This window comes from Argopecten irradians, chromosome 9 (assembly GCF_041381155.1).
Source record: "Argopecten irradians isolate NY chromosome 9, Ai_NY, whole genome shotgun sequence".
Lineage (NCBI taxonomy): Eukaryota > Metazoa > Mollusca > Bivalvia > Pectinida > Pectinidae > Argopecten > Argopecten irradians.
The window spans coordinates 41,958,266-42,030,354 of record NC_091142.1 but is presented as its reverse complement, the minus strand read 5'-3'; the positions used below and the strand labels follow the sequence as shown (position 1 = coordinate 42,030,354).

General features: G+C 35.8%; 3 protein-coding genes and 1 long non-coding RNA gene across 4 annotated transcripts; all 4 read right to left on the bottom strand.

Annotated features, from left to right (window-relative positions):
• Window positions 1–2,581: 2,581 nt before the first annotated feature.
• Window positions 2,582–20,115, bottom strand: LOC138330780 (uncharacterized). Its single transcript, XM_069278300.1, has 5 exons — window positions 19,982–20,115; window positions 15,244–15,371; window positions 7,438–7,565; window positions 5,382–5,553; window positions 2,582–3,970 (listed from the first exon to the last, which is right to left on the bottom strand). The coding sequence occupies exons 1-5, from the start codon at window positions 20,071–20,073 to the stop codon at window positions 3,747–3,749; spliced, it is 744 nt and encodes a 247-aa protein (XP_069134401.1). The 5' UTR covers window positions 20,074–20,115; the 3' UTR covers window positions 2,582–3,746.
• Window positions 20,116–36,357: 16,242 nt separating this feature from the next.
• LOC138330779 (uncharacterized) lies at window positions 36,358–37,101 on the bottom strand. The gene is made up of 3 exons (XM_069278299.1): window positions 36,972–37,101; window positions 36,592–36,766; window positions 36,358–36,488 (listed from the first exon to the last, which is right to left on the bottom strand). The coding sequence occupies exons 1-3, from the start codon at window positions 37,059–37,061 to the stop codon at window positions 36,358–36,360; spliced, it is 396 nt and encodes a 131-aa protein (XP_069134400.1). The 5' UTR covers window positions 37,062–37,101.
• Window positions 37,102–47,162: 10,061 nt separating this feature from the next.
• On the bottom strand, window positions 47,163–49,081 carry LOC138330992 (uncharacterized). Its single transcript, XR_011209640.1, has 4 exons — window positions 48,965–49,081; window positions 48,602–48,677; window positions 48,031–48,099; window positions 47,163–47,186 (listed from the first exon to the last, which is right to left on the bottom strand). It is a non-coding gene; the product is annotated as an uncharacterized lncRNA (long non-coding RNA).
• Window positions 49,082–58,459: 9,378 nt separating this feature from the next.
• Window positions 58,460–58,777, bottom strand: LOC138330777 (uncharacterized). The gene has a single exon (XM_069278298.1). The coding sequence runs from the start codon at window positions 58,775–58,777 to the stop codon at window positions 58,460–58,462; it is 318 nt and encodes a 105-aa protein (XP_069134399.1).
• Window positions 58,778–72,089: the final 13,312 nt, after the last annotated feature.

Genomic DNA, 72,089 nt, shown 5'->3' with positions numbered 1-72,089 from the left:
AAGACACAATTTCAAAATGGCCGTCAAACGGGCCATTTCTTCAAATACCTGTATAAAAACATACTCAAAATAGAAATGTAACTTTTTAACAAAATTTGTAACTGGTTACTTGCGACGGATATTGATAGATTTTATTTGAAAATCACATAACTTCTTTGATCTATGTCGAAACGAGACTCAACGGGACTAAAGAACATTTTACAAAACAATTCAAAAAAGTTTTACAATTTGGTTAGCGTCATCTTTAAGTTCACTTTTTTCAGCAGATTTAGGACTTATTTTTTTTAATGCTGATATTGCTGTATTTATTGCAATTTACAGATTTTTAGGACACAAAGTAAAGTAGTAATAGTAAAGTTACTGTGAGACTGTGTTGAGAAAGGAATAGACATTCATATTTGTATTTATGTGTATTGTAAAATGTTCTAATCATAATTAAATTTTTTACTTTATTTTACTCTTGGTTGTAATTGAGAATCTGAAAACATCATACCAACATATAAACGAAGTTTGTTATACATACACATCGTACCTAATGGTCTAAGGGCAGACACCTCCATGAATTAATTATTGGAGCTATATTTTATACACTCAAATGATTCCAGAGTTTTTTATTGATGCTGCAGCTGCTGTGACGACGACGTTCCATCTGGTAGAAGATACCATTCACGAGACCTTTATGACATATGTAAGATTTTACTGAAATATTTCTTTATCAAACGCAGCGTCCTGTATCGACATAATATCAATCAGATTGATACCCAATTTGTGTAATGGTCAGACACGCTACCGGGGTTATTGGTTTTAGTCAGACCGCTTGGCCGTTACAATAAAGTTTGTTGGAATCATGCTCTCTGATTTTATTTAAAAACACAAATTATGTGTTATTTATGTCTATAACCCTAAATTTTGAATTTGCAAGAACGCATGATTTGAGGTATTTACTAAATTCGTTACTGTAAAAGATCCCCCCTAGCTATGGTCATGTACAAATGTCACCATTTAACTAGTTATTGTTGAACACAGAATAAAGGTAGCAACAACTGAAAGAAATTATACCAATTGAATTCAAACGGAAGCATTAATTATCAAACATTGAGCCATTTTGGGAAGCGTGCCAAATTGGGTAACATGACGTTGCCAAAGTGAAGTTATACAGTTTAACATAACCGAGACCTTACAATAAAAATTAGATGATAAGATAATGGATAAAGTGGATTGAAGAAAACGTCCAATGTTATTTTCCGCCTATTTTCCATTCTTGTTAAGTACATTTTTGTTGTAGTTTTTTTTTGATATTACTCCGTTTCCAGGACGGTCATTGGGAAGAAGAGTATGAAATGTCCGTCTAAAAGGACGCTTTAAGTACTTAGAATATCCGGAAACATCTCTAGCCAGACATTAAACCTTTAGTCCATGTCAAGAGAAAAGCTAGTTATAAAGGATGAATACCACTTAGAACACATGATCCACGTAAGGAGACAATTTATCCGTCAGTCAAACACCAAGATGGAATATTGTGTAATGATAAAAGCAATGAAGAAAGCAACACAAGAGAACTGAAGCATCAACAGCAAAGAAGAATAAAAAATCTAAAAACAAGGTTATGTCGAAAAGCCAGAAACTTGAACAAGCTTAAGTCAAAATTGATATGTTTGAAGTTGAAAATGCAACCATCCTCAATGTGGCTCATGTTAACTTTTCTTTAAGGGTTAAATTAACGTACACTGTATGCAAGGCTATGAAAATGTAACCCAGGTAAGCAGTTCATCTCCAGAAAGTAGATTTAAAGAATTGTGATGTGGTGAAGAATTTGAGGGACAAAATTCATCATGTCATTAAAAAGTTGGGCTGACACCTCGCGCCCATTCTTAGATTTTCTGAACAAATCGCAAAATTAGCGAAATATGACTTTCTCTCGATTTTCAATATACGTATTGACAAAAAAATATTTTTGTCCTGGTTGTTATATATCGCTGTACAGAGCAGATCAATACCTTTCTCATAGTAAATATATCAAATTCCTCAAATATCAAAAATATTTTTATAAAGCGTCAAACTCAGGACATGTTTGTAGGGACACCCTATATAAACGACTTCAACGAATAATAATTACATTTAAGGTGGTAGTCTCACTTTCCACAAAATTTTCCCGTCGTTCAATATTTTTTAAATTTGTTTTATGAAGAAAATATGTTGTTATGCATCTTCTGTCAGAGTATCGAAGTAATTAAACCATCTCTTTTTTTCAAAATCAATATTCAAATTTGTCATTTGTAAGTAGTTTCTACGCATGAAAAAACAACACTAGTCACTAAATCCGCTCCGTAAATAAAATTCTTTAACAAACTATTCTATGATATATGTATTGTTTAATTGATGTGGTATATATCAATGCTTTTTCAAGAAAAAATGCTTTACTTCTTGTCATAATTAATTTTTAGAGATAAATTTTGGTGAAAATTAGGTAAAAAATGCATGCAAATTACCTAAAACATTATCACAAAAATGAAAATAGATCAAAATTGTGAGTTTAAATTTTATAGAAAAATAATGAACTAAAAAGTTACTTAGTTGCCTTTTATATGTCAATTTTCAAGATAGAGCATTATAGCACAAACAAAACCTTCAGTTTTTCATTGAAATAGAGATATCTATTGTATATACTTTTTTATACATTCATTGTAGGATCAATACTTTTAGCTTTAAAACAAATAACAATGTTAATTCAATATATATTTACCATCAAATAGCAATATAAGATTGATGGGCTAATTAGTGTTGTTATTTCTAAAACCAATAACATAATTTATTCATAAGTTCAAACTTCAGAAATGGGGATATTTATCAAATCTCGGTCATTCAAATGCTTGAAGAGCGTGTGGCAGTGTCATAATTCAACCGTCTGCATGAGAAAATCATAATCTGTCTCCCTTACCATGAGACTACATTCTTAATTCTTCCATATACCCATTGTTACACATCACAAGTACTGCAATTTAGAAAAACAATGAAATTCCTTTGAAATGTTTCATTTTTAGAAAATGTATACAAATACTACGTAAGAAAGAAACGGCAAAAAACTAAACCTTAGTATAATAGAATAGTTTAAATTTACCTCCCTTTTATATAGTATAATGTCAACATTTACATGACGTCATCATGTGTAACATTTTTTGCTGTTATTGTTTAGTATTAATCTACGTTCAGTTTTCCGCTTAATCTATGTTATATCATATGAGAAATATCAGGCTATGAACTCCTACCTTCCGGATGGGCTTCATACCAATTTTATGTCCAATCTGGTAACCGTTTATTACTTAAATTTACTATGCAGCATCCATTGGGCATTTGAAGATTAAATGAATGAGCTAATGATTTATAAAAATTGGTTGTTTATGTTATTTTCAAAATATATAAATTACTCGGGGAAATGTTCAAATTATATTACTCCACTTATATATGGTATGAATTTTCATCATTCTTCCACACAAGTGTGTGTATATATATTTATTTTAGAGGATACAATACGGCTCACACAGATAGCTAACAGCATCACCACCCCAAGAGTCGGGGTGGCCATTTCACGACCGCGAAAATACAATTATCATTAATCTGGTTGCTATATATCTCTTCGACTAAAGTGTCAGCTATGTATACAAATTTAATTTTTACACTCCCATATATATAGGAGTCAGTGTTAGTAAATTTCTCACATCAGTACCAACTTGTCAGAGTTGCTTTGCCTATTTTTTGTTTCTTTTGATCACAACCTCTGTAAAGAAAATGTACGGTATGAAGTCAGAATGATTGTAGGCGTACGTTTGTAATCTGTCAAAGTATTGGGTGATGATTTCTTCTTTTTCCTCCTCGGACCTTGAATTTGACAATCCTCCGCACAAAACATGATGCAGCCATGGAAACACCATAGCAACTATCATCTTGGAATAGTTCAGCTTGTCTGTAGTATCTGCCAAATGATAAGAGAGTATTATTAAAAATAGTGAACATTTGTCTGCATTGATTGTATAGTACAATTCTAGATTTTTCAAATGCAAATTCACCCTAATATGATTTGCCTATTTCTACAAATACAGTGTGAGGTTTTTAATGGTTAACTGAATTTGTTGTGTCTCCACCAAAGATTAATAAAAACTGTTACCTGTAAGTGATCGACATCGAGTTTTCTCATTCGAGGGCTAAGATTTTGTAACATAATCCTAACGGAGGCGTTAGCCGAGGATGGGATGTTACAAAATTTTAGCCCAAGACTGAGATACCCGATCTCGATCAATTGTCCAGAAAATTCCTATCAATTCATGTATTATCTATATATTGGTTATGGCGTTAGCTAGAATTCGGTCAAGCAAATTGTACACATCCGACGTTATTAAGAAAAAACAATCATCTACAGTACACATCCGACGTTATTAGAAAGAACAATCATCTACAAACAGTTTAATTGGCGTTCGAACAAGCTTAATTAATCAATATACGGAAGAGATTTTTTATATTGATATGCCATGCAAAAATACATGTAAATTGCAATGTCGTATTTTCGGTAAATATTCATATTGCCGATATCAATTGATACTATTTTTATCACTCAAAATTTTTCGTGACATCTAAAGGGAAGCTGGAAAAGAGAACAATCCTGTGTATGAATCGATATCTCAAATGGTGCAGTGTATCGGGTTTTAAAGAAATCTTTTATATGAAATATAATTCATGTTCCAACGGAAAAAATCAATCACTTTTATACAATATACCCTCGACTACAGTACCTGAACCATAGACCGTATTATTTATATCATGGTTACCTTATAACTGTGTAGAGTTTATCCTAGTCACCACATTTCTGTTGTCCTAATCATACGCAGTTTTACATTCAGCCCTCTGTGGATGTCTATGTAGATTACATACGCTTCAGATGTTACAATTATTGTTATAAGTCATGGTTATTACAGAAATATACCCGTCTATTCTGTGAACAGACAGTTCCTTGTATTTTTGCATCGTCGCCATTATAGATCTGCAGTCACTTTAATCTTGTTCCCCCTGTGGAAACCTGCCAGCTATTTTAATTTCAATGTATAATTTATTCAGAGAGGGCACTATATTTGGATTTACCTAGAACCTAAACTTGTTAAAGTGAAAGTAGTAATTATCTCTGTCCTCCTCGTTATTGGTGTCCACTACGTACTTACGATTGTTGTAACACATCCGGGCATCAAATAAACGTAGAATATTTCAATGATATTAACAATGATGTTTCATATGAAAAAATGCTGCTCTTCCTTGAACCTGAAATGGTAGTAGAATATTTAATATAAATTTATCAACCACTTGACCAGAGCTGTCTCATTGTCAAACAAAAATACCTTTGTCAATAATGTCGAATATACGATGATGGAAATGCCATCTGCTTAATTTAGTTGTCACCAGTTCTAGTCCGAGTTCCTCTATTCTTGTTAGTCCACTTGTAAATGGCTCCCTCAGATCATCCTCGTTTCTACCATAAAGGGCTTGGAGGTTCATTGCTCGATACTCCTCCTATATGAATATAAGAATGAACAAAACAACTCATACTGCTTTATTAAACATTGACAGTTCATAATGCTTTATCAAACATTGACAACTCTTACTGCTTTATTAAACATTGACAGTTCATAATGCTTTATCAAACAATGACAACTCATACTGCTTTATCAAACATTGACAACTCATACAATAACTGCTTTATCATACATTGACAACTCATACTGCTTTATCAAATATTGACAACCCATACTGCTTTATCAAACATTGACAACCCATACTGCTTTATCATACATAGACAACTCACACTGCTTTATCAAACATTGACAACTCATACTGCTTTATCAAACATTGACAACTCATACTGCTTTATCAAACATTTAAGGATTGACTGTCAATTCTGTTGCTTGCATTGAATGATAACGAAAGTTGATCACGTGCAAATGAAGTGAACTGAGAAGCAGTTAAAGTTACATTTGCACGAGATCAATTTTCTTCATCAGCCAATGCAAGCAACAACATTGATAATCATTCTTTATATTTACGTTAACCAATTAAAAACTCCCGCCGTTGAAAATACTGTCGGATTATATGTATTCGATATAACATTATCACACAAATTTGCAATATTGTACTAATTATCGTACATGTATGTACAGCTGCGGAACAGACGCCAGCCAGTTCTTCTCGTCACCATGGCAACACAAAATATAGTTCCGAAAATATTTCCATTCTTTGTGCGTTATTACGATTAAAAGCAGCGATTTTGAAATATTGTTTTATGTGCAAGAATTAAAACATTCTTATGTCGCTTCAAATACAAAAATTGCTGCATTGTACTTGCAGTGTAGTCAATGTGTGATCCGGTTTCGAAGAAAATGACGATTGTGGTGAAATAATGAATAGTTGGTTTCTACACATAATCAAACCTTTTAAAAATAAATTGAATTTAATGTGGAATGTAACTAAATGTTGTATTTTCGCCTGGTAATTATTTGTAGCTTACATTTAAATATGTATTAACTAAACCTGTTGTCAAATCCAACCCCTGTCTCTATGGTATGCGATACAGTCCAATAACCATGCTTCTGGGGCTCAATAAAACGTCTTAAAATGTTGGATTTAGTCGCAGATCATTGGAAGACTTCTGTGTTAATCTTGAAATGTGATGACTTCGTTGTCAACAGGAGTTTTGAGATTAAAACCTGTATAATGTAAGTAGGGAAACATCGATTTCCAACGACCCCCCAATACCGCTGGTTTTGACACTCACGGAATCGTTTCGCTGGTAATGGACATTATCGATTTCCGTTCGATTATGCCTACTAGCGATGAGTGGTGAACCTCACTGCGTTCGGTATGTTTTATATTAAATTACTGACCGATTCAAATATCAATTTATCAAGCATTTCTGTCTGTGATTCTAAATGTTCAATGATAGGCCAAACCACAGAGAGCTCATTCAAAACTGAAGTGGTGTAAAACTAGGTCACAATGTAAACAATATATAAATGTATTCTCACGCCGGCGAAATGAAGTGGTCGGAGATTACTAGTTTCATTGAGACGGAGTGAAGTAAAAATGTAAATTTTATACCATGAAAACAGATACATTAAATTTGCATTTGTATATTTTCACGAAGATGCATTCACAAGACATATAAACGAAGTCAAATCTAAATCATCACAAAATATGCAAATGTAGGCTTATTCCGGATCATCACATTCACAACACATGCAAGTCCGAATAAAGTTTCTGCGTAAAATATTTGGATGGCGACAACAAATATAAAATGTATGAGCCACATTTAAAACATATTGAACAAGTCTGGAGTTATCTGCAACATGGTTAACATTACAGATATTACTCTCATATTGAACAATTTATGAATTTACATACCTGTGTGAGGATTCCTTCTGTGGTCATTTCAGACGCGATCCGCCCCAAAACAGCATGTCCGGCATCAAAATACGATGGTAGTTGTCCATGTTCATTTGACGAAACGGACAAAACGACGAGAGCTCCGCCTACAACATAAATTCATCAATAGGTCTAGGATCATAATACTCAATCAATTCTTGCATAGGATATGAAGGTTTTATTTAACAAACGAAAACTGGTAATAGTTTATAAACAGACGACTTGAAGGGAACTTATATAAACCTGTACGTTTGAATATAACAATATGTACATTGATTCATACATGTATACCTAATTACGGCGGCGTTTTAGGGACAGTATATACTATCATAATCTTGTACATTTGTTACATGCAAGTTAGTATATTGTACTTACAAGTATGTATATTGTCCGTACATGTTAGTATATTGTACGTACATGTTAGTATACTGTCCGTACAAGTCAGTATCTTGTACGTACATGCTAGTACATTGTACGTACATCTTAATAAACTGTGGCATCTAATCTTATTGGTATGTGACATTTATATAGGGCGGGGCCGATGACCGAGCATTGAGGGACCCCAGATAATACATTCACATAAACTGACTTCTCTCCTTCCACGAGAACAGCCTGTGTTCTTTCTGATGAGAAGTCTTCAATCCAGGACGTGACAGAGTCATTTATACCATATCCCATAGTGCCTCAACTTGTGAATAATAAGGGGATGACTAACTTTATCAAATGCATTGGAGAAGTCCATAATGAAAATGTTTGTCTGATTGCTCTCATCTATTTTGTTCGAGATTCCATCTATGAACTCAATCAGCTGGCTTTCGCATGATCTTATTTTGCGGAAGCCATGCTGGAGAGAATACAAGATGTCTTTTGTATCTGGATGTGTCATGATCTGACAATGATTAGCTCCGTGATCTTGCTGCATATACATGTTAATGAAATAGGACGATGATTTTTAGGTGCATACTTGGGTCCTTTATTATATAGGGGTGTGACATAAGTTGTTTTCCAGTCGGATGGTACTTTGCCAAGGACAAGAGGCTGCTGGTAGATAATGGTTAGGATAGGTGCTATATCTTCTGTCAATTCTTTAAGGATTTTAGGTTTAAGGTTGTCCGGACCAGCTGTTTTAGTAGGGTTGAGATTTTTGAGGAGTTTGAGCATGCCTTCTTCCGTTACAGTGAAATCAGGCATAACAGAATACTGAACGTATATTGTACGTACAACTTAGTATCTTTTACATAGAGGTCAGTAACTTGTACGTACAACCTAGTATCTTGTACATATAAGCCAGTATCTTTTACGTACATGTATAAGCTGGTATCGTATACATATAAGTTAGTATTTTATACGTACAAATTGGTATCTTGTACGTACAAGGTGGTATCGTATTTATATAAGCCAGTATCTTGTATGTACAAGGTGGTATCGTATACATATAAGTCAGTATTTTATACGTACAACCTAGTATCTTGTACATATAAACCAGTATCTTGTACGTACAAGGTGGTATCGTAAACATATAAGCCAATATCATGTAGTACAAATTAGTATCTCGTAAGAACAAGCTGATGTCTTGTACGTACATGTTAGTATATTGTACGTACAAGTTAATATTTTGTACGTACATGTTAGTATCTTTGTAACCCTTCCTTCATCAGAACACTATATTCACAAGATACTGCCGTCCATAATAGTATCCATAAATTAGTTCAGTTGAAATGCGATCACTGTGCCCTAAGCAGGAGCAGAAACTACAGTACTTAATGCGTTTAACATTCACTCGAAACGAGCACGAAACGCAAAACGCAAACGAAATGTTAAACGAAAACGAACGAAAACGCAAACGAAAAACGAAACACTTTTATAGACTTTGGCGTGTCTCGACCAGGGGATAGAACCAAGAGCCTTCCTCACGTTGGATATGACCACTCACAAGAGTATGCATGGTGCTTTTAACCTCTAACGAGAGATTATACATGGTGCGTATTACCTTAAAAGAGAGTATACATGGTGCGTATTACCTATAACGAGAGAGTATACATGGTGCGTATTACCTATAACGAGAGAGTATACATGGTGCGTATTATCTATAACGAGAGAGTAATACATGGTGCGTATTACCTATAACGAGAGAGTATACATGGTGCGTATTACCTATAACGAGAGAGTATACATGGTGCGTATTACCTATAACGAGAGATTATACATGGTGCGTATTACCTATAACGGAGAGTAATACATGGTGCTTATTACCTATAACGAGAGACTATACATGGTGCGTATTATCTATAACGGGAGAGAATACATGGTGCGTATTATCTATAACGAGAGAGTATACATGGTGCGTATTACCTAAAACGAGAGAGTAATACATGGTGCGTATTACCTATAACGGAGAGTAATACATGGTGCGTATTACCTATAACGGAGAGTAATACATGGTGCGTATTACCTATAACGAGAGAGTATACATGGTGCGTATTACCTATAACGGGAGAGTATACATGGTGCGTATTACCTATAACGGGAGAGTAATACATGGTGCTTATTACCTATAACGAGAGAGTATACATGGTGCGTATTACCTATAACGAGAGAGTATACATGGTGCGTATTACCTATAATGAGAGAGTATACATGGTGCGTATTACCTATAACGAGAGAGTAATACATGGTGCGTATTACCTATAACGAGAGAGTAATACATGGTGCGTATTACCTATAACGAGAGAGTATACATGGTGCGTATTACCTATAACGAGAGAGTATACATGGTGCGTATTACCTATAACGAGAGAGTAATACATGGTGCGTATTACCTATAACGAGAGAGTATACATGGTGCGTATTACCTATAACGAGAGAGTAATACATGGTGCGTATTACCTATAACGAGAGAGTATACATGGTGCGTATTACCTATAACGAGAGAGTATACATGGTGCGTATACCTATAACGAGAAGTATACATGGTGCGTATTACCTATAACGAGAGAGTATACATGGTGCGTATTACCTATAACGAGAGAGTATACATGGTGCGTATTACCTATAACGAGAGAGTATACATGGTGCGTATTACCTATAACGAGAGAGTATACATGGTGCGTATTACCTATAACGAGAGAGTAATACATGGTGCGTATTACCTATAACGAGAGAGTATACATGGTGCGTATTACCTATAACGAGAGAGTCAGGGAAGAGAGAGTATACATGGTGCGTATTACCTATAACGAGAGAGTATACATGGTGCGTATTACCTATAAGGAGAGAGTAATACATGGTGCGTATTACCTATAACGAGAGAGTAATACATGGTGCGTATTACCTATAACGAGAGAGTATACATGGTGCGTATTACCTATAACGAGAGAGTATACATGGTGCGTATTACCTATAACGAGAGAGTAATACATGGTGCGTATTACCTATAACGAGAGAGTATACATGGTGCGTATTACCTATAACGAGAGAGTAATACATGGTGCGTATTACCTATAACGAGAGAGTAATACATGGTGCGTATGACCTATATAATAGAGAGTAATACATGGTGCGTATTACCTATAACGAGAGAGTAACACATGGTGCGTATTACCTATAACGAGAGAGTAATACATGGTGCGTTATTACCTATAAATAGAGAGTAATACATGGTGCGTATTACCTATAACGAGAGAGTAATACATGGTGCGTATTACCTATAACGAGAGAGTAATACATGGTGCGTATTACCTATAACGAGAGAGTAATACATGGTGCGTATTACCTATAACGAGAGAGTATACATGGTGCGTATTACCTATAACGAGAGAGTAATACATGGTGCGTATTACCTATAACGGAGAGTAATACATGGTGCGTATTACCTATAACGAGAGAGTATACATGGTGCGTATTACCTATAACGAGAGAGTAATACATGGTGCGTATTACCTATAACGAGAGAGTATACATGGTGCGTATTACCTATAACGAGAGAGTAATACATGGTGCGTATTACCTATAACGAGAGAGTAATACATGGTGCGTATTACCTATAACGAGAGAGAGTAATACATGGTGCGTATTACCTATAACGAGAGAGTAATACATGGTGCGTATTACCTATAACGAGAGAGTAATACATGGTGCGTATTACCTATAACGAGAGAGTAATACATGGTGCGTATTACCTATAACGAGAGAGTAATACATGGTGCGTATTACCTATAACGGAGAGTAATACATGGTGCTTATTACCTATAACGAGAGACTAATACATGGTGCGTATTACCTATAACGAGAGAGTATACATGGTGCGTATTACCTATAACGAGAGAGTAATACATGGTGCGTATTACCTATAACGAGAGAGTAATACATGGTGCGTATTACCTATAACGAGAGAGTAATACATGGTGCGTATTACCTATAACGAGAGAGTAATACATGGTGCGTATTACCTATAACGAGAGAGTATACATGGTGCGTATTACCTATAACGAGAGAGTAATACATGGTGCGTATTACCTATAACGAGAGAGTAATACATGGTGCGTATTACCTATAACGAGAGAGTATACATGGTGCGTATTATCTATAACGAGAGAGTATACATGGTGCGTATTACCTATAACGAGAGAGTATACATGGTGCGTATTACCTATAACGAGAGAGTAATACATGGTGCGTATTACCTATAACGGAGAGTATACATGGTGCGTATTACCTATAACGAGAGAGTAATACATGGTGCGTATTACCTATAACGAGAGAGTATACATGGTGCGTATTATCTATAACGAGAGAGTATACATGGTGCGTATTACCTATAACGAGAGAGTATACATGGTGCGTATTACATAACGGGAGTATAATGGTGCGTATTATCTATAACGAGAGAGTAATACATGGTGCGTATTACCTATAACGAGAGAGTAATACATGGTGCGTATTACTATAACGAGAGAGTATACATGGTGCGTATTACCTATAACGAGAGAGTATATACATGGTGCGTATTACCTATAACGAGAGAGTAATACATGGTGCGTATTACTATAACGAGAGAGTATATATGGTGCGTATTACCTATAACGAGAGAGTATATATGGTGCGTATTACCTATAACGAGAGAGTAATGCATGGTGCGTATTACCTATAACGAGAGATTATACATGGTGCGTATTACCTATAACGAGAGAGAGTATACATGGTGCGTATTACCTATAACGAGAGAGTAATACATGGTGCGTATTACCTATAACGAGAGAGTAACACATGGTGCGTATTACCTATAACGAGAGATATACATGGTGCGTATTACCTATAACGAGAGAGTATACATGGTGCGTATTACCTATAACGAGAGAGTAATACATGGTGCGTATTACCTATAACGAGAGAGTATACATGGTGCGTATTACCTATAACGAGAGAGTAATACATGGTGCGTATTACCTATAACGAGAGAGTAACACATGGTGCGTATTACCTATAACGAGAGACTAATACATGGTGCGTATGACCTTACAAGAGAGTATATATGCATGGTGCGTATTACCTATAACGAGAGAGTATACATGGTGCGTATTACCTATAACGAGAGAGTATACATGGTGCGTATTACCTATAACGAGAGAGTATACATGGTGCGTATTACCTATAACGAGAGAGTATACATGGTGCGTATTACCTATAACGAGAGAGTAACACATGGTGCGTATTACCTATAACGAGAGACTAATACATGGTGCGTATTACCTATAACGAGAGAGTATACATGGTGCGTATTACCTATAACGAGAGAGTATACATGGTGCGTATTACCTATAACGAGAGAGTATACATGGTGCGTATTACCTATAACGAGAGAGTAATACATGGTGCGTATTACCTATAACGAGAGAGTATACATGGTGCGTATTACCTATAACGAGAGAGTAATACATGGTGCGTATTACCTATAACGAGAGAGTATACATGGTGCGTATTACCTATAACGAGAGAGTATACATGGTGCGTATTACCTATAACGAGAGAGTATACATGGTGCGTATTACCTATAACGAGAGAGTATACATGGTGCGTATTACCTATAACGAGAGAGTATACATGGTGCGTATTACCTATAACGAGAGAGTATACATGGTGCGTATTACCTATAACGAGAGAGTATACATGGTGCGTATTACCTATAACGAGAGAGAGTATACATGGTGCGTATTACCTATAACGAGAGAGTATACATGGTGCGTATTACCTATAACGAGAGAGTAATACATGGTGCGTATTACCTATAACGAGAGAGTAATACATGGTGCGTATTACCTATAACGAGAGAGTATACATGGTGCGTATTACCTATAACGAGAGAGTATACATGGTGCGTATTACCTATAACGAGAGAGTATACATGGTGCGTATTACCTATAACGAGAGAGTATACATGGTGCGTATTACCTATAACGAGAGAGTATACATGGTGCGTATTATCTATAACGAGAGAGTATACATGGTGCGTATTATACCTATAACGAGAGAGTAATACATGGTGCGTATTACCTATAACGAGAGAGTATACATGGTGCGTATTACCTATAACGAGAGAGTAATACATGGTGCGTATTACCTATAACGAGAGATACATACATGGTGCGTATTACCTATAACGAGAGAGTATACATGGTGCGTATTACCTATAACGAGAGAGTAATACATGGTGCGTATTACCTATAACGAGAGAGTAATACATGGTGCGTATTACCTATAACGAGAGAGTATACATGGTGCGTATTACCTATAACGAGAGAGTAATACATGGTGCGTATTACCTATAACGAGAGAGTATACATGGTGCGTATTACCTATAACGAGAGAGTATACATGGTGCGTATTACCTATAACGAGAGAGTATACATGGTGCGTATTACCTATAACGAGAGAGTATACATGGTGCGTATTACCTAAGAGAGAGTATATGGTGCGTATTACCTATAACGAGAGAGTATACATGGTGCGTATTACCTATAACGAGAGAGTATACATGGTGCGTATTACCTATAACGAGAGAGTATACATGGTGCGTATTACCTATAACGAGAGTTTATACATGTTGCCTATTACCTATAACTGAGAGTAATACATGGTGCGTATTACCTATAACGAGAGAGTATACATGGTGCGTATTACCTATAAAGAGAGAGTATACATGGTGCGTATTATCTATAACGAGAGACTAATACATGAGTATACATGGTGCGTATTACCTATAACGAGAGAGTATACATGGTGCGTATGACCTATTATGGGAGAGTATACATGGTGCGTATGACCTATTATGGGAGAGTATACATGGTGCGTATGACCTATTATGGGAGAGTATACATGGTGCGTATGACCTATTATGGGAGAGTATACATGGTGCGTATGACCTATTATGGGAGAGTATACATGGTGCGTATGACCTATTATGGGAGAGTATACATGGTGCGTATGACCTATTTTGGGAGAGTATACATGGTGCGTATGACCTATTTTGGGAGAGTATACATGGTGCGTATGACCTATTATGGGAGAGTATACATGGTGCGTATGACCTATTATGGGAGAGTATACATGGTGCGTATGACCTTACAGGAGAGTATACATGGTCGTTACTATCTTACAATACCATGTTTAATTAGCTGCGAGGCTTAGGAAAATGCCATGATAGTAATTCTTGTATTGTAAGATTTCAACCGTGTATGGTGATTATGTTGTAAGCATCTGGTTGAGAATGTATCCGAAACCAAATCAAACCTGGCTTGAGTTCCCGTCCCCTTGAAAGTACAAAAGCCCTCCAGTCTGCTTTCCCTTGTTCTCTCATCAATTGGCGTTCTTCTTCGTCCGCCTCTTCGAACATGACACCATTTTTGATCTGACAGACTCTGGAAATAATTGTAACTTTTTTTTAATCAATAAAGGATTATATTTATACTGTATATATTTTGTTATATGTATCGACTGCATGTAATAGCCTCCTACTAAAGGTAGGTCCATACTTTTGAAAACCGCGCCGATTCATATGACGCTATACCGGAAGCTGCGGAGGTTGTTTTGAATTCCATAATGGTTTCCGATACGCTACGACATTCCACTTGCATATTTTCAATAGGTGAACATTGTCTACATTTAATGAATAATTAAATATATCGAATAAAAGCAATGAAGTAAAAATTAGATGATATCCCTGAGGTTTTTGCGGTCCCTGTCGTAAATGGTAATGGATCTAAAACAACGGAAATGACGTTCGTCGCAATAAATGATAGGTAAGGACCGGTCCGGACCGAAATTCCGGAATTCTTGAAAATCGCATACGGATTTTCTTAAAACACAAAATTTGGAGATAATCATTAAAAAAACAGTCATAAACCAGATATACTATCACAAAAACATATGAACTGATGTGGAATGTATTTTTGCGGCATGATTTTTAAAAAATAGTTTAAAATGACTGGATGACATGGGGGTAGGGTTGAAAGTTACAAACTTCAAGCTTACAAAATTGTGAAAAATTTCAACGTGGACCCCATGTTTTACACGATATTTGAAAAAAATATTACCTTAGGCATATCATATATAAATATTATAAATTGACATGGGTTTTCATTTCCTTTTTGGCCTATCAGTTGATTTTTAGGGGCGAAACTATGACTAAACATGATAATTACGTATAGAAACCGTCCTGGGAAATAACGAAAATCAGTTAGCATTTGTAAAAATATAAGAGTTTTGTATCTATCGTTTGAAATTCCGGACAAAAAATCAACATGAACGAGAATACATTCAGCCGAATATTACATGTAAAATGCAAAAAAAAAAGTAAGACCTGTAAGAAAAAAATGACTTTGGTTTTACCAAAAGTATGGAGCTAGCTTACGTCTAAGATAAATCGATGTCATAGGTGCTGGTCAATTGTCCTTAAGTCTAAGATAAATCGATGTCCTAGGTGCTGGTCAATTGTCCTTAAGTCTAAGATAAATCGATGTCATAGGTGCTGGTCAATTGTCCTTAAGTCTAAGATAAATCGATGTCATAGGTGCTGGTCAATTGTCCTTAAGTCTAAGATAAATCGATGTCATAGGTGCTGGTCAATTGTCCTTAAGTCTAAGATAAATCGATGTCATAGGTGCTGGTCAGTTGTCCTTAAGTCTAAGATAAATCGATGTCATAGGTACTGGTCAATTGTCCTTAAGTCTAAGATAAATCGATGTCATAGGAGCTGGTCAATTGCCCTTAAGTCTAAGATAAATCGATGTCATAGCGGCTGGTCAATTGTCCTAAGTCTAAGATAAATCGATGTCATAGCGGCTGGTCAATTGTCCTTAAGTCTAAGATAAATCGATGTCATAGGTGCTGGTCAGTTGTCCTTAAGTCTAAGATAAATCGATGTCATAGATGTTGGTCAGTTGTCATTAAGTCTAAGATAAATCGATGTCAAAAGTGCTGGTCAATTGTCCTTAAGTCTAAGATAAATCGATGTCATAGGTGCTGGTCAGTTGTCCTTAAGTCTAAGATAAATCGATGTCATAGGTGCTGGTCAGTTGTCCTTAAGTCTAAGATAAATCGATGTCATAGATGTTGGTCAGTTGTCCTTAAGTCTTAGATAAATCGATGTCATAGGTGCTGGTCAATTGTCCTTAAGTCTAAGATAAATCGATCATAGGTGCTGGTCAATTGTCCTAAAGTCTACGATAAATCGATGTCATAGGAGCTGGTCAGTTGTCCTTAAGTCTAAGATAAATCGATGTCAAAAGTGCTGGTCAATTGTCCTTAAGTCTAAGATAAATCGATGTCAAAAGTGCTGGTCAATTGTCCTTAAGTCTAAGATAAATCGATGTCAAAAGTGCTGGTCAATTGTCCTTAAGTCTAAGATAAATCGGTGTCAAAAGTGCTGGTCAATTGTCCTTAAGTCTAAGATAAATCGATGTCATAGGTGCTGGTCAATTGTCCTTAAGTCTTAGATAAATCGATGTCATAGGAGCTGGTCAATTGTCCTTAAGTCTTAGATAAATCGATGTCATAGGTGCTGGTCAATTGTCCTTAAGTCTAAGATAAATCGATCATAGGTGCTGGTCAATTGTCCTAAAGTCTACGATAAATCGATGTCATAGGAGCTGGTCAGTTGTCCTTAAGTCTAAGATAAATCGATGTCCTAGGTGCTGTTCAGTTGTCCTTAAGTCTAAGATAAATCGATGTCAAAAGTGCTGGTCAATTGTCCTTAAGTCTAAGATAAATCGATGTCATAGGTGCTGGTTAATTGTCCTGAAGTCTAAGATAAATCGATGTCATAGGTGCTGGTCAATTGTCCTTAAGTCTAAGATAAATCGATGTCATAGGAGCTGGTCAATTGTCCTTAAGTCTAAGATAAATCGATGTCTTAGGTGCTGGTCAATTGTCCTTAAGTCTAAGATAAATCGATGTCATAGGTGCTGGTCAATTGTCCTTAAGTCTAAGATAAATCGATGTCCTAGGTGCTGGTCAATTGTCCTTAAGTCTAAGATAAATCGATGTCATAGGTGCTGGTCAATTGTCCTTAAGTCTAAGATAAATCGATGTCATAGGTGCTGGTCAATTGTCCTTAAGTCTAAGATAAATCGATGTCAAAGGAGCTGGTCAGTTGTCCTTAAGTCTAAGATAAATCGATGCCATAGGTGCTGGTCAATTGTCCTTAAGTCTAAGATAAATCGATGTCATAGGTGCTGGTCAATTGTCCTTAAGTCTAAGATAAATCGATGTCATAGGTGCTGGTCAATTGTCCTTAAGTCTAACATAAATCGATGTCATTGGTGTTGGTTAGTTGTCCATAAGTCTAAGATAAATCGATGTCATAGGTGCTGGTCAGTTGTCCTTAAGTCTAAGATAAATCGATGTCATAGATGTTGGTCAGTTGTCATTAAGTCTAAGATAAATTGATGTCATATGAGCTGGTCAATTGTCCTTAAGTCTAAGATAAATCGATGTCATAGGAGCTGGTCAGTTGTCCTTAAGTCTAAGAAAAATCGATGTCATAGGTGCTGGTCAATTGTCCTTAAGTCAAAGATATATCGATGTCATAGGTGCTGGTCAGTTGTCCTTAAGTCTAAGATAAATCGATGTCATAGGAGCTGGTCAATTGTCCTTAAGTCTAAGATAAATCGATGTCATAGGTGCTGGTCAGTTGTCCTTAAGTCTAAGATAAATCGATGTCATAGGTGCTGGTCAATTGTCCTTAAGTCTAAGATAAATCGATGTCATAGGAGCTGGTCAATTGTCCTTAAGTCTAAGATAAATCGATCATCGGTGCTGGTCAATTGTCCTTAAGTCTAAGATAAATCGATGTCATTTGTGTTGGTCAGTTGTCCTTAAGTCTAAGACAAATCGATGTCATAGGTGCTGGTCAGTTGTCCTTAAGTCTAAGATAAATCGATGTCATAGGTGTTGGTCAGTTGTCCTTAAGTCTAACATAAATCGATGTCATAGGAGCTGGTCAATTGTCCTTAAGTCTAAGATATATCGATGTCATAGGAGCTGGTCAATTGTCCTTAAGTCTAAGATAAATCGATGTCATAGAAGCTGGTCAGTTGTCCTTAAGTCTAAGATAAATCGGAGTCATAGGAGCTGGTAAGTTGTCCTTAAGTCTAAGATAAATCGATGTCATAGGAGCTGGTCAATTGTCCTTAAGTCTAAGATAAATCGATATCATAGGTGTTGGTCAGTTGTCCTTAAGTCTAACATAAATCGATGTCATAGGAGCTGGTAAGTTGTCCTTAAGTCTAAGATATATCGATGTCATAGGAGCTGGTCAATTGTCCTTAAGTCTAAGATAAATCGATGTCATAGGAGCTGGTCAGTTGTCCTTAAGTCTAAGATAAATCGATTTCATAGGAGCTGGTAAGTTGTCCTTAAGTCTAAGAATAATCGATGTCATAGGAGCTGGTCAATTGTTCTTAAGTCTAAGATAAATCGATATCATAGGAGCTGGTCAGTTGTCCTTAACCACCAAACCTAACGTCTATAAATGACTAAATCTAATAACAAAACGTCATCCCCAAAATCTATAAATTGTCGCATTAGACGGACGTGTGTTATAACGGCAATATCTTACTTCAGGGTATGAGTCTACCAGAAACAAGCAACAGGTGTTATAATGAAGACACTGACAATTTGCATCCATGTGTGGTATGTTCACATGATTGTAATACTTATAGTATAAAAACGTGTCTTTCTAAAACGGAACGCATATATAGCCACGTGATCATAAACTGGTCGCTGTTTTCAGAACAATATCTTTAATACGACATAATTTACTAGTAGGTGATAACTGGCCGCGTAAGACAGGAAACTGCTTAATCCATGTATTACCATGTATTGCCAATCAAATGTTTTTCATTCGGATAACAGTTTACCGCTCTAGGCTTGTGACCATTTATCTAATATGGCCGTTAAGACAAGTTCAAAAGTCCAAGTGGACATGTAATATTTGATTCGATATACGAAGATGTTTACATATACTTACTGTTTAGATAGAAAATGTATCGCTACAGTAGAAATGGCCAAGTCTACAGAGTTATCAGGCAGACACTGTTCATACATCGTCCTCGGTATCATAATTGGGTACAAATTACCGGTGACAAGTGCGGGCTCCTTGTCAGTAACTTAATATCAAATCGAATATGCATTACTGGTGAAAATTCCAGACACCTGGTCAGTACCTTAATATTAAATCATACACCTTACTGGTGACATTAAGTCCAGACTCCTGGTCAGTACCTTAATTTCAAATCATACACATTACTGGTGACATTAAGTCCAGGCACCTGGTCAGTACCTTAATATCAAATCATACACATTACTGGTGACAAGTCCAGGCACCTGGTCAGTACCTTAATATCAAATCATACACATTACTAGTGACAAGTCCAGACACCTGGTCAGTACCTTAATATCAAATCATACACATTACTGGTGACAAGTCCAGACACCTGGTCAGTACCTTAATATCAAATCATACACATTACTGGTGACAAGTCCAGACACCTGGTCAGTACCTTAATATCAAATCATACACATTACTGGTGACAGGTCCAGACACCTGGTCAGTACCTTAATATCAAATCATACTAATTATTGGCGACAAGTCCAGACACCTGGTCAGTACCTTAATATCAAATCATACACATTACCGATGACAAGTCCAGGCTCCTTGTCAGTACCTTAATAGGAAATCAGACAACAATGGAATCTAATTTCCTATAAATTGCCAATGAAGAATGTAGAATCTCTTTAGGATTAAATACTAAAAACAATTCAGAGTTCAATTTTGCCTATAATGAGCATTCTATATGGCTTAAAATATGTTATTTCTCATAACTTAAAATACATCAAACTTCATCGGATGAGATTAAATTTAAAGGAATAATTTTGCGGTGTATTTAGAATACGCTCTGAATTTTTGTCATATCTCAAAAAAGCTAAGAAATATATCCAAGTTGATAAACAGGAGTTTTTTCCAATCTTGAGCGTAAGACAGAGACATCTTATCTATACTCCTCGTAAGGATAAAACATTATCTGTCTTGATTTATAGTTGTTTTTCATGTAAGCAATTACATCGAGGTACATGTATAAATACCAACAATAACGACTTTTGGTTTAATTGTTTTCATTTACTGATGTGTTTTGGGAGTATTTATCATCGCCACTGTTACATGTGTATATTTCAGAGAACATTATACCATATCAATGAATATTATAGGCTTTGGATGATTACAATATCGATCCTGTTCAGATACCATCTAGTTTCATAGCACATGTACATATAATTCAATTTTGCTTGTTACGAGCATTTTCATTGGCTTAAAATATTATTTTATCAGACAATAAAGGATAAAATGGCGTCGCCGTTTGTAACGTCGCTTCTGATTGGCTGAGATGACGGCGTGATGATTTCATAGACAAAAGAGTCCCTACATAAATTTTGAATACTGAAGAGATTATCTTTAGTAAATTGAATTAAAAAATTTATTTGAATATATTTTTATGTTATGGAGATATAAAACAAAAATATGAGTGTACTCTCATCATAAATCGCCCAGATTTTTGTTTTATATATTTATAACATAAAATATCTATTCAAATTAATCTTTAAATATTTACAGTCAGTGGTGAATTGATAGTATAAACCCTGTTGATTTCAACCAAAGGCTACTCGACTTTATTTCTCGATAGATTGAGTATGTCACGCGCAATTTGGAGCCGCGCGGATGAATTTATGATGGGCCAAATCAGAAACTTTTGGTGTTTTCAGTAACCGAACGTACGTTCGATGAACATGTACATGTATCAAAATAGGTTTTAACACATATACATGTACGTGTGTAAATACAAATGTAGAAAAGTTACATTGTTTATGTTACTACGTACCTCTTTGACCAATGCTTCCGTGCGTATGATAAATAAACAATGTTGTACAATGTACAGTTTTGCACATTCCGATGACGTCGCAATGTTTACATGTTGTGTGTCGGTGAGTCTGTGTTGTTCTCTACCACATGTAGCCTAGATCTTCATTCTATTCGTATTTTTAACATCTTTGGTTGTACGCGAATGGATAAGATATGTCAGAACAACATAAGTATTTGAGGTGGATAAGTTTAACCAAAACGACCTAGCACGACAAAGCATTTTTTTGTTCACCTCGGCGGACAGACAAGTCCTGTACGTTATCTAGAATCTACTGTGAATCGGCGAGAGTAGGTACGTTTGGGTGTTTCGAAATATCAATGAAACGGAATCCTACAATTGTAGCTTTACAATACTTGTAATAGATACCTCTAATATTTATTGAAGTGTTTGAAACAACAATATGAATATAGTTAACATTTTGAGAGCGGTACAGTAAACGTTTACAGTAGTGGGCCTACCTGTGTTTGTACATGTTCCTCGAAACGACGTCCGATACATTTGAAAATCTCCAAAATCCAGAAATAATGACATGAAACTATGTAAACATCCGTGTATTCAAGAAATTTCAAACGTGAACTGATTAAGTAGAACTCAAGTGATCACAAAATTGAAGAAACTCTCTGTTTGTCACACCTCCTTGACACAGGCGGTTTGAATCGGACACCGCGTCACAACTACGTTAAATATCCTGCCACGTTATGAATTGTGTAAGCGTGTGAAATCATACGAAGCAAAAGATTAAAACCAAACTGCTTTGCACCATGATGTTTTTAACAACAGATAAATAAAATGATTTATAGTTCCATACCGGGAAAACCCCAGATATATGCTTCATCAGACGGAACTCATTTTATTGGTATGTTCATTGATAAATTGGCGGGAATTTCCGCCACTTCAAGTGGCTGTTCCAAATGCCTGTCGGAACCAAACGATATAATTCAATTTTAGTCTTATAAATGCTATAAACACTACTAAGGATAAATTTTGAGCTATGAAAATAATAGTTCAGACTGTAAATATAAGGATTAAAGTCTCTTTCTGGTGGTTCTATTGAAGGATAAAGTTGAGTAGGGTATCGATATTTGTTTCATGGACCGCTTCGCGGTCCATTCCAAATATCGATACCCTACTCAACTTTATCCTTCGATAGAACCACCAGAAAGAGACTTTAATCCTTAAATAATACTTGTGAAATCAAACGATACTAAAAAGAGTATTTTACATTTAAGAAGGTTCATCGTGATTTGGAAATCATCAATGTTTGGAATTCCAATGTGCAAAAGAAACATCACAAGTAGGACAAATAGTACGAGTTCAACCAATGATCTGGAATGGAACTTCTAAACTGTAGATTATTCATAACGTAAGGACATACTACAAAAGTCTCTTTACCTTAAGATTTCTTTGGGCATCTTTTTCCGTAAGAATACTGGTTGCATTTTAAGAGATATCTTAAACTAATGATATCTGGGGAAATATGACATCATACAAGTAGTAACTGTGACATACGCTGACCTTGTATGACCTTGCTGAGTAGTAACTGTGACATACGCTGACCTTGCATGACCTTGTTGAGTAGTAACTGTGACATACACTGACCTTGTATACAGCTGTAACCTTGCTGAGTAGTAACTGTGACATACGCTGACCTTGTATGACCTTGCTGAGTAGAAACTGTGACATACGATGACCTTGTATGACCTTGCTGAGTAGAAACTGTGACATACACTGACCTTGTATAACCTTGCTGAGTAGTAACTGTGACATACACTGACCTTGTATAACCTTGCTGAGAAGATTAAAGTCATTCTGTGGATGATCATTATAGTATACAGCGATTGGATGCTGCTCCCCAAGATGTGTTTTTACGACATCTGAAAGGGAAATAATAGAAAACAAATTAACGGTTTTCTCAAGAGGGGACGTCAAGAATATCACGAAAAACAGTCGACTATACAATGACGTTAACATTTAACATAGATCTGGAATAACAGTTCCAAACATCACACTATAGATTATAAATAAAGATAAAAATATACTGATTCAATTGTTTACCAATCATATCCTTGATGAGAGACAGGGAGGCTTTTCCGTCCGCTGTACCAAAATCTGCTATGTTTACTGGCTGTACTGGGGGATGGCTTGGTCTTGCCAGGATTATCATCCCTTTATAGAACATAAATACTATTTTATAGCATTTTATCATTAGATACTCAATGTTCTTAATTACCTGTAATTTACGGATTATTTACATATACAAATACAGGTTTTTAAATAGAAAATTTGTAATAAGTTAATCTTCATATCTGATTTATGATACGAGTTTAGAATTTTCATTTTAGCGAGCCTTTGGTGAGCAACTAATGAAAAATTCGATACGAGTATCATAAATCTAATATGAAGAGAAACGAATGATAGATTTTATTTATCTCGTGACTAACATTTGCATTTGGTTCTTCCCGTTTGGAGTTTTCTGCCAGATCATCAATTAATCGATCAGTTCATGTTCGGCCCGTATCACTAGAAAACAAATTAAAGTAGGTCACTCAAGTATCAAGGCGCCGTAATAATTAGTGCGAAAAACAACCAGTTTATTAAAAAAAAGTATTAATCTTTTATCGCGTACTTCGTTATCAAACCTGACATGTAAATGATATAATTGAAGCGGCGAATTGAATGCGAGGGGAAATGTTGAAATCAATCAATTTTGAAGCGCATAAGCGACTACACAAGCGACATTTTATATTGGGATGTTACCGTGACGTCTCAGATTTACGTTCCGATTTGAACTTTTACAGAAGATTTGGGAGATTTGAAAGTTGTTTTCATCGATTATCGTGTTCAAATCAATACGAAAAAGTGACAATTGGTACTGATTTTACGCACTGTTTTCGTTTGTAATAAACAATATTGTTTATGAAATGGCTTTATTGAATGGTAACATTGTAACGTCATTCCCGAGAACACCATGTGACTACCGTAACTACGTAACGTCTGTCCGATCTCTTCCGAGAACGGGTCATGAACTTTCCGACTTCCGTTCGACAATAATCGTAATAATCGTCTCCGTATGGTTTCATTCTGACTGGGGCCTAGTGCAACCCTCTATTTATAATGGTTGGGTAAGAGACTGATACCCGTATTGTTGAAACAATACTTGCTCCAAAAGTAGCTCATCAAAAACTGTCAAAATTTACTAAAATTTACTTATAGCCTCACCGGTGCCTGATGCAGGTTTACCAAAATATAAATGTTTTGATTCTCCGACTAGATTTGGTTGTCATTCCTTCCGAACATCCCACGCGGTCGTTACCATATAGATACAATTTACTGTTGTTTCGGTCACTTTGTTTGGCCTGTCTTAAAACAACAATTCAATCTAGCTGCAAGCATGGGTAAACAATCCCGCGTTACTGACCTTTAAGTATAATACACATTCTTACTTAGGTCGAAGCGACTTTATATGCACCTCGAGTGTTTAGAATATTATAAGAATTCATTTCATATATTTTGTTTGTAATGACATTCGCCAAAATATATTAGATGACGTATTGAACAGTACATGATGACTTACTCAAATTGTCTAATATGGCTTCCCGACACAGATCTCCAGCATGTCCATGTATGTTGTACATATCGTCCTTCTCACCTCTATATCTGCTGTTCATTTTCATAGTTGGAAAGTAACTGTATATAGAAAATAAAGTGTATAAACAGAACATATCAACAGTTCCATGTATAAATATATTATACTGTAAGATAACGATCAGAGTAGATAAACAGTTCCATGTATAAATATTATACTGTAAGATAACGATCAGAGTAGATAAATAGTTCCATGTATAAATATTATATTGTAAGATAACGATCAGAGTAGATAAACAGTTCCATGTGTAAATATATTATACTGTAAGATAACGATCAGAGCAGATAAACAGTTCCATGTATAAATGTTATACTGTAAGATAACGATCAGAATAGATAAACAGTTCCATGTATAAATATTATACTGAAAGATAACGATCAGAGTAGATAAACAGTTCCATGTATAAATATATTATATTGTAAGATTACGATCAGACCAGATAAACAGTTCCATGTATAAATATTATACTGTAAGATAACGATCAGAGCAGATAAACAGTTCCATGTATAAATATTATACTGTAAGATAACGATCAGAGTAGATAAACAGTTCCATGTATAAATATTATACTGTAAGATAACGATCAGAGTAGATAAACAGTTCCATGTATAAATATCATACTGTAAGATAACGATCAGAGTAGATAAACAGTTCCATTTATCAATATTATTCTGTAAGATAACGATCAAAGTCGATAAACAGTTCCATGTATAAATATTATACTGTAAGATAACGATCAGACCAGATAAACAGTTCCATGTAAAAATACCATACTGTAAGATGACGATCAGAGTAGATAAACAGTTCCATGAATAAATATATTATACTGTAAGATAACGATCAGAGTAGATAAACAGTTCCATGTATAAATATATTATACTGTAAGATAACGATCAGAGTTAAACAGTTCCATGTATAAATATATTATACTGTTAGATAACGATCAGAGTAGATAAACAGTTCCATGTATAAATATATTATACTGTTAGATAACGATCAGAGTAGATAAACGGTTCCATGTATAAATATATTATACTGTTAGATAACGATCAGAGTAGATAAACAGTTCCATGTATAAATAGTATACTGTAAGATAACGATTAGAGTAGATAAACAGTTCCATGTTTAAATATTATACTGTTACGCAACATATTTATTTTCGAGTGATATGTATACATTTCATATTTTATTGTACCTGAGATTGACATCTTTTTCTGGCGATTGAGTTTTTGCGATTTTCCATAAAATTACGCGAAATGTATTCTCACACGACACTTAACATACTTTCAACCGTTTCATTGCAACCACTTGGCCAAAACCAGCGGCGTACTCCCGTTTACACCCTTCCGCCGGATACCGACCACCTTTCTGACTATAGCATTACAAAATACAGGTCGAATTAAGTTGGCAACAATAGATTCAAATGTGATTAAATGCTTGAGACAAAGTAACAACTTGATGTCTACAGCTAGAATAACATCCCCTACTTACATCTGACATGTGTCAGTCGGTCGGTCCTGATTTGGTTTTCCTCCCCTTTGTGACCTTCTGAAGGATATATCTTTTCTGCTACAACAGTAGCTATAGTTTTGTGTGGATCATTTAAGCTGTATGAATTCCATAGAAAATATAGATTTATTATAGTTTAAGGGTGAAATTTTAGAACTTATGGTGAAAATAGATATGGTATTGTTTATCCGAGTGGTAATATCGAATTTCTATTTCACCTCAATATCGACAAATTAGAACATAGCATCTACACTGAAAATATCCTTTTGGCGGGACAACCCCTTTTTAATTATCAAATCAAAAAAAAAAAAAATATTAAGTGCATTTTCAATATTATTATTTTTCGCTTTTTTATTGTTTAAGCATACATGTGTTGCATTATACATTTATTGCCCTGACGGTAGGGAGACATGACGCTTTGTTTACCCAAGGCATGTCATATTTCCTGAGGGCGTAGCCCGAGGGAAATATGACTTGCCGCGGGTAAACTAAGCGTCATGTCTCCCTACCTTCAGGGCAATAAATTGTTTATTATACCGAACAAATAAAGTTTTTCTCGCGCTAGAATACAAGTCTAACGTAATGGCAAGACTTTAAGTTGTTTGCCCAAAACACTGTTGCTGTGTTGGGCTAACGCTAAATCAGACGTTAGACCTACCTTATCTTTCAGCCCAAATCAACTCCTTAGCATGTTACTTCATATAAACATTACATGGAGTTTAATTGTGTTATCTGTATCCTTTATCATAAGAATATGAATACATTTCCTCGGACGGGAGCGTCGTCTGCCATCCCTTTTATTTGTTATCGGAATACCTCGAACGATAACTCTTGCTAATCGTACGAGGGGCTCCGCATGGGGGAAACATGATTTTTGAACATGACGTTCAGCGGGATGCACGATGTTTTGTCGCCCTCACACGTGGCGCCTCTCAACCAATCAGCGACTGTGACTCATCGGTGAGGTAGAATAATAGATTATGTTATGTTATTTTCCTCAAAATGTACGTCCAATGGGTGGAACTAAATTAGCAAGATGGAAAATAACGGTTAGTTTAAATGCATGTTCAATTATCAATTGGCCTAATTAAGACCTACAATAGAGACATAAAATATGCAATAAATAGAATATACCTTGTTTCTCGACAAATAAGAGTTATATTTCATTTCGTGATATGCTTCGCACTCGTGACAAATATAAAAGTTTCATCCCACTCGACGAAATATAACTGTTACTAACAAGGGCTATCATATATGTATATATATCTGTATGTTCATTGTATTTAGAAGTGGTAAATCATACATACTATTTATACGAAATCATAACAGACTTTATTTAGACCTGATACCATATTCAGTATTGCCAACTCATCCGATTTCCCCGGGTTGACCCGTGTTTTAGACATTTTAGAATGTATAACCCGATTGACCCGGTGGGTCATCAAATAATCCGATTTTCATCACTTGGACCAAAGTGTTAAAAAGTTCACAAAAAAATCGTCAGATAAGCCATTAGCGCAATTTTGATTACATCTCTGGGCTTAGTCTCATATGAGGTCCTTGTATAAAGCAGGTAGCTATGTTCGTGTTTACACAAACTTTAATAAAGGTGTGAAATTGTAGCAATTACTCTATTCAGTCATGCTTCACGATGTCCATGATCGTTTTTAGCCAGAGCCAGATAGCAAAATCAGACATTGCCAATTAATACTGTTCAAAATCAGAAATTATCTCTTCAAAATTCTTCAAAAGCACAAACACTTGTGATCTCAGACAAAGATTTACTCACATGAATAAAACAGTAAACGTGAAGTTGAACAGTATCCTTTTTCAGTAGGCAGGCAAACCAATCATAATGGCCGTCATTTTGTTTAGTCAAAGATGATAATGAAACCGGACAACAAAAAATCCGGATTTTATGAAATATTATTTTAAAGATTTTTTAATACAATATTTTTATTAATTATCAGATTTAAATTATATAATTACATAAATATATCGTAAATGTTATTGAATTACAATATGAAAATAATAAATATATGCATATTTAAGGCTTTTAAAAAGTGTTAAAAAATACACTAAAATGTTGTTTCACACATGACACTTGTTTTGACCCTTTCACCCGTTTTTTTCAAGGGTGATCACCCGATTTGACTTCATCAGAGGTTGGCAATACTGCATAGCTGTCTTTAATGGGACAACTCTATCTTACATGGCCAGCTATGGGAGAAAATGAAATCCGAAGTGAGTGAAATATCAAAATGCTGAATGTAAAACAATTTACATTCCTAATTAACTCAAAAATGAGTTTTACAAATTACCTTGCCATCGCTGTGTTGGGGCCTTCACAAGTTGAGGTGTCTGCCTTTGTCTGTGATATCTCTGGATCCCAATGACGCCGTTGACTATATGGAAATGTGATGTCATTGATTAAACGCGTTACTGCATAAACATACATGTATCAAACTTGCTTAATTGTTCTCGGTGAAAAAACCATCATAAGCATATATAGTGTAGTTTTTAATTCACGCTTGTATGTATGAACTTTGTGTCGTGCGGGTGATTATATTAACACCTAGTTGAGAAGATAAATTGCTTTTTTTGTATTCATCAAGTTACCTGTGTGTCAATAGATGTTTTTCTGTGCATACTGCTTTGCAACTGTTATAACATATCGCAATGAATTGGATAAATATCGTCACCCCTTCTCACTACACAGACTTTATAGGCACACCTTTCCTTAATATCATTTTACATCCCTTTGTTTCAGAACGATTGTGTTTTGGTGATTATGATGAAACCTTGATCGGTCTGTAATGTTTCTAGTATCCACACCCGACTAGTTATGATGATATAGTGTATGATGATATGAGTGTCGGAAGCAGGCAGACTGGTACGAGACAAATAACTACTGTTTGAAAAATTATAACTATGGATACCAACCCGCAAGGGAAGTAACTATGTAATATGTATATGTACAGACGGAATATTCTACACGTAGAGACAAAGACGGAATATTCTACACGTAGAGACAAAGACGGAATATTTTACACATAGAGACAAAGACGGAATATTTTACACATAGAGACAAAGACGGAATATTTTACACAAAGAGACAAAGACGGAATATTTTACACATAGAGACAAAGACGGAATATTTTACACGTAGTCTAGAGACAAAGACGGAATATTTTACACATAGAGACAAAGACGGAATATTTTACACAAAGAGACAAAGACGAAATATTTTACACATAGAGACAAAGACGGAATATTTTACACATAGAGACAAAGACAGAATATTTTACACGTAGAGACAAAGACAGAATATTTTACACATAGAGACAAAGACAGAATATTTTACACATAGAGACAAATACGGAATTTTCTACACGTAGAGACAAAGACAGAATATTTTACACATAGAGACAAAGACAGAATATTTTACACATAGAGACAAAGACGGAATTTTCTACACGTAGAGACAAAGACAGAATATTTTACACATAGAGACAAAGACAGAATATTTTACACATAGAGACAAAGACGGAATATTTTACACATAGAGACAAAGACGGAATATTTTACACAAAGAGACAAAGACGGAATATTTTACACAAAGAGACAAAGACGAAATATTTTACACATAGAGACAAAGACGGAATATTTTACACATAGAGACAAAGACAGAATATTTTACACGTAGAGACAAAGACAGAATATTTTACACATAGAGACAAAGACAGAATATTTTACACATAGAGACAAAGACGGAATTTTCTACACGTAGAGACAAAGACGGAATATTTTACACATAGAGACAAAGACGGAATATTTTACACATAGAGACAAAGACGGAATATTTTACACATAGAGACAAAGACGAAATATTTTACACGTAGAGACAAAGACGAAATATTTTACACATAGAGACAAAGACGGAATTTTCTACACGTAGAGACAAAGACGGAATATTTTACACATAGAGACAAAGACGGAATATTTTACACGTAGAGACAAAGACGGAATATTTTAGACATAGAGACAAAGACGGAATATTCTACACGTAGAGACAAAGACGGAATATTTTACACGTAGAGACAAAGACGGAATATTTTACACATAGAGACAAAGACGAAATATTTTACACATAGAGACAAAGACAGAATATTTTACACATAGAGACAAAGACAGAATATTTTACACATAGAGACAAAGACGGAATATTTTACACATAGAGACAAAGACAGAATATTTTACACATAGAGACAAAGACGGAATATTTTACACATAGAGACAAAGACGGAATATTTTACACATAGAGACAAAGACGGAATATTCTACACGTAGAGACAAAGACGGAATATTTTACACGTAGAGACAAAGACGGAATATTTTACACGTAGAGACAAAGACGGAATATTTTACACATAGAGACAAAGACGGAATTTTACACGTAGTCTAGAGACAAAGACGGAATATTTTACACGTAGAGACAAAGACGGAATATTTTACACATAGAGACAAAGACAGAATATTTTACACATAGAGACAAAGACGAAATATTCTACACGTAGAGACAAAGACGGAATATTTTACACATAGAGACAAAGACGGAATTTTACACGTAGTCTAGAGACAAAGACGGAATATTTTACACATAGAGACAAAGACGGAATATTTTACACATAGAGACAAAGACGGAATATTCTACACGTAGAGACAAAGACGGAATATTTTACACGTGGAGACAAAGACGGAATATTTTACATGTAGAGACAAAGACGGAATATTTTACACATAGAGACAAAGACGGAATTTTACACGTAGTCTAGAGACAAAGACGGAATATTTTACACGTAGAGACAAAGACGGAATATTTTACACATAGAGACAAAGACAGAATATTTTACACATAGAGACAAAGACGGAATATTTTACACGTGGAGACAGAAACAAAAATATGAACAAACTACTAAACAGACATATGAAAGAAGTCACATATGCAAAGATTATTGAAACACTTGACTGACATTTTACAATATATTTCATGTTTTTTAGTTTTAGTCTTGCGATTTTCATGATTTCATCTATATATGTGGTTATTTGTCGTACGTGTAGAAAATTGTCTACACTTTCAGCTAGATGTTTCCGTTTCAAAATCTCACTACTTTTATGCACCGCCTAAAGTGAATAGTCGGGTAAATGAAGGCGAAAGTCGGTAAAAATAGTGTTAAGATATCCAGAATAATTTCTTGTACAATAGAAAAATAAAATTTCTAATCATAATCGATCCGAATACGAAGAAATCAAGTTATATTATAGGTATCCTTAAATTTTCTCCCCGCCTTGTTATGTACATGTTACCATTTTCACACAGCCTCGCTTTCAGATAGTTAGGCGAATTTAATTAGAACTGAGCTAAATTACACGGGGCTTTTCAATAATTTTAATGGTCAAGTCTGGACAATGTAAGCAGACCTGACCGTCGTTTCGTTACGTAGGGATTTTCGGAAGGCCAATGAACGCATTTAGACTGTTGGTTGTTTTTTGCTCGACTATGTCTGAAGAAGGATACATGACATTTTAGTGATACTTATAGTTTACCTCTAGTTTAGTTTACCTCTTACTGACAAACCAAGAAGGGCTTTTCATTAATGTTATGTGTTTTTAAGGCGTTGTTTTTATGTCGATTTAATTACAATTTCTACAAAAAGCAACCTGTGATTCCCCCTTAATTTTACATTTAAAAAAAAAATAAAAAAACACAAACACACACACAATAGCTTTTTTTCTTATATGAAAACGAAACCTTTCTGTACGAGTTACCTCCCTCCCGAAGACGTAAGGTATACATATGTACGTTTGATGATACATTCCATTATATGTAAATGAGCTGTTACCACTGGCATCCAACATGTTTTTTATATAAGAGAAAATATGCGATAGGATAGGGGGTGGCATATATAAGTTACAAGCAAAGGTGTGGCGAAAATAGGCCTTACCGCTGTGTCACATGTGTAACGTATGTGTTGTATTATTGTAAATGTTAGGCAGACGCTTTAGTGTTGAAGTATATCTTGGAAGCGTTTCAATGACTCTGTGTGATTATAGTTTCTTTGTTTGCCGCTAGGGGCGCTCCTTTCTCCAGCACTATAAAAGGAATCGAGCTGAGAAAATGCTTACTCTTTGTTCTTGTCGTCGACCAGTTAACATCGAGTCACACACTCCAGTAGATATCGGCACTGAGAGACAGATGTGGCTGAAAAAGCCTTGCCTTGTCAGTGTCATACCCAGCGGATCATTCCTAGCATAGTTCTCAGCTGTGGCTAGTGTGTAGTTTGTGGTGTCGACTATCGGTCGCGAGGTGCTCGCGACATAGTATCACGACTAACGACTACTAGTCGTGATCGAGTGCTCATGACATATAGGTCTTGAGGTACCTGGTTGGTGTAACAACCAGCAGGCCCGAGCTTTAGCTCGGTGGTGGATAGTCGTACCACGGTAGTCGGTAGTTACGTTTGATCCGTACATGTGTCAGTGTCTTGTACATAAGCTTTGGCGGCAGGCAGCCGTATTGTGGTGTTGATTCATATAGGTTGCAAGTTACTCACGACATCGTCTCACGACCACTAGTTAGTAGTCGTGAACACTCACGACATAGACAGGTAATGAGTAGGCCTGGTTACACTACAGCTAGTGTTGGCGGCGACATGATCGCAAAAACAGCAAGGTCTGAGCTTCAGTCACAGTGATCTGTGATCTCAGTTTGTGTCGGAGTATACGTTTGGCGACAGGCGGCTGCTGTAGTGTATAGTTGCTGCTGTCCGGTGGTTTGTTTTGTGTACGTATTCATCAGCACTGGGTGTGTTGCGCTCCGATTGTGTATAGGGATTGTCTTCCTTCAGCTAGTGTATTGTAGTTCAGAGAGGTACTCTGTCATTATTTCATGTGTTGTACATAGAGCTTTGGGAAAGGGTTACTGGTATTAACCATCTTTATTTGTATATATTGGCTGCTGTAGTATAGTTGGTAATTCATAATAGGGACCCAAGTATATCTTGGTAACAACCCCCGCCGGTACGTTACAAAGGTCATCCAATCCAACAGAGTACAGAACAGGAAAGCTAATCAGGTAGAAATACAATTCACTTAACTCCAAGTTGTCAATGTAAAGAACTGGTACACAAAGAATCTCTGTAAAAATGCTCTAGTTATCATGTCTGAAGAAGGGTACGTGACATTTTAGTGATACTTATAGTTTTTTACAGAGTGTGCATTTAGTTTACATCTTAATGACAAACCAAGAAGGACTTTTCATTATCTTTATGTGTTTTTAAGGCGTTGTTTTATGTCGATTTAATTACAATTTCTACAAGAAGCAACCTGATATCATAAACATTCATTATTAGTTTAAATGTTCTTTCGACAGCTAAATTTTGTAAAAAAAATGCCAAAAAAAAAACCATGAATGATTCCCCCTTAGTTTTACATTAAAAAACTTTAAAAAAACACACACACACACACGCACACGCACGCACACGCGCACGCACGCACGCACGCACATACGCACGCACGCACACACGCACGCGCGCACGCACGCACGCACGCACACACACACACACACACTCGGGTAACTATAGTTGTGAACCACCATCTGTGGACCAGCGTTATGGACACTGTCTTACGGTTATGAATTTAAGTTGTATTGTATGCAAATGTTCTCATGTCTATTTCTTTTATATAAACATTCCTTAGATTTTTTGTTAAATGCAAATTTTGGAAAGTTACGATACCCGTAATTGTGGACACCACTTTTGAGTTGTGGACACCGTGTCCACAAAGACAGTGAATATATCACACACACTTCATTCATGAAATGATAAATATAGACATATCAATTAGTCTGAACTTCAAAGAATAGTTTTGACATTCACAACAACAATTGTTGTTACCTTTTACCAATAATTATTATGAAAATATAAAGTCAAGTATCAAAACACAGTATTCAAATAAGAGTTTCTACAATCAATAAACCTAATCTGTCTGGAAACAAAGCTAGATTTAAGGGGAAAATTGTTGCATTTAGACAAGCAAAATGCATATGCTCGGTTTCTTTATTTGGATTAAGTGAACGGTATGAATCAAAGAAAAATAATCTATCAATATAACATTCAAATGTTTACACATTTATATTCGAAAATAATTCCCTTAATGAATCGGTCATATTATAAATCACATTGTGTCGGTGAAATTGGCTCGAAAATAAATCAATGAAAATAAAAATTTCATCGGTCATGAAATATAAAAAACAGTAAAATATGAAAAAAATATATACATATATATCAAGTTTGAAAACATTGTTTCAAACATTGTTTGAAATTATAACTAATTTCTTAGGAAATCAACATAATCTGATTTTATTTTGATGAAATATCCCACCATATTTCCTATTTTGGTTAGCAAATGTGTTTAGATTACTAACATATTAAGGTATTAAGATAACAAAGGTAGGACATATGCAATATGTAAAATATAATTAAAGGGAAAACTTCCTTTTCTTTTCAAAGTAGACATAAAATTTCAAGCAAAACCTTGATAGGGCAATTCTGTATTTGTATGTTACAGAGTTATCTGCCCTTGCGGGTAGGTATTGATTGTGGCGTCATGTGTTTGCGAGCGTATTTAGTCATACATTTCGGAGAAAACGACGTGAATTGCGCTCACAAAATAAAGACGTAACAATCGATACCTACCCGCAAGTTAGCTAACTCTGTAATTTACAAAGACGAAATATGTGCATGTACATTTGCAGATTAAGTTTTAAGTTTTCTTAAGTCTTTGAATGTCATTATAAACTTTGTATTTGATTGATTTCCAATCTCGTCTATATAGGGCAGGTTCTTTTTGTTTTGCTAGATCGCATTCTTTTTTGTTGGGGACTTGGCGCAGATTGTAATTTTTTTTGAAAAGTTTCTGTATTGCTTCAGTTTCTTCTGTAGTCTACGCGATTTTTGTGGATGTTTTGGAAGCTTTCTTTTTTCTTGGCTGATCTATCTGGGTTTTGTCGAATCGAGCATCTGGTTCCCCTACGTCTTGCCCCCCTTCCATTGCAACCTAAACTATAAGAATAAACACAGTATCTTTTGTTAGAATTGCTATGAAGATGTATCCACAACATGTATTATTCTTAAAACTGATACAAGAGAGAACACATTGTTATTGAAGATTCATGTATTCGATTTTGATAATTTTCTAAGCAGAGGATGAGGTTTAAATCAGAGCAAAAAATAGGAGGATAAATACTGGACCAAATTCATCTCGCAACACACCTGCCATCTCTCCAATGCCGTCATCCTCGAGCTCCTGTTCACTTCCACTCTCGTCAATAGCGACATCAACATCTGTATATAAAGAAGGTTATAATATCATATTAAAATTCAATTTAAATCTGAAGTTAGAATATAAAAATGCAAATATGAATTAAAATATCTATGAAGAACTAACCTCTTTTCCTGACATCTGCAAGCGCGTTGCCTGCATCTACTGCCAGCAGCATCTTGGCAACTTTCCCTAGTTCAATGGCAGATTCCTGATTTCGATAATACTCCCTATGAACATTTATTGAATGGCCAAGGTGGTTAGATAGCCATTCCAATTCTCCATCATTTAGGTTCATCATCTAGATTAAAAAAAAAACCATGAATTTTATTCAATGAACTTTAACATGATCCCGAAAGGGTCATTTGGGATCATTGACGTTAGGAAATAAAATTTATGTAAATGATATGCGAGATGCTATTAAACAGGCATAAGAAAAAAATAATTGTATTATTGCAATACAAAATATCAATAAATAATCTTAAAATGTCGACAGAAAGATCTACCTGTGTAACAGTAGCGATGTATTTTCGCATGTTTGTCGATCCAACCCTTTCCGGATACTCTAATTCCGCTTTTGATGCAAATGATCGCATGGCTACATGGCCCTCGATGTGGCTGTCTCCGTTTCCTCTGGGAAAGAGGTAACCATTTGTTTCACTTATTCCTACTTAATGTCGCTTTTGGTTAAGGACTTGGATGGATTCTTTGATATCGGGGGTCATTATCAGGGAGACGTTTACCCCTGATTTCAATCATGTCCCGTCTGTAACAATAATTACGAACTTTTACAAAATTAAAGCCTTGTATACATAATAATCGACATTATTATCAATGCCACACGCAGTGGAATACAGTATATGTATATAAAATAGAAAATATTTAAAATAGAAGTTATGTGTATTTCATTGGATGGTCATTGATATGTATTGATATGAAAAAAATGGAGGTTCAAATAGCAAAACCCAAAATTAGTTCATTTGTATACAGGTAAAGGTTCATGGCGCTAATTTAACGGTTTTGGAGTTATAGTCCCGACGAACAGACAGACGGACAGAGCCCAAATTAATATCCATCGCAAATGCGTTTTATGGGGAATAAAATGCATCCTGAAGTGCGTGAGCTTCCTGTCATTTAAGTCATTCTAAAATTCATTTTAGAGAAAATAAATAATACCATTGATATAGAAATACTTCAAAGATTCCATATTACAACAGTGATTACTAATGAGCACATGTTGTTCTTAACAGAACTGACTTGTCCATTATGATGCAATGAAGATATTATACAACAAAGTATCATTTGCATACCGTTTCACAAGCTGTTGTTCTGTTAGCGGCATTGAATTGATGATCTCTGTATTATGGCCTAGTTGCCAATTAGGCCTCTTTTCAAAGTCTTGCAGAAGAATTTTGCTGGTTTCTCCACTTCGGCGACGATTCAACATCATCACCCGACAGAGTATTACTGATGATAATTTTTGAAAATTTTCCATGTTGACACAATTCTTTAGTACTTTGGTTGCATCATGGAGCTCTGCATCCAAATAGTCCTTCAATTTAACAAGGTCTGCTGTTGTTGGAAGGAGAACTTGCTGGTTTCGTTTTGTTTCTTTGGCTGATCGTAAAGCTACAGCTGTGATCTTATGCTTCCATTCCTCCTCTATCAGCTTCATGAATCGCTCTGCGTCCTTTTCCCCTATGTCATCACTGTTTCGGAGAGCCTGACCCTTCAATACTACACAGCATTTCTTCAGGATGGGGCCACATTTTAAAGCAACAGATGGTGTTCTGAATTTACATGCGTCATTGGTTTGCTCTATTCCTGAAAGATTTTGACAGGCTTCGATTGTACTGTCAAAGAAGGCGGGCTTCAGAAAGTCTTTTAAATAACCATTGGGATTTCCTTCAGTGGCCCCCATCTCCATTACCAGCCTTCCCAATAGTCTTATCTCTTGGCTGATGTATGGTTTTTGTTTTTCCCATGTTTGAGATAAAGGTTTTCTCCTACCTTTGAAATAACACGTGCGAATGTGTAGCTCACAGGTATCTGCATATTTATGAAGTCAACAGTTTTACCATTATTTTATATATGTATACATAATTCATGGCTATTCGGTAACGTAGTTTCGCAATAGGTTATGAGACATCTGACCTTGTAACCGTTTGATAAACTAAACGTTGACAATCCTATTTAATACACTTGGTAAATATCATTTTGTCTAATGCAACATAATAAATAGAACTGATGAAAAAACCTCTGACCAGAGTATGTTGAATTCGTTGTAAATATGTAAAGTTCTTATCATCTCGGTTACTTATACAAAGCAAATGAACATACTTTGGCCATCAACAGGATCTGTTATTAATGTTGGTTCGACATTGTCTTCCTCGATTGGTCTTTGCATGATCTATTGAAATATTAAAGCAAAAGTTAAGATTAAGTTTGTGCTGTGCATGACGAATTACAATTTATCTTTACGTTGAAATACAGATGAAATAACAAATATAACATCTTCGTGTCAGTACATGTTAGTTCAAAACCTATCAATAGCCGTTGAATCAAATTCAGTTAATACTCACTTGATGAGTTTTATTTGAATATATCGGAATTATTTCCGAGCGTGCTATTTCATCCTCATCCTCATCGTCACTTTCTGAACTTATCTCGGGCACCTTGTAATCTGGGTCCGCATCAGAATCATCTTCTGACATGGAAAACTGAAAATTTTGTCATTGCATGTAAATAATTATGATTGAAATATACACGATTAATCACAAAAATCATATCGTTTCGACACTGGATATTGTCAAAATTATTCAAACAGAAGGGATCGTAGAATGGAAACATGGTCAAATTACTCACATCATTTTCCGAATGTTCGATGTCGTTTTGCGGCGTGCATCTTCTTTTCTCCATATTCTAGATGAAATATTAAATATCATTCTGGTTATTCTTTATATAACACTGAATTTCTATTTGCAGCAAAACGTGTGAATAATCTTACAATTCAATACATTTATCTTGCTTTTACTTGATATAAAATGTATACCATACTGTAATATTTACAGTCAGTGGTGAATTGATAGTATAAACCCCGTTGATTTCAACCAAAGGCTACTCAACTTTATTTCTCGATAAATTGAGTATGTCACGCGCAATTTGGAGCCGCGCGGATGAATTTATGATGGTCCAAATCAGAAACTTTTGGTGTTTTCAGTAACCGAACGTACGTTCGATGAACATGTACATGTATCAAAATAGGTTTGAACACATATACATGTACGTGTGTAAATACAAATGTAGAAAAGTTACATTGTTTATGTTACTACCGTACCTCTTTGAGCAATGCTTCCGTGCGTATGATAAATAAACAATGTTGTACAATGTACAGTTTTGCACATTCCGATGATGTCGCAATGTTTACATGTTGTGTGTCTGTGAGTCTGTGTTGTTCTCTACAACATGTAGCCTAGATCTACATTATATTCGTATTTTTAACATCTTTGGTTGTACGCGAATGGATAAGATATGTCAGAACACGTCAGTATTTGAGTTGGATAAGTGTAACCAAAACGACCTAGCACGACAATGCATTTTTGTTCACCTCGGCGGACAGACAAGTCCTGTACGTTATCTAGAATCTTCTGTAAATCGGCGAGAGTAGGACTTACATACACAATGTACGTTTGGGTGTTTCGAAATATCAATGAAACGGAATCCTTCAATTGTAGCTTTACAATACTTGTAATAGATACCTCTAATATTTATTGAAGTGTTTAAAACAACAATATAAATATAGCTAACATTTTGAGAGCGGTACAGTAAACGTTTACAGTAGTGGGCCTACCTGTGTTTGTACATGTTCCTCGAAACGACGTCCGATACATTTAAAAATCTCTAAAATCCGGAAAGAATGACATGGAACCATGTAAACATCCGTGTATTCAAGAAATTTCAAACGTGAACTGATTAAGTAGAACTCAAGTGATCACGAAATTGAAGAAACTCTCTGTTTGTCACACCTCCTTGACACAGGCGGTTTGTATCGGACGCCGCGTCACAACTACGTTAAATATCCTGCCACGTTATGAATTGTGTAAGCGTGTGAAATCATACGAAGCAAAATATTAAAACCAAACTGCTTTGCACCATGGTGTTTTTAACAACAGATAAATAAAATGATTTATAGTTCCATACCGAGAAAACCTCAGATATATGCTTCATCAGACGGAACTCATTTTATTGGTATGTTCATTGATAAATTGGCGGGAATTTCCGCCACTTCAAGTGGCTGTTCGAAATGCCTGTCGGAACCAAACGATATAATTCAATTTTAGTCTTATAAATGCCATAAACACTATTAAGGGTAAATTTTGAGCTATGAAAATAATAGTTAAGACTGTAAATATAAGGATTAAAGTCTCTTTCTGGTGGTTCTATCGAAGGATAAAGTTGAGTAGGGTATCGATATTTGTTTCATGGACCGCTTCGCGGTCCATTCCAAATATCGATACCCTACTCAACTTTATCCTTCGATAGAACCACCAGAAAGAGACTTTAATCCTTAAATAAATTCACCTTGCAAGGAAAGTTGAAGATTAAGTCATTACTATACCATTTTTAACCATTGTTTACATATGCAATACCTTTGATGACGAAACAGGGTATTGAAAACGGAAGGACCGGTCTCCAACGGAAATAACGTCATCATGATATAATCTTGTAGAGCCACGGACATTTTTCTTGTCAATCTGTACCGAGTGTGTCGTACATAAATTATCCAAGTAAACCTACAAAACACAAAATAATGCAGCTGAAATAACAAAATGAAATTATAATTCTAAAGGATTCAGCATTTGTAAAACTAGTGGTACAAATACAGACAAAAATAATTAAATGGCACAAAAAATTGTGACTGTGGTTGTTTTGCTTTTACAGTGAAAAATACATTTTATCATCCTTTTTAATGTAATGCAGAATAATCCATCCATTTTCCATTGAAAATTAGTAGCTCCCGTGACTCAGCTATCAGAAAGATAGCCTACGATAAAAACTTTTGATGTGTGACTGTATACAATGTGTTTTTATCAAAAATGTAGATTTTTTTTTGTTCTTTACCGACAATTTGCAATGTTCGGGTGCTATCATTTCCCGATTTATTATTATGTCACAATTCTTCGACCTAAAACAAAAAGCAATGATCTAATTTCAAAATCACGATAACTACTTTTCTCATTTGTATACATTACTGGCAATGTATCTGAAAAAATGGGAATCATTAGATGCGGTACAGGTGATATACGTTCTCTCATCTATTGTATTTCAATAATGATGACTTGAAAGTGATGTTGGTATAGGTCTGCGAAAAAGCGCTAGAGAAAATAATTTGAAGTTGATTTCGTCGAAGCCAAAATTATATATACCTTCCGATTAAGCATGTAGAAGCTGTGAGAGGGAAAGCTGCACCATCTTCTCCAGTTGCACTAATAACTACGATGCTCCCATAGAAGTTTGTCTAGAGTAAAACGACAGGAACTCTTGCATAGAGGTTCAATATTCAATAATCAACTAGCAATAAGTGTCCAGACATTTATGATGAAATTCGTAATTTGAAAATACCAAAAATAGATAAAAAATAATAATAGCAATTACAGTGTACGAAAAATGATAAAAGTCGCCATATTTGTCTTCAATTGACTGCAATAAGAATTGAATGCAAATCCACGCGCTTTTATAATTAATACATATATATTGGTCAAGTTAGATTAAGATGTACATCATCTTTTATAAACCAACATATGTACTAGCACTTACATAGCATTTTGATAATCAAGTTGTCAAATTGCATTTAATTTGTCTATTTACGTACCGGATAATGCGTAATTGGAGCAATCGGAATTATGTCACAGGTGACGTTTTCCATGCCCTCATCCTCACTTTCTAAGATAACATCAGACTCCGAGACACTATCTATTGGATCGTCATCAACATTGACAGATATATCATCCGATGTAGATATCTGGAAATTAATAAACATATATTTTGCCACTTGACTCTTGCCATTTTAAAAAGCATGTATAAGCAGATTCCATATTATCACATTGCCCACATTATAGTACACACATCCCCGTTGAAAGATGGTGAACAAGCGATCACCATTTTTATCTTTAGCCACTGAATCTATCAGTAACTAGTACACTAACTAAGATACCTTCGAAATTTTTCTGGTTAATTTGTTATTCACAAAATAAATCATTAACGGAAAAAGATCCGGAAGAAATGAAAAAATACCCAGCCTTCATAACACTACCAACTCTTTGAAGCGTTAATATATATCTATTTTAAGACGCTATGCCCAAACTATTTGAAAATAATTAAAATCATATTAGTTTTTTCCACATAAAATTACAAGAAATTACCATTAAAGTGTCCACATTGTATTTTCATGCAACGGTTTGGTAAAGAATTCAACTTGTGTCCATAATGTAATCAAACACACAGGAAAGATGCAAACAGACACAGTTATAAATATCTAAAGCAGGCTAATGAAGTAAAGTCATATTTATGTTATAAAAGTATGAGAAACGGTTTTGCACCAAATTGTCCACAATGCTATTTCACACACAGGTTTGGTATAGAATCCTGCTTTGTGGACACGGTGTCCACAATGTAACCACACATACAGGAAAGATGAAAACAGACACAGCTGTAATTATTGGCAGCATGTTATTTGTCGAATCGTTGCCTGGGATGATATAGTTTACATCTTTACATGACGGCTGATTATTTTAGGGATGAAAAATATCATTTTATATTTCAATAGTTAACATGAATTCAGAGAATACAACTCGCAATCTATTTAGACTACATCGCACTATTTATTGCATTAGCAGCGTATTACTAACACATTAAACTGAATCATCATACTGTCCATATCAATTCAAATTAAAAAAGTAGGAAATTTGCACAACCTTATTAAAAGATGGTGAAATTTCAGCATGAAATATCCTTATTCTTTTCTAATATCAAAAATGAAGTAAAAAATATAAAGAGTAATAATTACATTTCTGCCAATGGCCATATCATTGTTTCTATCTTCAGGTACTGAATGTATCGTCTCTGATGATTGTTGCTGATAAATGAAAAAAAGTATCACATTATTTTATGATAAACTCAGTAAACATACATTCGATATTGTTTTGGTTGATTTCCTAGTCATAAAGTAAATAACAAATAGAAAATGATCCGGAAGTTAAGAATAAAAACCCAACTTTAAAATCGTTAAAGTGCTAAATGTATGTCTTTTATGAGACACTTTACTCAAACTAAATGTATCTGAAAAGAGCTAAATTAAAGTCATATTTATGTTATAAAATTACAAGAAAAGTTTTTTCACCAAATTGTCTACAATGTTATCTCACACACAGGTTTGGTATAGAATCCTGCTTTGTGGACACGGTGTCCACAATGTAACCACACACAGGAAAGAAGAAAACAGACACAGCTGTAATTATTGGCAGCATATTATTTGTCGAATCGTTGCCTGGGATGATATGGTTTACATCTTTACATAACGCTGATTATTTTAGGGATGAAAAATATCATTTTATATTTCAACAGTTAACATTAATTAAGAGAATACAACTCGCAATCTATTTAGACTACATCGCACTATTTATTGCAACAGCAGCGTATTACTAACAAATTAAAACTGATTCATCAGTCTGTCCATATCAATTCAAATTAAAAAGGTAGAAAATATTGCCCTCTCTTCAATAGCAATAATAAAATGGATAAACTATAAAATAATTTGTTTTCCTGTGTAGTAAATGAGACATCTACGTAAACATGTTACTTGCACAACCTTATTAAAAGATGGTGAAATTTCAGCATGAAATATCGTTATTCTTTTCTAATATCAAAAATGAAGTAAAAAACATAAAGAGTGATAATTACATTTCTGCCAATGGCAAAATCACCGTTTCCATCTTCCGGTAATGAATGCATCTTCTCTGATGATTGTTGCTGATAATTGAAAAAAAATGCATCACATTATCATTTTATGATAAACTCAGTAAAATATATTCGATATTGTTCTGGTTGATTTCCTACTAATAAAATTAATCACAAATAGAAAATGATCCGAAAGTTATGAATAAAACCAACTTTTATAAAATATAGACTCATTAAGGAGCTTAATCTATATCCTTTATTAGACACTCTACCCAAAGTACATATATGTGAAAAGAAGTAAAGTCATATTTATCTTATAAAATTACAAGAAATGTTTTTGAACCAAATTGTCCACAATGCTATTTCACACACAGGTTTGGTATAGAATCCTGCTTTGTGGACACGGTGTCCACAATGTAACCACACACAGGAAAGATAAAAATAGACACAGTTGTAACTATTTGCAGCATGCTATTTGTCGAATCATTGCATGGGGTGATAAAGATTACATCTTTACATAACGGCTGATTATTTTTAGGATGAAAAATATAAATTTAAATTTCAACAGTTAACATGAATGAAGACAATACAACTCGCAATCTATTTTGATTACATCGTACTATTTATTGTATCAGCGGCGTATTACTATCAAACTGATTAAGCAGTCGTGTCCATTTTAATTAAAATAAAACAGGTAGAAAATATTGCCCTCTCCGCAATAGCGATAATACAATGGATAAATATGATATAATTTGTTTTCCTGTGTAGTAAATGAAACACCTCCGTCAATATATTATTTGCAAAACCTAATTAAACGATGGTGAAAATTCAGCATGAAATATCGCTATTCTTTCTTATATAAAAATGAAGTAAACATATTAAGAATAATAATTACATTTCTGCCAATAGCCATATCATCGTTTTCATCTTCAGGTACTGAATGTATCGTCTCTGATGATTGTTGCTGATAAATGAAAAAAAGTATCACATTATTTTATGATAAACTCAGTAAACATACATTCGATATTGTTTTGGTTGATTTCCTAGTCATAAAGTAAATAACAAATAGAAAATGATCCGGAAGTTAAAAATAAAAACCCCAATTTTAATAAAAAAAAATATATATGACCGTAAAAGAGCTTAATCTATATATTTTATGAGACACTCTACTGAAACTACATGTATCTGAAAAGAGCTTAATTAAAGTTATATTTATGTTATAAAAGTACAAGAAATGTTTTGGCACCAAATTTTCCACAATGTTATTTCACACATATGTTTGGTATAGAAACCTGATTTGTGGACACAGTGTCCACAATGTAATCAAACACACAGGAAAGATTTAAACAGACACAGTTGTAAATATTGGCGACATGTTATTTGTCGAATCGAAGCCTTGGATGATATAGTTTACATCTTTACATAACGGCTGATCATTTTGGGATTAAAATATCATTTTACATTTCAACGGTAAACATGAATTCAGAGAATACAATTTGCAATCTATTTTTACAACATCGCACTTTTGATTGCATCAGCGGCGTATTACTGTCAAACTGATTAAGTAGTCGTGTCCATATTAATCCAAATAAAAAGGCGAAAATATTGCCCTCCCCGCAATAGCGATAATAAAATGCATACAATACAAAATAATTTGTTTTCCTGTATAGTAAATGAGACGTCTACGTAAACATGTTATTTGCACAACCTTATAAAAAGATGGTGAAAAGTCAGCATGAAATATCATTATTCTTTTCTAATATCAAAAATGAAGTGAAAAATATAAAGATTCATAATTACATTTCTGCCAATAGCCATATCATCGTTTCTATCTTCAGGTACTGAATGTATCGTCTCTGATGATTGTTGCTGATAAATGAAAAAAAGTATCACATTATCATTTTATGATAAACTCAGTAAACATACATTCGATATTGTTTTGGTTGATTTCCTAGTCATAAAGTAAATCCCAAATAGAAAATGATCCGGAAGTTAAGAATAAAACCCAACTTTAATAAAAATATAGACTCGTTAAAGTGCTTAATCTATATCCTTTATTAGATACCGTACTCAAACTACATGTATATGAAAAGAAGTAAAGTCATATTTATCGCATAAAATTACAAGAAACGGTTTTGCACCAAATTGTCCACAATGCTATTTCACACACAGGTTTGGTATAGAATCCTGCTTTGTGGACACGGTGTCCACAACGTAACCACACACACAGGAAAGATGAAAACAGACACAGTTGTAATTATTGACAGCATGTTATTTGTCGAATCGTTGCCTGGGATGATATAGTTTACATCTCTACATGACGGCTGATTATTTTTTGGATGAAAAATATCATTTTATATTTCAACAGTTAACATGAATTAAGACAATATAACTCGCAATCTATTTTGACTACATCGTTCTATTTATTGTATCAGCGGCGTATTACTATCAAACTGGTTAATCAGTCGTGTCCATATTAATTCAACTAAAAAAGGGCGAAAATATTGCCCTCTCCGCAATAGCGATAATAAAATGGATAAATATGAGATAATTTGTTTCCCTGTGTAGTAAATGAGATATCTCCGTAAACATATTATTTGCAAAACCTTATTAAAAGATGGTGAAAATTCAGCATGAAATATCGTTATTCTTTTCTAATATCAAAAATGAAGTAAAAAAATATTAAGAATATTAATTACATTTCTGCCAATGGCTATATAATCGTTTTCATCTTCAGGTACTGAATGTATTGTCTCTGATGATTCCTGCAGATAAATGAAAAAAGTATCACATTATTATTGTATGATAAGCTCAGTAAAATACATTCGATATTGTTCTGGTTGATTTCCTAGTCATAAAGTAAATAACATAACAAATAGAAAATGATCCGGAAGTAAGGAATAAAAACCCAACTTTAATAAAAATATAAAACGTTAAAGAGCTTAATCTATATCTTTTATGAGACATTGTACTCAAGCTAAATGTATCTGAAAAGAGCTAAATAAAAGTCATATTTATCTTACAAAATTTACAAGAAAAGTTTTGAACCAAGTTGTCCACAATGCTATTTCACACACATGTTTGGTATAGAATCCTGCTTAGTGGACACGGTGTCCACAATGTAACCACACATACAGGAAATATGAAAACAGACACAGCTGTAATTATTGGCAGCATATTATTTGTCGAATCGTTGCCTGGGATGATATGGTTTACATCTTTACATGACGCTGATTATTTTAGGGATGAAAAATATCATTTTATATTTCAACGGTAAACATGATGTAAGAGAATACAACTCGCAATCCATTATGACTACATTGTACTATTTGTTTTACCTGCGGCGTATTACTATCAAACTGATTAAGCAGTTGTTTCCATATTAATTCAAATAAAAAATGGCGAAAATATTGCCCTCTCCGCAATAGCGATAATAAAATGGATAAATATGAGATGATTTGTTTTCCTGTGTAGTAAATGAAACATCTCCGTAAACATATTATTTGCAAAACCTTATTTAAAGATGGTGGAAATTCAGCTTGAAATATCGTTATTCTTTTCTAATATCAAAAATGAAGTAAAAAAAATAATATTAAGAATAATAATTACCTTTCTGCCAATAGCCATATCATCGTTTTCATCTTCAGGTATTGAATGTATCGTCTCCGATGATTCCTGCTGATAAATGAAAAAAAGTATCATTATTATTTTATAATAAACTCAGTAAACTACATTCGATATTGTTTTGGTTGATTTCCAAATAATGAAGTAAATCAGAAATAGAAAATGATCCGGAAGTTATGAATAGAATACCAACTTTGATAAAAATTAGAATCGTTAAAGAGCTCTATCTATAACTTTTATGAGGCACTGTACTCAAACTACATTAATATGAAAAGAATTAATGTCTTATTTATCTTGAAAGATTACGAGAAACGGTTTTGTACCTAATTGTTTGGTATAGAATCATTGAAATATATGATAAGAAACTGTAAACATATTCCTGGTGTATAATTATAAACATTTCTAAATTATATTTAGTCATTCCCTTTGAATTTTCATTGCAGTTAACACTATCAAAATACATTATCAAACAAAACAATGTAAGACGAGAAAAATGAGCCAAATAATGTAGACATTGCTTTTCTGTCAGATTAAGAAAGTGTTGATTATAACTCACCTCAGCAAATTGATTCTCCCAAGGTAATTTGTCGATACCATAGTCGTATCTTAGTTCTTCACCTTGTGCAATATCCCTTTAAAACATATCAATATAATTGGGAAATATCTTCTTGGCAAATGTGGTTAGAGAGCTATTTTTTCATAATTCGAGGAATTCAATTTTAAGAATTCATTAATCCTTTCTAAAGGCACTCTTCATTTGGCCTAGTATAAATGTAAGCAAAAATAACAATATACACATATTGCTCTCATCTTTAAGTATATAATAATAGTTTCGAAATAGAATCAATTGATAGTATTTCATTTTACTTTAACTTTCGTATGTTAACTGGGTTCAATTTAAAATAATACAACCAATTACCGAAGGCTGAAAAGACAAAGACGTGGCGTGCCATCTAAATCAATCAATCTCATTGTTGAATTTGCTATTCCACGTTTCGCATGATTTACCAGGCGTCAAAGAAGTGCTCCTTCGGTAGGTTCTTCCGTAGCGTCAACACTTCAGAAAAACACAAAGGTTGGAATTTATTTCTTTTAATTTTTGACGGATATGTGAATATGCACAAGGTGTTTCTTTTTCAGTGTTTTTTTAGAATTGTAGTAGACGATTACATGAATACAACATCCACATTTCCATATTCTAGAAAGTCATTTACATGAATATGAATTTGATTTTAAATTCTATCTGCCTTTTCAGTAGTGTTGTAAGTTTAGTGTCATGTTCTACAGTGATATACTTACCATGCTTTCCTTCCTTTAAAAACAAAGTGGAAAGTGTAATTGGTATCAGGAACTATCTCCGCAGCTTTTCCTTCGATGAGTTTCCCGGCATACTCAAGAAGAAAATCACCCTTATAGATGAATCTGAGAGCAAATACTCCCCTACCTGAAACACACCACTCGCATTTAATACTTGTTGTGAAGTATTAAGATGATTTTCAATAACATATACATTTAGGCTTAGGTACCAAAACGTATGATGTATTAATGAATGTTTTAGAGCATGGAATGATTGTTTTGACTATTTAATGAAAAATTGTTATATGAACATTAACAAATAATGTTAATCGATTATACGTGTTGTATCTAGCTGCAAATACTTTTACAAGTATTAATTCCTCTTCATTTGAAAATGTAAAGCAATCTATAAATGTAAACACTAATAAAATATTAAGGATACGTATTAACAAGTATCCATTTAGATTATCAACGCTAACTTACCGATGAAATCATTTATATAACGATCCTCAAAACCAGGTTGATCTTCGTTTTTAAGGAGAAATGTTTTTGCAGTGTCCTCTGGTTTACATCGTCTCCTCTTTCGAGGGGCAATACCGACCTTAATGCGTAGATACATTGAGTTACGATATTTCTCAGGTATTAGACCATCAACGATTTCTGTCTTTTCATGATAACAAATCAATATAAATAACCCAACAAACTCATTTTCCTTGGTTATCATTTTTATGTATAAGGCATAGAATCGAAACTACACATTCATATCTATCTTCGTATGATTTATAGAATTATGTTTATGGCAGTCAGCATGCAATTACAATTATATCGATGAAAGAAATACAAGTACATCTAATACACATATAGGATGTATGGATGTATTTTACATATGGCACTTAAGTCTTGGTATAAATATATATATATATAAGTTAAGCCGAAATCGGGTGTTCTACTTCTATTATACGAAATGAAGAGATTAATCAAATGGCATGATATATAGATAGAAGGCCGTTCGTTGCCTCATTTATCTGTATGTGGTGATATTATATATAAGTATAGAATAGTATATATTGTATATACTTACATTCTTTTCATTATTCGGTTTTTTCAACGCAAAATCTGATTTAAGAATTTTCTTCCGCTTTCCCATTCTATGTGTAATTCCAAATTAGCACCCTTGCAAGAAAACAACACACGCACACGCACACGCACACGCACACACACACACACACACACGCACGCACGCACGCACGCACGCACGCACGCCTTTTTTCTTATATGGAAACGAAATCTTTCTGTACGAGTTACCTCCCTCCCAAAAACGTAAGGTATACGTTTGATGATACATTCAAGTATATGTAAAATAGCTGTTACCACTGGTATTCAACATGTTTTTATATAAGAGAAATTATGCGAATATTAAAAATATAATGTAATAGAACGTGCCATCTATAATATAAAAAATATTATATATATATATTCATCTGGGCTAGAGAAACGATTGCAGGATCGGTGCGAATACACTATATATAGTATGTAGTAATCGGAAGTCAAACTTCCGAGAGATTGAAAAACATGATCTTCAACATCAGCTAATACAACTGAGGTGGTAGCACTAATCGGAATGGAACGATCATTGAAATCACGGTTATCTATCCCTACACCCGTAGTATGTGTGTCATTCCAGCATGTGATGAAAGTGCAACGCATAAGGGGTTTAGACGAAAATGTTTTGTCCACAAACGAAGGAGAACCAGGACTGGCCCGTTGCAAAAGTCGCGTTTTTAAACAGTTCTGCATAGTGTCAAATATAAAATTTAATGCAGTATGTTAATAAGTGACAAAGCGAATGAGTAAATCTTCTGACACAGGGGATAGGTGAGTTCACTGGAAAATCGACGCCTTGTAAGATAATGAAAGTTACAATTCAAACTTGATCGGGACTGGCTGAAACGCTGCACCTGGAACTGAGAAATATTACATCTGCAACATTATTTAATTTCTCATGAATGTGAATTGCATGAATGGTAAGTTAGTTTACGCATAAGCATAAGCCCAATGTTGCTCCTAACTTTTGAACGACCTTGGTGTTTAAATTAAGTTCCTACAATGCAAGGGACATGGCTTTTGTTATTCACAGTTATTTAATCTTCCGTCTGCGGAAAATAAAGCCATTATATCAGAAACTGCTAAAGTGTTGCAAAATGTTATCTGTAAATTGGATATATATATATATATATATAAAAGGTGAGCAGAATTAAAACTATGATATCTGGAAAAGTTAAAAACCGTGTACAAGATTTACGTTTGCAACTATTTCGGTATTTTAGTAATTGTAAAAATGAATAATCTTGCGCTAGTTTATAGTAAACCGTGTTAGCATTGGTAACAGAGATATAAATTAGCCAGTGAATTTGAGTATCCACATTCTTATCTTGATATATTTTCAGATGTAGGTTTTCATTGCTTTAAATGTAAGTGGCGGTAATTTATTTCGTTTAAATTGTGTCTGGAAATGTTCGTTGAATGGAGTTGCTCCCCTTTGTTCGTATAGACGCTAGCCTAGATCTATTGTCATCCTCAGTGACGCGAGCGTTATATACATGTAATAGTATGCTAACGCCGATACGGTAAATTTCCAATACCGGGTTACCGCTGTATATGTCCTTATGTGAATTTTAGTCATGAATGGTAGTGGAAAGCGACACTAGGAACAGGAATTGTCCCAGGACGTTGAATGCAGCAGTCAGTAAGAGTGACAGTGGTCCCAGTACATTGAGTGTTTAGGCAGCAATAGCAGCCAGTGAGGATTTTGTAGCGTATTTGCCTACACAGAAAATGGCGTCATCAACGTTAAAGTCATATTTGTCTGGTATTAGTTTTAGTTTAAGCTAAATGGTTTTGCTGATGTTACCCAGTTTTTAACATTAAGAAAATAACATGTGGTCTGTCCAGACTAAATAAAAGAGTAGTCATCCTATCTCACCAGAGTTGTTGGTTAAGATATGATACAGATGTCACCGGTGTTCTGTAGTTCATGAGACAGCATTATTTTCAGCTCTTTTTCCGGTGGAATACTATGGCTTTCTACTTGTTGGTGAGTCGGTGGTGGTAAACAAGTCTGAGTTTGCTCATGTTTTATTAGCTCATAATGTCACAGTGTGTCATAGGCAGGATACAGTGCAAAAATAAATCGTTCTAGAACTGATCAGGTGGGAAAGGAGTCGTTATCTCTTTGTCTACAAATGGGTCGCTATCTGATGTATCCAGTGAAACAATATATCTTATTAAGTAAGCAGCTCCCTGGTGTGTTTTTCTGCAATGTAAATAGTTTCAGATTCAGAAAGTATTTGAATGCTATGGGGGTAAGGTCGGAACGTTAAAAGTCTCACTCGTTATGAGTTGGTGAGACAACATTTTGCATGAGGAGAAAATTAAGAAATAAGATCGCTGGGAGTATAAGGCCTTTCAAAGTAATATTACAGTTCCTAATGACAAGTTTCTCCAATTACATGCATTTAGTTATTGTTCGTATGACTTACCTGAAACAGCTGCAGATGCCAGACAAACCATATTGATTTTCGATTCTTCAGTCATCAGACGAGTATTTCGTCAGACCAGGACGTCCAAGGATACCTCCAACTAGGATATGGGAAGACATGTTATAGTATTGCATGGCATGCTAAAGGGGAGAACGTAGTAAGGGTGTTCGGATGTGTAATATATTTTAGGAATTGATTTATATATGTTATCTAAATGTTACCGTCGCTGGGATTACTCGTTTGTTGTCTTCTGTCGTCCATGCTGTGTATGTGTATTTCCGTCGCGGGTCAAATGTCGTGTGATTGGAAGAGAGTTAGTGTGGGTGTATGTGTCAATGTTTCGTGCATAGTTTCGTGTGCACGTGTGTTTTACGGGTAGTACAGAGCTCCTCGAGCTGACACTACTCCGTTGTCGTGTGTGGGCTGACTGTGTTGGTGTTTGCTATGTAATATTGGTTGTATGTCTGCACTGTCCTAGTGTTGTAGTGTTGGGGAAGAAGCCGGGAGCTGCCCCCTTATGTATGTTGTCAAACATTTTCCTTGTCAATGAGTACCACAGGGAATTCTCCCATTTATTCTAGTGCTAGTCATGTAGCACCAGTCAATAGTGTTGCCAGTCTAGCAGGCCCACATATAGGCCGTTCTAATATGGTTCTACCCCATTTACCATCAGTTAATCTTGGTAATTCATCAATGAGAATAAAGAGGAAAGAGAAAGAACCCCAAACTTATGATGGTACCAATAATTTCCATGATTTCCTTATTCATTTTGAACAAATTTCTCACTGAAATGGCTGGACAGACATAGAGAAAGCGCAGCAGATAACTATGTGCTTAGAGGTGTCTGCCCAGAGGGTACTGTCAAAATTAAGACCATCTGAAATGGATGAGGTTGAAAGTGTTAAAATAGTTTTGATTAACCGGTCTGACCCTCCAGGCAGGGAAGCTGCTTATAGGTCGGAGTTTAGAAATATATCCAGGAAGGAGGGGGAAAGCTTAGTTGTATACGGAGAGGCTCTAAGGTTAGCTGCCCGTAAGGCTTATCCACAAAGGCATTTGGATCTGTTAGAGGGAGATTTGGTGGAAAAAAATATAGATGGGCTGAACAATTATGACTTAGGCAGGCATGTCCAGTTTTCACATGTTAGGACGCTTGACCAGGCAGTTAGCGCAGCTATAAAAATAATTCATTTAGTGCTAGGTACGTTGGTTCAATTCCAGTTAGAAAGCCTAGGGGATTAAACCCTGAAGCTCCTGCTTTTGTCCAGGCTTTGTTCAATGAGGCTAGTAAAATTAGTGAGGCTAGTACCGAACCCGATTTGGCGTCATTGATACTAGAACAATTACAGAAGTTGAACAAAAAGTAGGATTCTAGGGGTAAGAATCAGACAAGGTCTAAAACTCCTAGTGACGTAACTGTTGCCCAAATACATTGCTATGTCTGCGGTGAGTTTGGACATCTGTCCTACGACTGTAATAAGAAAGGTGGTGATAAGATTCAGAATTAAAACTAGACAGAGGTGGTCTCGGGGCCAGAGTATCAGCTCCTGTTTCTGAGGGTGAAGGGCCCATTGTTGTATCAACCACCATACAGTCAAGTTTGTTTGCTAATGTGGGAATAGGTAGTTTCAATCTTAGTTTACTGGTAGACTCAGGTTCCTCTGTAACTTTGTTAGATGTGGAGTGTAATATATTGGGCATTGTTGGTCGCAACACTAAAAACAACCCGACTCCATCAATGACTGCTCTATTGTATATATTTAATATCGGAAATCATCACAACCATCGATACATACATAGGATACCATTAGAGGTGTTCCGGAAGGCACGGATATTATTAAAGATGCTTACCCCTAATATAAAATACACTACATTCCTCCCTTTCTAATTGAGAAATTGAAATGTTAGGAATCACCAATTTTGAAATTGACAGTTTATCAATTATAATGTTCCAAATTAACTTGTATCTCTCTCTATAAGAACAAAAAGAGTTCCCGCTATTTTTTAACCAAGTCTCTGCAGCCCGTTTTAACTAAACACATAAACACTATAACTCTAAACTCATGGCCATTAAATATAACACAGTCACAAATCTAACTTTCGCAGAGGCCGTCTCTCCCTCACTTGGTAACGTCTCTCTGGTTGCGGAGTCGCGATCAGAGCGGGTGTGGTTACCTTGGGTTCCGAGACATCCTTGGGAACACTAGGAATAGGAACACTTGGAACACTAAAAGCTGGCGGATCATTTACCGGTGGTGGTAGGTCCTGTGTCGTAACCGGATGATCCGGCTCACTCGCGAAGGGTTGGTCCATTGGGACCTTGGGTTGCTCGGTTCCACTCGCGATTGGCTGATCATACAGTTCCACTGATTCTTCACCGGTTGCCAGAAGTTGATCAACATGAACGTACCTGAGAGTTCTACCGACACGAATGAGGTACGTGAGAGGTCCAAGTTGTTTAACCACAGTTCCCAGAAGCCACTTTTCCTTTCCTCCACGGAAGTTCCGCACGCGAACAGATTGGTTACGCGCGAACGTCCTGACGCGAACACGCCCTTTGTCATGATGACGTTTCTGCGAATCCTGCTGCAGACTGACTCGTTTACCCAAATCTGGTTTGAGTAGGCTAAGTTTAGTCCGTAACTGTCTCTTCAAAAAGAGTTCTGCAGGGGAAACCCCAGTTACCGTATGAGGTGTAGCACGATACTTAAACAAAATATTTGCTAAGCGGTGCTTAATCGATGATGTATCTCCGTCTAACACCTGCTTAATAAGAGTTTTCTTTAGAATCTGAACGCTCCGCTCAGCGGCACCATTAGAAGCGGGATGATAGGGTGGTACTAAGGTGTGCCTAACCCCGTTCTTCTCCAAAAACTCTTGGAATTCAGAGGAAACAAACTGTGGTCCATTGTCAGAGACTCCAGCCACTTCGAGTGACTGTCAATTAGTACCAGAAAGTTATTTTGGTCTTTTTCGGCAAAGTCAATGTGTACGCGTTGCCACACGCGGGTCGGCCAACTCCATGGATCGATTGCGGACCTACTGACAGGATTTACACGAATTCACTTGTTGTTCGATCTCCTGGTCCAGTCCCGGCCACCACATATAGCCTCTAGCTAGCGCTTCCATCCGACACATACCGATGTGCTGATCGTGAAGATCGGAGAGTAAACGTTCTCGATATGCCATCGGAATTATTATACGAAGGCCCCATAGGATACACCCTTGCTCGGTGGACAGCTGCTCCTTACGGCTGAAGAATGGCTTGATCTCGTTGTCAGAGATATGATTTGGCCATCCTCTCAAAGTATAGTCTAGCACTCGCGATAGAATCGGATCATTACGCGTCGCGCAACTAATGTCCTTGGCTACCACCGGAAGCTCATCACTTTGTGAAAATCGGAAGATGTCGGCCTCTTCTGACTCAACATTTCCTTGAACTGGTAGTCTCGAAAACGCGTCAGCGTTGCCGTGTTCGGTAGCCTTACGGTATTCGATGTCATATTGATATGCTGAAAGGATCAACGCCCAGCGTTGCATACGAGCTGCTGCGAGAGTGGGTACACAAGTCTTAGGTCCTAATATTGTTGTCAACGGCTTATGGTCGGTCACAAAAGTGAACCGACGACCATACAAATACTTGTGAAATTTCTTTACACCAAAGATGAGGGCTAGAGCCTCCTTCTCTAGTTGAGCATAGTTCTTCTCACTTGGAGCGAGCGTGCGCGAAGCGAACGCGATGGGTCTCCCATCCCCATTATCCATTATGTGTGAGATAACTGCCCCTAATCCGTATGCCGATGCATCACGTTTGTTACCATCATATTGTACAAGCATGGTGTTTGCTGAAAGTCTCTCCTTACTCTTCAAAAATGCGGTCTCACATTCGCTAGTCCATTTCAATGGCGAATTTTTCTGTAGCAGTTCATGCATTGGTTGCAAGGTTGTAGACAAGTTAGGTAAGTATGACCCATAATAGTTCAATAAGCCTAAAAAGGACTTCAACTCTGTCACATTTGTAGGACTGGGTGCTTCCCTGACAGCTTCTACCTTGGAGGTGGTTGGGTGTGAACCCTCGCTGTTGATCATATGACCCATGTATTCCACTTCATTCTCAATAAACTTACACTTGTCTGACCGTAACCTTATGTTGTGTTGGTCAAGGCGCCTCAACACTTCTTCCAGCGTTTCAAGGTGTTTATCTTTGGACGGCGCGGTGATTAATATGTCGTCAATCCGGCATAGTACATGATCCAACCCCTGTAATATCTGGTCCATAACAGTTTGGAAAATGGCAGGTGCGGAGGAAACCCCAAATGGCAATCGATGATATCAATACAACCCAAGATGGGTGTTGATGGTGAGGTACTGTTCTGACTCACTGTCCAACAACAACTGTTGATAGGCTTGGGATAGATCAAGCTTGGTGAACTGTTTTCCTTCAGCTAACTGTGCAAACATATCGTCGACATTGGGTAAGGGGTACTGCTGTTCATCCAGACACTGGTTGATGGTTACTTTAAAATCCCCACACAACCAAATAGACTTATCCGCTTTCGGAACTATAACAATGGGAGTAGCCCAATCACTATGATCAACTTTGCTGATAATTCCCTGTGATTCCAGTCGATCAAGTTCCTTTCCCAGGGATACTCGCAATGCGAAGGGTACGGGGCGCGCTTTACATAATATAGGTTTCGCGTTAGGGTCCAGATGGATCTGTACCTTAAAATGTTCAATCGTTCCCACGTCCTTCTGGAATAACCGACTGTATTTGGACTTTAACCCCTCAATGCTAACCAACTGACTAGGTGTAGGCTCCCTTGAATCTGAATGAACTCTGAAAATCTGCTTCCAGTTGAGCTTGATAGTCTTCAACCAATTCCTCCCAAGTAAATAAGGTTTGTCTCCCTTGGCTGTGGTCAAAGGCAATGTCACCTGTTGACTCTATTAACTTACAAGGTACCTCCACTGTCCCTAGTATCTCAACGTGGTCACCGCTGTAGGTTTTAAGTTTCACTCCAGTGGGTTTCAATGATAAATCACTCAAACAGGCTTTATACACGGTCTCCGAGACAATACTGACCGCTGCTCCTGTATCTAGCTCCATATTTACTAATGTTCCATTTAAATCAACCTTCACCTGATAACTTGATGTCGAACCACCTTTTGATGCTTGAAAAATACCATACATTCCTAAGTCATCATCAGTGCAGGCCCCGTCGGCCTCTTGTATATACTTGGCCTTGACAGTTTTTCTCTTAGATAAACACGCCTTGGCAATGTGCCCAGTTTTTGAACATGCATAACACTTCGCGTCATTGTGTATACATACATCTGATGGGTGTTTTCCGCCACAACGATAACAAAGGTTTTTGTTGTTTACATTGTCTGACTGTGATTTTGACTCACCTGTCACTGCTTTCTTATTTAAATTACGTTTCGGTGGTCTGGATCTGGGTCCTTTGAACACTTTAATTACATCCGCCTGCACATGCCCAGGCTTCATTTCCGTCGTGTTCCGCGCGGCAGTTTCCATTGCAACAGATATTTCACATGCTTTGTCCAACGTCAATAGGCTACAAATCCTTGACTGCTAATAGTTTCTTCTGAATAAACTCATTACGAAGGCCACAAACAAGTCTGTCTCTGAGAGCTTGTTGGAGAAAGTTACCGTACTCACATCGAGCTGCTAATTTCTTCAAACCCACGACATAATCCGCTACACTTTCCTCCTCCTTCTGACTGCGGTTGTGTAATCTAAACCTCTCTGCTATGACTAAGGGTTCAGGCATAAAATTTCCTTTGAGGGCTGTCACAATTTCGTCGTACGTCTTAGTACTGGGTAAATCTGGTATCATGATATTTCTTAACAGACTGTAGGTCTGAGGCCCCATAACGGCTAGAAATACTACTACCTTTTTTATCCGTGATGTCGTTAGCGGCAAAATACTGCTCCATGCGCTCCACATAACACGTGAAGTTTTCAGACCCCTCGACAAATTCGCCTATTTTACCGACGTGCGCCATTGTATTCACTGCAAACGGGAGTTCCGCGAATGCTCTTAGCATTAGTGAACACGTGGAGTTCTTTTCCGAGTATCCTCGTCGCCAGTTTGTAATATATTGGGCATTGTTGGCCGCAACACTAAAAACAACACGACTCCATCAATGGCTGCTCTAATGTACATGTATTATCGGAACTCACCACAACCATCGATACATACATAGGATACCATTAGAGGTGTTCGGAAGGCATGGATATCATTAAAGATGCTTACCCCTAATATAAAATACACTACATGGAGGTTTATAACAAGCTGAGGGGAAGGCATAAGCCTGAGTTGAGAAGCTGATTTTGTATTTAGAATAGGGAGTCAGAGTTTTGTACAGGAAACTGTCGTAGCAACTCTCCATTATTTACAAGGTATCCTGTGTATAGATTTCCTAATGGGACATAGGAGAAATTTGAGTTTTGGTGAAAAATACCTGCAGATAGGAGGTCACAAGGTAAATTTAAATGCAGAGTCTGTGAGTCAGTGTACACGCATAAGCGTGTCCAATACTGTGTCTTTTCCTAAAACTTTGAGCTCTATTTTGCTGGATATGTGGATGGAGATATAGATGGTGAACTTGGTATTGTTGAACCTACTAAGTTAGTGTGTAATCAGGGCCTTTTGTTGGCAAAAACTTTGATATAGCCTCAGAAAGATAGGGAGGTAATTATATATAACTCTGTCAGTTTTAAATTTGATTTCTCAGGATATTAAGATCCAAGGTTATACTTTTGTGGGTAGTGTTCAACCAGTTGATCAGGTACATGAGGTTATGGATGATAATGGAAAGAATAGCTCTAATCATCCAGTACATTTAAAAAATGTATTAGATAGGACTTCGGATGAGCTTACACCAGGTAAGAAGTCAGAGGTAGAAAGGTTGTTACACGAGTTTCAGGATATATTTGCTGGTCCTGATGGTACTCTAGGAAATACTGAGCTTGTAGAGCATAGTGTAGATACTCAAAGGTCTTTCCCTATTAAATTACCCCCTAGAAGGATATCTCCTACTCAAAAAGAGGTGGTAGAAAAGGAGTTACTTTTTTACTCTTAGGCCTAGGATCAATCCCTGAGGTACACCGGCTTGCATACATTCTATGTTTGAACAACAATTATTTAAAAGTACACGCTGTTTTCTATCATCAAAATATTTTTTAAACAGTTCAGTTATTGTCCTTTGATGCCTAATTTAGATAGTTTGAGAAAGAAGACATTTATGTCAGACTCGATCGAAGGCCTTACTAACATCATAGAGTACAACACGGATTTCTTTGTCTGAATATAGTGCTTTACCAAAAATTAGATATACTCAGTAGTTGAAGTAAAACTGAATCGCCTGGTGTGAAACCTGATTGATGGCTAGTTATGAGACAATATCTTGCAAAAGTTATGTAAGCATTTGAAAATGCAGAGCTCAAAGACTTTCCCGGTGATACGTAGTAAAGATATTGGTCGATAATTCTTTACATCTTCCCTTTTTCATTTTTTGTGGATTGGAGTTACATTCGCTTGTTTCCATGTGGACGGTACTTTAGCTAAAAAAAGTAATTTGTTACATAGCAAGTCAAGAGGAATACATAAGACTGACGCTGTTCTTTAAGGATACGAGGACTTATCAGATCAGGGCCAACGGCCTTGAAAGAATCTAGGTTTATTAGTACATCTTTTACATCATTGCTTGTTAAGGTGGTTCGATACAGTTAGGCCTAAAAATTTCCTCTCGTTTAATTTTCTTTAAAATTTGCTCACCGAAAGATTGGTTGATAAACTGTTTATTAAGGCTTTTATTTGAAATTTGACCGTGCGGTTTTGGAAATATTGTACTCTCAATAACCCTACTTTACCGTCTGTTTTTCTCAAAATACAATTTTACACACATATATTCAAAGCTTGATAATTGACTGAAATATTACAAACAACAACATTTTTTTATCTTTAATATGTAAGTTTATATGGCTATCAATGACCTCAATGTCGTTTCCACTCTTAAAAACACAATAATTTCTACTGGATAAGTCTGTATTATTCCCGTGACTGTAGAACCACAGGGACCTGGCACGAAAATGTTTAACCAATAGTATATATATATATATATATATTATAGTGACAAGGGTATAAACTCGGCGGTCGAGAAAAACGGACCTATTTTATTTAAACCGTGATTATTTTAATAAATGGGTTCTATACAACATTGACATATCGTGACTACATTATGCAAATTATGTAAAGCGTTCCTAAGAACAAATGAACATGGCGGTGACAGTTAAAGTAAGGTGTCCTAGGCTCGGTTATAACCGGAACAAGGACGTTAAGCCCCATCAATCAATCAATCAAAAGGTTACAGTAAGTGAGCTACACGATGTTTAAATGGAGTTTCTACAAAGTACGGGTGATGACACCTCCAAAGCAGATTGTGGATGAACACAGTTATGGGTGCTGTTTACCACCACAAGCGTAGATTTTGTGATTTTGGCTGGGTTTTTGAGGTGCCCATTAGAGCCGAGACAACATTTAGACTGGGCAAAGAAATGTCTACCTAGCATATTTTTCGTAAATATTTTTAGGTAGTTTTTTTGTGGTTTGTTGTAGTTGGTCTATAGCTGTAGTTGGTTCTGTAATAATAGTCAAGCCATCAATAAGGTTCAGAGGTTTATTGGTAGTCATGTTTCATGATTTAAAACATACAATCGAAATAGATACATCATAATTTACATTGTAGTAGTTCGAATACAAGTTATTTTCTAAATAATGAACTGATTACAATATTGAATAAACAATTCTTTTGTTTTTGGGGAAATACTCATAAAATGGGGGAAAATAATTATTTAACGGTAGAGTACATAATATACGCTTTGTGTGAAAGGAGCCGACGGGAAGATTAACAAAAGTAAAATCTTAATTTATAAGTAATTCAATAAATTGACCAACTACAGATATTAGCAAAACAAGATAATTTCCTAATATGAAATAATCAAAGCAATAGCAATGAGCATGTTATGACATTAATTCCGATGATGACAACATCACCGATGTTCTTAATTACAAAAAAATACAGAAAGATTTATGAGTAAACATGCTAATTCTAAAGAAAATAACCTAGTTATGGCTAACAATTCCATGACTATAACATGAAATAATTTCATATTTACAACAAGTATTAAAGGCAAATAGTTCACAGCTGTTATCTCAAAATAATCATGTCTGTTCAATAAGATTTATTATTTAAATCCTAATGATCTATATTCTTACAATAATCAACATATGCCGATATTATCATAATTAAAATGATCATATTTACAAAGATAAACCATTATAATTAACCTGTAAAGTTAACGTTACACAGCGCAATGTAAGAGACGTAACTCAATAGGTTTAAATACAATATGGCGGTCTCCGCTTTGCGTGACCTTATCAAAGATGGTTAATTTCAATTATATTATCGGCTTCCATAATAAAGATTGATTTCTACCATATAAGTAACTTTGGCCGATAATGAAATTAATTAACACCAATTCCAATTATTTACTTATTGTATTTATAAACTACATATCGAGTTTGAAATACATTTTACAATCATAATACCTTATTAATCGCATTGTGTTATTAAGTACAAAAATAATAATTAAATCAATGAACAATTGACAATTTGAAGATATACAGTTAATAAGTAATCAAAAAGTAAAAATAGGTTACAAACAAATGTATACAATAACATAGAATCTCTTACCTGTAATAATAGTCAAACCATCAATAAGGTTCAGAGGTTTATTGGTAATGACCAGTTAAGCCTCTACTCTTATATTGACACTGGATGGCTACAGGTGATAATCACACGCAAACCGGCTTTTTCAGCTAAAATTTTGACAGCCGACACAAAGACAATGGTGACCGCCGTACGGTGCCAAAGAGTAAAAAAAAACATTTTCTATGACAATAAGATAGCTTCCGCTATCACTTAAGTAATCTACCTATTACGTGTGATTTCCTTTGATTAACAATTTCAAGATGACCGAAACATCCGGAAGTTAATCTCCCGTTTGAATTCATACGTGTCGGTCAGAACGATTTATTGACTTCAAATATATTGAAGACTTATTGATATGCCGACACATTTTTTCTCATATCAATACTAAATGAAATGTGTTACAAACATTGATAAAAATATATATACAATATGACTTTAGCTATAAAGTTATACTTTTGAAAGTTCAATGTGTTTACAAATAATCATTAGTTTCATAAGGGTAAAATATCCCTTATGATAAATTTCCCGATTCATCAAGCCATAACTTCGTCAATACTTGGCCAATTCTGTTCATCAAGCACTCAATGGAAAGATGCATTTTCTCTCTTTAAGGTAATATATCCGTCAATGTTGTATAGAATCCATTTATTAAAATAATCACGGTTTTAAAAAAACAGGTCCTTTTTCTCTATCGCCGAGTTCATACCCTTGATACTATAATATATATACATTTGTATATATGTATACTGTTAGTTTAAAAAAAAGTCGTGCCAGGTCCCTGTGTGTAGAACTCCTTCTACATGTATTGCGTCTTGTTTGTTTGTGTTTGTTTGTACATATGTGATGCTGCTGTCTGCAAAAAGTCGTAGTATACTGTGTTTTAGTAAGTATTCATGAAAGTAAATAAGAAACAGTATAGGTTTTAGACAGGATCCTTTGGAGACTATTGGTGGAATATTCCCATGCATTAAATAGAAATATTACAACTTTTTTGTCATTTCGCTGTTCCTATGTGTTACGTGGGTTGAAGCTGACAATGCAAGTTAATAAAAATTATTGAAATATTAAAGATGCTCCACCGCCGACAGAGCATAAATGATGTTCATCATTTGAATAATAATTGGTGTTAATCGTGTATATATGTATATGTCTAAATAAAACAAAAATAATATAACACAATTTATTTTGCCTTCGGTGCATGCGCAATCAGTACTTAATTTCATATAGGAATTAGTGCCACGGAATTATTTCTGGATGCAATTAATTAATTTTTTTTTAACTTGAAGTAAAAATAAAAACTCAAACTTTTCAATTGTGGTGATGGTGTAAAGTAAGTAACTTTTGTAACTGAAGAAAAGTACTAAATCGTCTGCTTCTGTTTTTAGTAGTGAATAAATTAAAAAAAAAAAAAATAAAAAATGTGAACTATTATTTTAAGAATCGTTTATGAGACATTCCCCTGTCGAGGACAGTCATTTTTGTTTTATAATCTGACGACTCACCGACCTCTATATATAAAGCGCGTGAATCGACACACGTGCGCTCAGTCATGTACATAATCTACAAATAGGTAAACAAAGCCAAGTTACCTGTAAAACTGCATGGGACTTGTTTTAGCAAGAAAACATGTCAACTCCTCTAAGCTGTCATTTAGATGTTTTTCAAAATAAAATTTCAACACAAGCAGATAGAAATCCAAACATTAATCCGTTCACATATATCCACGTATATGTAACGACTTGTTTGGCTACGACCGCAGTCATTAGCGTAGAGTAAGAATGATACAATTAATTTGTTTTGCTCTGGGTTCGACTGCCGCGTTAGCTTGCAGATTCCTATGTCTCGCTACAATATTCAAAGGTACTAGTGCGTATGGACAATGTACGACATCAAATTCATTTAACAGTTTATTAATATTTAACATGTGTAAAGGTGAAAACAAGAAAATGCCCGCGTGGCTCAGTGGGAAGTACTGTGTAATGGACAGTTTTGCTGCTAATATTCTCACGTTTTCGCTATCAGAATTAACTCCTACCCATCAATGAAAGACCGAGCACGTGGCGCTGCACACCGGACCGATTATCGATAGTTTAACCTCCAATTTCACAAACACCGTTCTCCAGCGAAGATTCTCAAAATATCTCCTTAACGGTTAACCCCGAAACACAACACAGGAGGCCCCCACTCTTTTCCAGCCTACCAACGGCTCTTAACACAAGAGTGAAGACTTTTAAATACTATCGAAACCCGTCTAAAAGCGAGACATGCCAAGTCCGACATTGCACAATTTCACAAGTATTTCAAACTAAAAAAATATAGCAAAAATATCGACTGACAGCGAAAAATACACACACAGTAATGTTAATGCATTTCCATACTATACGATAACAGCAAATTAGGGAAAGGATGGGCGACAAATATATAAAAATTACATAGGTTTCAAAAACACAACCCTCACCTCTCAAGGCCCGGTAGAAAAACTGAAAGCCTCGGCGCAGTCCCGAGATCTCGTGCCCAGCAAATTCCCGCCAAAGTCCCGGTTAATATAATTTCCGGAAAATATAGCAACGAAGCGCACCACAGCTTCGTTACATACCCCCAACCATCTAGACAGGCTGCGACCCGTAGCCGTAAAACTGATCCAAGGGAGATAATTTGAAAAAAAAAAACCACAAAGTTCCAACATTTAAAGTCAAAAGTAAGATGCACAAATTTCGAATTTGGAAGTATCCAGTTCACGAACTCGAACTAGAATAAAAATAGAATGGAAAAAACCAAACTAAATTTTAAAGAACCTATCTATCCTGTTCACGAACTTGAACTAGAATAAAAAAAATAGGATGGAAAAAAACCAAACTAAATTTTAAAGAACCTATCAAGGGGAGGTAATTTAAGGAAAGAAAAACCTTAAGTTCACAAAATCAAACATCTAACTAAAAGAAAACTTGCACAAAACCAAAATCTAATCCTTAAGTTCACAAAACCAAACATCTCTTAATAAGGGAGGTAATCCAAGGAAAAAAATAAAATTCCAAAATTTTGCACAAAGACAAACATGCCTTAATAAGGAAACGTCAACTAAGGAAAAAGAAAAAAGAAAAAGAAAAAAAAAAACTACCTATATTGTCCCCCCAACCACCTAGACAGGATGCGACCCGCAGCCACTAACAACTTACTGCACGAAAAAAAAATAATGTGAGAACTGCATCAACATACCGCGGCCATTCTAAACAGGAGCTAGAACATGTCATTATCCTTCAATTGTTCCTCACTGGCCAAAATCTCCATCATAACATGTACAACAACAACAAAAAACCAAAACAATTGTACAACAAGGTACCAAAAAAACAAAGGAGGTGGACTCTCTATATAACAATTATCCTGAAGTGGAATTGGGATTTAAAAAGATAACAATCATCCCAATGCCAGTACACAATATTATTATATCACATCACAAGTATAGAACATGTACAAGTATCACCGATTAATTATCCCTAAGATGTTCAACATTGATATTCTTGCTAAATAACCACAATGCTAGTTCATCAAACGTTAAAACAATGAAAGCATTATATTTCATCAAGCAATCCAGTACAAATCTACGAATTTTCATTTTCAACCAATTACACAAGTATTTCCTTATCTTTTATTTATCTTTATGGTTTTTTTTTTCCACAGATATTTAATTATTACATCTTTATTTCGTAACACCACTGGTACGTACCCGAAAACCTCCACTTTAAACAACCCTGTTGTATTAAATGTAGCATTGTCAGAGACAAGCTATGAAACCCCCAGACAGCCCAGAGAGTCACATAAGTTACGTGCCCTTGGTAGAGGTAGTAGCTGGTGGCTAGCAAACTTCAATACTCAGCTCACCTGGGATATCACTTATTTTCTCTACGAGTACATCAATCACTTCTGTTTAGTAGTGATTATATATATATATAGCTTAGGGCATGGTTGTTTTTCATTCCTTTTCTTTTGTATTTCTTTCTCTTTGTATACTTGTTTTACAGCCCTACAACCTATCTATCCTGTTCACGAACTTGAACTAGAATAAAAAAAATAGGATGGAAAAACCCAAACTAAATTTTAAAGAACCTATCAAGGGGAGGTAATTTAAGGAAAGAAAAACCTTAAGTTCACAAAACCAAACATCTCTTAATAAGGGAGGTAATCCAAGGAAAAAAAATAAAATTCCAAAATTTTGCACAAAGACAAACATGCCTTAATAAGGAAACGTCAACTAAGGAAAAAGAAAAAAGAAAAAGAAAAAAAAAAACTACCTATATTGTCCCCCCAACCACCTAGACAGGATGCGACCCGCAGCCACTAACAACTTACTGCACGAAAAAAATAATGTGAGAACTGCATCAACATACCGCGGCCATTCTAAACAGGAGCTAGAACATGTCATTATCCTTCAATTGTTCCTCACTGGCCAAAATCTCCATCATAACATGTACAACAACAACAAAAAAAAAAACAATTGTACAACAAGGTACCAAAAAAACAAAGGAGGTGGACTCTCTATATAACAATTATCCTGAAGTGGAATTGGGATTTAAAAAGATAACAATCATCCCAATGCCAGTACACAATATTATTATATCACATCACAAGTATAGAACATGTACAAGTATCACCGATTAATTATCCCTAAGATGTTCAACATTGATATTCTTGCTAAATAACCACAATGCTAGTTCATCAAACGTTAAAACAATGAAAGCATTATATTTCATCAAGCAATCCAGTACAAATCTACGAATTTTCATTTTCAACCAATTACACAAGTATTTCCTTATCTTTTATTTATCTTTATGGTTTTTTTTTTCCACAGATATTTAATTATTACATCTTTATTTCGTAACACCACTGGTACGTACCCGAAAACCTCCACTTTAAACAACCCTGTTGTATTAAATGTAGCATTGTCAGAGACAAGCTATGAAACCCCCAGACAGCTCAGAGAGTCACATAAGTTACGTGCCCTTGGTAGAGGTAGTAGCTGGTGGCTAGCAAACTTCAATACTCAGCTCACCTGGGATATCACTTATTTTCTCTACGAGTACATCAATCACTTCTGTTTAGTAGTGATTATATATATATATATAGCTTAGGGCATGGTTGTTTTTCATTCCTTTTCTTCTGTATTTCTTTCTCTTTGTATACTTGTTTTACAGCCCTAGTAATCAACTGCAGATGCCTCGTATATATATATATTGTAATACCACCTGACGTATGTACATATGTACAATGCCAAGTGACCTCTGAGCAGACTGGAGAATTTCAGCGCAGAAATGGGTGCTAAAAGAATTGTAACAGGCACCCTTGTTTACTTTTGCAATAAATGTATATTAGATGTTGTCGAGTTTTACAATGGTGAGACCATAATAATTGTTATTATGAAATAGACATCAATCAGCAATTGATTTTACCCCTAACATATATATTTGCACGCGTTACACCTTCCACTGTGCAAAGTTAGACACCACCAAACATAACTTAGAGAGTTGAATAATTTTCCAAGGCAGAAAAAGTTTAAGCTCCATGTCCCGGAACTCCGTACACGAAAACTTTAAGATTATAGATAAACGTAATAATCCCTTGCTGTCATTAACCTTGTGGGTTTCACAAGATTCCAGCATTTATATAAAAAAAACCAGAACAATGTCCCAAGAGTCTTTTAACCAAGTTAAATTTCCTTTATACTTTTAGACAATTCCAAAATCAGAAAAGTACCCATAGATAATTTTTCTTTCTGCCTTGGACACCACCTCCTTTTTACACGACTTTAGAACAAAAGGAAAAAATATGACATTATGGGAAAAAAATACACAAATACAAAAACATACAATTAACAAAACAAAGTTTTCCACCGGGCCCTAAACGATCCTACAAGACTGGGGAAGCCACTCTTATGATTTTACTTAACCCAACTCGAATGAAAATTTGGGGTCGACCAGAGACTTTTCCCGTTACTTATATAGCTCCCTCCCAAACTAATTAAGTCTGACCACGTGAGTACAAGACCCCAGTGTTGGTCGTATCAACTCTAACCACCAGAACCATAGTCCCCACAGTGGCCAGAATACCTAACAGCCAAAAACACCCACCCCAACAATTTTGAATAGGAGAAGTCCTTGTTAGGGTTATCTTGAGGTGTTGGTCATATCAACTCTTACCACCAGAGACACCCCCAACCACCTGGATCTTCTCCCTAACTAACTAGAATTATACCTACAGTCCTATCTCCATGCCCCTGGTCGCCCTCACCAATTACACTTAACATTACATACCACCCGTTCACCTACATAACAACCTCCCCCTCCCCCACCTGTTGTATATATGTGTCCCCCCAACCCCTGCTATATACCTACCTAAATTTTCTTTAATTCCCGGATAGAGAGGTGGCGCAACTCATGAAAATACCGCCGCATTCCCGTGGGGTTCAAATGAACCCCATCGTTCAGCAGCCGGGGGGACATGAGGCGTCGCCGAGCCACATAGCTCTGACCCCGGTCCCTCATCTCGAGGGAGAGAGCCAGAGACATGCGTGCTCGACGAGCCGCATACTCCGCCCCGGTCACCGCACGATGCCGGGTCCGCGGAAATACTGCCATGAGGGCCACCCGCTCTACCCCCCAGCTATCTAATGTATCTAGTATCATACGCAAGACCCCCATGAAATGTTGAAACCTATCCTCCCTACTATCTAGGTCGTTCCCCCCACCTGCAATATTACTAACCCCGGCCTAAATCCCTCCCTCTTCATTCGATCTACCAAGTCCACAATATCCCAAATTTTCCCCCCGACTTACCATAGAGACGAACCCCCACCCTCGTCAATCCCAGATCCCGAGTAAACCTCCCCTCCCTAGGGTTATTGATAAGATTGCTAAGTCTTGTTATATAACTATGGCCAATAATTGCCACCTGGCCTGATACTAGTCGTTTCATGTTTGCTTCTATATACCTACAACATACAAAAGGAAAAGATATATATATAAAAACAGGTCATAAATACATCCACAGACTAGACATGAACATTACGGAACTACTCATCAATACTAGGTATGAATAAATGGAATGTTCCTCACTATGCGTATTATTCCTTAAAGTTCTGATGCCCCCTGGGGGGAAGGGATATTCAGGGGTCGACACGGTGTCCTCCAGACCCCTGTGCTGCGCGGTTCGGGGTTATTACCCTGCCCGATCGGGCCCAAACTATAATGTTCTCCTTGTGTACCACTGAAATTCTCTGGAATCAAGTACTGGGGGTTTTTGTTACCATGGCCAAAAGCAACACCCCAATGTCCCGACACTTATCACATCAAAGTTCCTCCGGGCACTTTATATCACACTTTGTACTTCCAGAATAACAATAAGGACGTCTGGGTCCAGGCAGGGCCGTACGCATTTCCCCAAACCGCTTTGACGTTGTAGATCCGACAACGACACAGGGGCCTGGGTCCTCTTCCTTAGTTCCTCCCCCCAGGTCAGGGGCATCAGTATACAGCAGATATGAAAAAAATGAACAACAAATGTTAGTCCTCTCTATCAGCTTGTAATATCAATACTATTAAATAACAACAACCCCTCAAATATCCAAATTACAAGTTTGTATTTTCAGCACTGGCCTTATCAGTTTGGAAATTTAACTCTCTAACACCATATCAGTTACTACAATAAATTAGTCCCCTTCCACGCTTGATACTGTCGCCCATCCTTCCCCCATGCCCTGTTACACGACACCTCCCATGAGCATTCGCAATGAAAGTTTTACACAGGATTGTAAAGCCTATATTTCATTTCCAAAATCCGCACTGTCCACATTCCCACCAGTACTAATGTGAAACGCCTACACAAGTTCCGTTAATCAAGCTAACCAGACTAAATCTAGAATACAATAGAGAAACACAGTGCAAGCTATAAATAGCTCACACCTGAGAAATTATACACACAAGCGTAACCACTTAACCGAAACGTAAACAGTACACCTGTATAAATTTCACAGCCACAGGGACACGTCACCCCGCGTAGTAAATAAATGAGTAAGTAAGTCCACAATCAAAAATACGAATTAATTAATTAGTTAATTAGGGGCCCCACGTTTTGGGGCGCCAAATTGTAACGACTTGTTTCGCTACGACCGCAGTCATTAGCGTAGAGTAAGAATGATACAATTAATTTGTTTTGCTCTGGGTTCGACTGCCGCGTTAGCTTGCAGATTCCTATGTCTCGCTACAATATTCAAAGGTACTAGTGAGTATGGACAATGGACGACATCAAATTCATTTAACAGTTTATTAATATTTAACATGTGTAAAGGCGACAACAAGAAAATGCCCGCGTGGCTCAGTGGGAAGTAGTGTGTAATGGACAGTTTTGCTGCTAATATTCTCACGTTTTCGCTATCAGAATTAACTCCTACCCATCAATGAAAGACCGAGCACGTGGCGCTACACACCGGGCCGATTATCGATAGTTTAACCTCCAATTTCACAAACACCGTTCTCCAGCGAAGATTCTCAAAATATCTCCTTAACGGTTAACCCCGAAACACAACACAGGAGGCTCCCACTCTTTTCCAGCCTACCAACGGCTCTCAACACAAGAGTGAAGACTTTTAAATACTATCGAAACCCGTCTAAAAGCGAGACATGCCAAGTCCGACATTGCACAATTTCACAAGTATTTCAAACTCAAAAAGTATAGCAAAAATATCGACTGACAGCGAAAAATACACACACAGTAATGTTAATGCATTTCCATACTATACGATAACAGCAAATTAGGGAAAGGATGGGCGACAAATATATAAAAATTACATAGGTTTCAAAAACACAACCCTCACCTCTCAAGGCCCGGTAGAAAAACTGAAAGCCTCGGCGCAGTCCCGAGATCTCGTGCCCAGCAAATTCCCGCCAAAGTCCCGGTTAATATAATTTCCGGAAAATATAGCAACGAAGCGCACCACAGCTTCGTTACATACCCCCAACCATCTAGACAGGCTGCGACCCGTAGCCGTAAAACTGATCCAAGGGAGATAATTTGAAAAAAAAACCCACAAAGTTCCAACATTTAAAGTCAAAAGTAAGATGCACAAATTTCGAATTTGGAAGTATCCAGTTCACGAACTCGAACTAGAATAAAAATAGAATGGAAAAAACCAAACTAAATTTTAAAGAACCTATCTATCCTGTTCACGAACTTGAACTAGAATAAAAAAAATAGGATGGAAAAACCCAAACTAAATTTTAAAGAACCTATCAAGGGGAGGTAATTTAAGGAAAGAAAAACCTTAAGTTCACAAAACCAAACATCTCTTAATAAGGGAGGTAATCCAAGGAAAAAAATAAAATTCCAAAATTTTGCACAAAGACAAACATGCCTTAATAA

Coding starts and splice junctions, on each gene's coding strand:
- LOC138330780 (XM_069278300.1), bottom strand. CDS start 20,073: ATGATACCGAGGACGATGTATGAACAGTGTCTGCCTGATAACTCTGTA. Junction 7,566..15,243: donor GGGACGGGAACTCAAGCCAG/GTTTGATTTGGT, acceptor TTTATGTTGTAG/GCGGAGCTCTCGTCGTTTTG. Junction 3,971..5,381: donor ATTCGACATTATTGACAAAG/GTATTTTTGTTT, acceptor ATCATTTGGCAG/ATACTACAGACAAGCTGAAC.
- LOC138330779 (XM_069278299.1), bottom strand. CDS start 37,061: ATGCGATCATTTGCATCAAAAGCGGAATTAGAGTATCCGGAAAGGGTT. Junction 36,767..36,971: donor ACATCGCTACTGTTACACAG/GTAGATCTTTCT, acceptor TTTTTAATCTAG/ATGATGAACCTAAATGATGG. Junction 36,489..36,591: donor TGCAGATGTCAGGAAAAGAG/GTTAGTTCTTCA, acceptor CTTTATATACAG/ATGTTGATGTCGCTATTGAC.
- LOC138330777 (XM_069278298.1), bottom strand. CDS start 58,777: ATGGGGCCTCAGACCTACAGTCTGTTAAGAAATATCATGATACCAGAT.